We start from the raw sequence: 72089 nt of genomic DNA on the forward strand, positions 1-72089 counted from the left end.
CCAACCCAAACCTCTGCGTTCGAGGCAGGTTCGGCTGTCTGCCTGTCAGTGCTTGGATTGGTGTCTGCTTTGTGCGTTTATTAAAACATCTGTTCCTCTCCACAGCAGCAGTCTGGACTGCATAAGTCCACAGTTGTTTTGGCAGATTACTTTCAGTCAACATGCACCGTGCCATATCAAGAAGTGTGCGCCAATTGCGCTCAGCAGTGCCATTCTGGTGAGGAGAGTAAGGTGCTGATGTCTCATGTCTAATCCCATGTTTAAGGAGTAGAGCCTGGTAACCTTTTCCTGTGTATTCAGAACCATTGTCAGATCTGAAACACTTGATCTTGCCGTATGGGGCTGTGTCAGCTAGAAACTTCTCTGTAGCTTTTTAAGAAATACACAAACACTGTACTGGAAAAGTCATCAGTGAATGAAAGTGCATATCTGTGACCATCTCTGGACTCTGGGTGGATCGGTCCTGCCAAATCTGTGCGTGCTAGCTCTGGAGGTGTTTTAGCTCTCGTATCAGGGTCTCTGTTTCTGGTTGCACACTTCACAATGTGAAGGTTTGTTTGTTGGACCTTTAAATTTAATGCCATCAACAACACTTTGTAACCTCTGAATGTCATCATAGTTGCAGTGCCCCAGAATCTCATGCCATGTCTGCATATCAAAACATCCCCTGCATTGGTCATCACATTCATCATCATCATTATTTACTGTGTGAAAATAAGATGATCTGTCATGTGTCTTGTACCGTCTCTGTGGTTCAGAACATCCTTCCCTTTCTTGAAGATCACGGTGGCTCCGCTGGCAGTGGCTGCTTTCACCGAGAAAATGTCTTGTGGATAGGATGGGATGTACAGGGCTGCCTCAGCGTGGTGTTCAGATGTCTGCCTCTGCTGTCAATCAGATAGACCTCTGCATCGCCGCAGCACTCTGTCACCCCCTTGCACCTCTTGCCGTCAGCCAGCTCCACGCAGTGTGTATCGGCCTGTAACACCTCATCAAACCTGTTGAATTTGGTGAGATCTGTGATCATATGCGATGTTGCCCCGCAGTCGACCATCAGACCCCTCATGTTGACACCTGCTGCCCCCTCGCTCACTCGGAAGGTGTACTCTTTGTCCTGGTCTTCTGTCTCCCCGGAGACATTGCGTGTGTCATCTTGGTCTCTGCGCTGTTTCCTTCTGCAGGTGGTGTCCCGGTGTGCGGTGCTCCTGCAGTGACTGCACTACAACTTGTGCTGGCAGGCTCTGGCCAGGTGTCCCTTCGGACCGCATTTGAAGCACGCCAGGTCCGCTGCTGCCCTCTCTGCTCCTTGGTCACCTGCGCTGCCGGGTCTCCTTCTCTGCTGCTGCATGTGCGCCTTCATCACGTTGTCATCTGTTGGTGCAGCCTGCATCTTCTGTGTCCTCGTAGCTGCGTAGCTTTGTTTTAAACTCGGCAAAAGATACGTTCTCAGCACGCTGTGTAATATGAACCGCAAATGGTTTGAAGGACTCAGGCAGCTCCTTCAGAACCATAACGTAACTTAATGTTTCTTCAACATTTCTCAAAGCTGTGATTGTGGTTTCATCGCGGATCACATATTCAGTCACACTTTCACTGTCTGACTTTTGAAGTGATGTCGGTTCTGTATAAAGGTTGATTATGCGTGGCTTTCCTTTACCTTGGTAATAGTCCCTTTAAATCTTCAGGGTTAGGGTTAGGGTTAGCATTGTCAACCCAAAAGCCTTTTTCCTCTCCAAAATCCTTAAAGGCCAAGCCCTTCCAATTCTGCTCAGCGACTGAGCGGATGAGGAGATTGTTGTCCTCAAATTGTTGTTGAGGCCCTTCACAACGTCAGCGACGGTGGGTCTGTTTGATGTCCACACTGTCTCCTTGTCCAGTGTCTTCTGTATTCAGGCTGCATGAGGGGTACAAAAAGGTGAGTAGCATATATGCTGTGATCGCAGGGCTACATACACAGACACACAGACAGACAACTCACACACTCACACTCACACCTACGGACAATTTAGAGACCAATTAACCTAATGAGCATGTTTTTGGTCTGTGGGAGGAAGCCGGAGTGCCCGGAGAGAACCCACGCATGCACGGGAAGAACATGCAAACTTCACACAGAAAGGCCCTGCCCGACCCCGCCACATATATATATGTATGTATGTATGTATGTATATATATATATATATATAGGGTATATATATATACTGTGTGTGTGTGTGTGTGTGTGTGTGTATATATATACACACACACACACACACACACAGAGTATATATACTATATATGTATAGTATGTATATATATATAGTATGTATTGACTCCACTGCCTAAGTTGGAGATCCCTCCACTTGTGGTAGTAAGGCCGGTAGTGTAGAAAACCAGCCTTTGTACATTGGTCTTTTAAAGGGGGGTCACCAGTCAGTGTTACAGGGAAGGCCCTGCAATAAGCATCCCAGTCCTGCAGGGATGCGGGTGTGTGTAGACCAATTCAACAGCGGTTCAACACAACGAATGAAACAAAAACATCTGCAATGTGTCCTTGTATGTTTAATTGCTATGAGTCAAATCAAAGCCTTGAAAGATTCATAGAGCATGCTTTTGATGTAGTAATACTGATTACTCACTTTGACTTCAGCCGTTGTCAATCTGATGCAGGGTTGGACAATGGGACCCCACCTTCTCCAAGGAAGAACTTGCCCTGGTCCGTCTTGTCTCCATCTTGCTGTTTAAGGGAAAACGGCCTGATGTTGTTGAAGTAGCATTCCAAAAACTCCAGAGAAACAAAGAAAAATGATGAACTTCTTTCCCTGTCAGTTGGAGCTCCAACAGCAGGATAACCTCACAGTAGTGTCTGAAAGATGTGACTGCAGTGTTGGGGATGTAATCGTCACTGATTAGTTTTTGGTGGATATAATCAACATCCCTCTGTGCAGCAGTAAGGACATCTTTCTTTTGAGACCTGTTGCAAAAGTCACTGAGGTAACACAGAGTAGAAAAGCTGTATTAGTCACTACATCAGTGCAAGTCACAGTGCAGTGGTAATAAGATCAGCATACCTCTCAGTTGGCTGAACTGTCGGGCACATTTGAGGAGTGTTGGTGACGATGAATCCTCGACTCTGAAGGCGAAGGCATCGGCTGACACAAGAAGCTGGATCTTTGCAATACTCCTCGAGCTCTGAGAAGTCCCAAACTCTGCCCTCTCTGGCAAATAAGTTCTGGGAGGCAATTGCTCTGGATGCTTCTTGCTCCCTTTCCTCTTGTGTGTTGGTTTTCATACACACCCTCTTCAGATGCGTTGGGCGGTGGCCTATGATGTTTTGTAACCCTAAATGTCCGACCAACACATCACTAATTCCTCTGCCTGTTCCACTGTTAGAATAAATAGCAGCGCAACTTGGTGGCCGTTATCCTGCTAATTTCTGTGTGGTGTGTGAGCGTGTCAACAGGTTGAAATGCCTGAAATGTCTTATGTCACATAAAAATGCATTAAGACACACAGAATATGCTTAAAATGTCGACTTTTTGAAGAGCTGACGGGGCCGCATCTTACCTTTCCATCTTCCAACTCCTTCTGGAAAGTTTTAGCCCACCCTACACAGCATCACTTGTTGATCACGCACCCTCTTAGCCAACATGGGACATGGGACCAAGACTGGCGTGTTCAGTGCCTCCGAATTAGGGGGCGCACATTTATGCCATTGATGTGTTGTTGTTGTGTGTTTTTGTTTGTGTAGTTGTGAGTGCAGCTGCTTATGCACACTGGAGCAGGTCCCTGCTCACACAGGGACGACAAAGGATCCAAGGTCGGTGAAACAGTAGGTAAAAATAAATTGTTTATTGATGAATGCATGTTTTTATTGTTGTTGTTTGTGAATAAACTAAACTGCTAGACAGCATAGTTGTGTTAGACATGGCGTTTTATTATTATTATTATTATTATTATTATTATTATTATTATTAGGAGATCAATGTAATTAAAAAATAAATATTAATAAAGAAATAACAATGACAGTCAAGGTTCAAAATCGAAGCACACACCAAGCAATGAAATAACATTGGAACTCAAAACAACAGAGAATAAAAAGATTTGACAGGTGAGGAAATCAAACAAAGCTGAAAAAGGGTGGGTCTCTTTGTCTGTCATGGCACATACAGCTGGTTAATCTAGTGTGTTTTCCTGATTTCTATCATTCAGAAATCTCTTAGGAGCTGGCTCCAGAGGACTCGCCGAGTCTGTCCCAGCTGCCAAGGCTTATCATTTGTCTCCATCTACTGGTCAACAGTCCAAACTACAGCCTCAGTCTTTTGGCCGATCCTGCTTTTGCGACTGAGCGTCTCTCTGTCATTCTCTCTCTCTCTCTGTCTGTATCTCCCTCTTTCTCCCTCCCTCTCTGTATGTGTAATTGAACAATAATGAGTGATAACTGTATGAATCGTATTTATTCAAAGTCACAATGTTTTTCATGAAAGTTAAATGAACTGTCAAGATGATATTGTGATTTCAAAGTAATAAAATCTAGATGAAATACCACTTCAGGCTTGGGTACAAAACACACAAAGACACACACAAGTCAACAGCAAACTGTGACAAATCTCAACTTAACAACTTTCTAAATTGATTAAGAACATACACTAATCACTGCAAAAGAACACGTCAACAACAACAACATGTTTTTTCTAAGAGTGTTATGAACAGAACTGTAATTATGAACAACAGTTTGATGAACAATTTCCAATGAACAGTGAACATAAGCTATAAATCTAGATGCAATACCACTTCAGGCTTGCTGGGTCTAAGGACAGAGGATGTCACACTTTGTACAGACTGTAAAGGGTGTAAAGGGTTAGACCTTAAATGTATATAGACTATACAAAGATCAGAAATCTACACAGGTTGGTTTGTCAGTTCCGTCTCAGGGAATCATCTTCTTTTCTCGTTCCTCTCGCTCCAGCTGAACTCTCAGGCGTTGCGCATTTTCACAGCCAAATCCTGAGTGTGGTCTGAGCAGGTCCCCTCAGGGGCTACCAGAGGGGACGACAACAGGCAGGCAGACACAGACAGAGAGGTTAGGATGAGGCAACATGAGGGGAGGTGGCGAATCAGAGGCAGGTTAAGGTCAAAGGTCAAATGGGAATAAGACTACCTTTAGGTTCGGTTCCAGGTCCAGATCCAGCTGCAGGGTCAGACAGGAGGCTGGGGAGACGAGGGAGGGTGGGTGGACAAGACAGCCGAGGACAGAGGACATCCGGAGCAGCCAGGAGTTTGTCTGCAAGACAATGACAAAAGAGTAGCATGCAGCATCATCCCATCAACATTTTATATCTTGTATACAAATTTTCCGAATATATTTGTAACCCAATAAGGTCTTGGCTAAACTTGAGTTCAACTGAGTTAACAACCCGACAACGCCACCCTGGGAATACATCATGTTATTAATTATTACTTTGACCACACAGGTAAGATTCACAAAGAATTATCAAAGACGTGGTTTTGAGTTTATGAAAAGAGTTTTCTTTTGTTTTTAATTTCCTTCAGTGATGAAAAACATCACAAACAATATATGACATAAAAGAACATAAAACTGAAGGAAGATTGTTCAGTGTCTCGGCTTCAGTGATTTTTAAATAATTAAAAACATACTAAGAAGAACCTAGAAAAAAAATAGGAAGGTGGAGGGCTTGGCATAAAAGAGGAAACATACAAAGGTGTCACACTTTTAGGTTGGCATGAAAATAAAACACTGCAAACAAAGCACACTAAAATATAAAAGAACACACAAGGGAATAAATAAGTCAAATCACACAGCCACCTTTTACACGGTAAAGCACAAGGCCACCTCTGTATGAATCAGCCAGTTTTAAAATGTAGTTACACAAAAACAAGCCTCGCAACCCTAAAACAAGCTACAATCTTTGGTAAAATGTAAAACGAATTAAGAATATACAAAAAATATATAAATAATAAAAGATATATGTATAAATACACTAAAATCACTGAATAAAATCTCGCACTTAAACCCAATAAAAGAAATTAAAAACTCAAGTGAGTTTCAACAAGCACAAAGCAGCAGTGGCAGTCACTGCTGCAAAGACACAAACACAGGTTAGACAATCTTGCTGCTGCGTTGCTCACTGAAACACTACAACAATAGTAAAATTACCTTGGCTGTACAACACCCGATCAACGCTCAAGTTGACCGGCCGTGGACACAAACACGGACAGCGTCATCGTTGTCTTTTTCGAAGCGTAACAGCACCACACAGAAGCAGCAGCAGGAGAGAGAGAGAGAGAGAGAGACAGACAGACAGACAGACAGACAGACAGGGACAAAGGTCAAAGCTCTAGGTGTTAAAGGAGTATCTCATTGTTCTTTAGCAGTGGGTCCTAGACTTCAACACAGATAAACTGTTGTGTCCGTAGTCACTTTTCTCCATCTAGTGGACAAAACCAGCCATTGCACCCACCTTAGGAAGTAACAACAACCATTAGTCCTACACTTACAAACCATTAAAAAGCAGTGATTTTGACCTCAAATCAAATGGAAATGCAATCAATGGAACCCAACGACTATTGTTAGCAGAAGTAAAGTTTTTTTTTTATTTTTTTTGTTCTATTCCACAAAGGGCCGAGTGGCCGAAGGTTTTCGTTCGACAACAACAGACTTGACAATCAGATCAGATCAACTAGACATTCCCAGGCTCGCCGCAGTCAGATAAGTATCATGTGAGTATTTCACAGCGATTACAATGTCTGTATCTGCATATGTGACACACATGACGAGAAAATACCCAATATGAGAGGGACAGAAGTTCTCCATCATCTCTACTCCTTTCCCTCTCTCCCACTCTCTCCTCCTGTAGCTCAGTCCCTGTTCCAGCGCATGTAAAGTAAAATTACGTCATCATTTTTGTTGTCGATAATTATCAAACGCAAACTCCATGTAAACAGATGGAGCCGCAGCACGTCATTTTATTCATATTTTACACCTAACTACATCACTAAAGTCAGTTTTATAAAGTTTTTACCAACCATGGGTCAACATATATAAGCCCACACATATCACACGTTAAAAAATATCGTAGGGAAGGGCCCGGTGCCCCCTGCTTGGAACAGAGGGCTCTCTTTTCCGCCCCGCCCCTGGCCCCCCCTGGGCCCCGGGCCGAGGGCATGTCGCCCTCGCAGCCCCCCTGGAAGCTCCGCCCCTGGTCAGTACTGAAACACCAACTCTAACCCTGCATGTGAATCAGGAGTTTGTGTCTCGTCGGTGTACTTTGCGCTCAGTTTTGTTGCGTGTACACTGTGGAGTTTTGTTGCGCTCATCGATTAGCGAATGGCTCCTTCCACCTTTTGCTTTTTGTGACGTGCTACAAGTTTCCCAGCAGAGCGACGTTCTCATTGAAATCCACTGAAAACTGATCGGTTCACATGTAAAAAAGGATTCAGTTTCACAGTTCTTTAAATCCATTTTGTCTCTGATTGTAAGGGAACATTTGTGCCCCATAAAGGCACAACATGGCGTGTGGCTCCAGCTGTAGCTCATTGGCTAACAGTTCAGCACCTTTGCAGCAGATACATTGCTGTGCCTGGATATAAAGGTGCTTTTTATCACTCGGGATGCAGAAAAGTTCTTTCAGAGGAAGAGAAAGAGCAAAGATGTCTCATCATCCTGAGTCATTAACACAGAAATGAATTCCAGTGGAAGACACGATGGCGCTAACATGCTTCCTTCCTGACAACACTGGACAAAAGTCCAATCTGACGGCCACAAGTGTGTTTGATGAGACCCCAAATCTCACAAACCTGTAAACTTCAATCACTTGTAGAGTCACAGTAAAGCAGCATTTTAGCCAAGTCTCCTAAGAGGAGAGGGTCTTTTCCAGCTGTTCATTGCTTTGTTTATCTTTGGTTCATATCCTGAAGTCCATTGACTCCATCTGACGTCTGCAGCTCCTTTCCTTTTGCTGCTAAACAGCTAAAAATAACCCACTGACCGACTCTGTCATGTCGTCTGATTGCGATCATCATCAGAAGCAGCCGGACCAGCTGTCTTTGTAGCTGAAGTGTCCCAAACCAACTAAGCAGCTTCAAACAGATCTGCAAGGTTGGGCTGGTTGCCCAGTTTGATCACTTTTGTTGGTGTAAACTGGTTTCTCCAGTTGGATGACTGTTTAAAGTTTACTTTCATTTTCTGCCTTCGGTGTGTCGCAGTTTGTTTTCTCCTCTGAAGCTCCAGCTGAAGGTAAAGTAACACGTTTCAGGTGTTTTTTACTCAAGCTGTCGTTAGTTTAGCTTCAGCACAAACGGCATCGATCTGCAGCTCCATCCATCGTTTCTCCAAACTCTGAGTTTAACTGTGAACTCTGGACGAAGGAGCTGAAAGCAGCTCCGTTAAAAACATCGGCCATGTTGTGTGGATGTTTGTGAGTGTAAACGCTGGAATAAGAGCAGAAGCAGAGCGAGTTCATCCTCAATAGTTGATGTGGAGACAGCAGGAAGGAGCATTCAGAGGGCTGTGAGGAGCTGAAACCTTTTATTTCTCAATTCAATCTGTAACTGTGTCACTAAATGAGCTGTCAGAGCTCTGAACTCTCCTCCAACAGCAACGAGTGTCGCTTCATTTTCTCACTTTGTGCTTCAATGTGATCAAGAATCAAATCAAAGATTCCTGTTTTAATATGACCTGAGAGGGCTTGATTGAGACAGGCTTTTACTTTGAAAGGATCTCTCAGTGGTGGAAAGAAACTAATTTACTCAAGTACTGCAGTTAAGTACAGTCTAGAAGGACTTGTATTTTGTTTGATTATTTCTACTCCATAAATATTTGACTTTTACTTTACTTTACTTTTACTAATTGACTTTTGACTTTTACTTCATTTTGTGACTTTTCAAATTAAGACTTTAAATCAAATCAAATGATCAGTCCGTTAAACTTCCTAAAAGTCGATAAAACAGATAAAAGTTGCTCCACGTCGACCAACTCCAACATTAAAGTTCTCGTTACTCATCAGTGATACAATAATCCAGTAATCTAACTGTTCAAGGAGCCGTTCTGATGGACTTTGTTCTCACAGGTGAAATCTAATTTTTGTTGCTGTCACATTAGTGTGTGTGAAGTGAAGCTTCATCTTTAATCTCAGTTTAATCATCACGCTGCCTCTGTGGACTTTGGCTCCTTATCAAGGTTCAGCGTTCAGCTTTATTATCTTTATAACAGGACTGACCAATGAAATGCAGTTACAGCTCCTCCAAGATTTGACATGAGAATAAAACACTGAAACAAAGTTTAGAACAATATTACAAAAGAAATAAAAAGGAAAACTACATTAGATTTACAGGAAGATACAGTACATATATATACATACACATATACACAGATAATCACGTACTGTGTGCAGTATGAGTGTAATATACAAGTTATACTGCAAAACCTGAGACAGTGGGAATGAGGGCAGTGCAAAGGTGATGGTGGTTTTGTGCAAAAGAAGAACAACAGAGCAGAAAAATTCAATGTAAAATCCACGAATGCAGTAAAATGTAAAGAACAATTCTCAATGTGAAACCTGTCGAACGTGTCGAGCTGAGGTCCATCACAATCATCTGGAGACGCTTTGTTACAGTCGGTCCACTTTTACGTCACGACCACTTTGTTAATATCGAGGATCGTTCAGGCGAAAAGAAACTTTCAGTCATGTTGAATTTACTGAATATTCCACAAACTGAAGCTTCCTGTCAGATTCAGTCAGTGTGTGTCAGTGGATGTCAACGGTCGTCCAGGCATCAAGTGTGTGTTCACTTCACTGCAGCTTCATGGCGCCATCTAGTGGACTGATAGAAGTACAGCAGCTCAGCCTCACACTGCTGTCTGACTGCATTCAGTTGACACTGATATGAAAGACGAGATAACAGCCAATCAGAGGAGGAGCAGCTGATATTTGGACAGGAGAGACCATGAAAGGATGAATTCAGCTGATGTGCACATGAATGATTTGTGTTTCCTCTCCAGATCAAAGTGTGTGTGAGCTGACGTGAGTTCAGCAGCATGAATCGGTGTGAGGACAGAGAGGAGGGAGTCCGTCCCTCTAAAACCAGTCTGTGTGGGGACGATGACGGCCAGACCGAAGCTCAGAGGTGAGACCAGGATCTCTGACTGTCCAGGACTCGTCTCCATGTCAGAGCACTCGAATCTCTCCACCATCATTATTCACACTCAAAGCTCTGTGTGTGTTGTGTTGAAGGCCAGAGCAGCAGGACCCACCAGACTCTGCTGGACCCGGACTCAAACCTGGACCTGGACCCAGCTGTGTGTCCTTCAGGAGTGACAAGTCAATGGATTTCCCCATGTCTTTTAAACAGCAACATGTCTCTGACAGACAGTAAGTTGTTCTCAGTATTAAACTCGTGTTGGACAATTTGACCTGAAATGTCCACATGTCCTCCTCATGTTGTCCACTGCTGATGTTTGTGCTCATTAAATCCAGTCTGACCAGTTGTCCTTCTAATGTTCATGTTGTCCTAGAATGATGATGAAGGTTGGAGCTAGATGAGTGTTAAAGGACATTTGTCCAGGCTGTCCCTAAACAGCACTGACATGTCCACATGTGGACACTGAAAGCTGAGGATAATATGAGGCTTCAGCACAAATCCAGTGGGGACCTTCCAAAGTAGTTTCTCCAGCAGCTTCTGAGTCTGTCAATTTCCATCCCTGGTGATCTTCCTCTGTGTCTGACAGGATCTATGGGAGACCAGCCTCTGCTGGACCTGGACCTGAACCTGGACCTGGACCCAGCTGTGTGTCCTTGGAGAGTGAACGGTCGATGGGTTGCCTCATTGATTTTAAAGTAGATCGACCGTCTGCTGCAAAGAGGTAAACTGTTAATAACAATAAAATATCACAGATTCTTGTTTGAACTGTTATTTATCAGAGAAGTTTTTTAAACCTGTTTGTTCATTTTCAGCATCGTTCTTCTTCTCATTCGTTTGTATCCTCACATATGGAAGCTGCCCAGTATAACCAGTCTTCAACTCTTGACTCCAGTTGAACATTTCCTCCACACACACCTTCTGACTGATGACTGCATGAGTATAAAACAGTGACTTGATTGAGGCTAACAGATGCTAACGAAGGCTAACCCTGATTCCACTGAGTTCCTCCATCAAATCAACATGTTGTGGTTTTCAGTCATGTGACAACACAAACACAAACATGTCAGTGATAACAGCTGGACTGAGATCAGCTGCTGTGAAACACAGAATGAAGCAACACAGAGAGTCTGAGGAAACACACAGTCTGTTTGTGATTGATGCTGCTGATGGATTCACAAAGTCAAGAACGACACTGACGGCGGCATCATGGCGCCTCACATCAGGCTGGAGTTGTGCCTCTGTGAAGACGTCTGATGCAGAGAAGGGTGTTATGGGTAACTAAAGGCTGCAGGAGCTCAGAGAGGAGACAAAGCTCAAAAATGTGTTGTGGTTCCAACAAGTGGACAAGAACAAATACATGTTGTCCAAGAATAAAAGAAAGAGCCAGAACAACTTCTATGAGCAACAGCTGCACCTGTTTCCTTCATGTACTCCAGAGAAGAACGTTCCAGCTTTCATTTGAAACACAGCTGGATGTGAAATCACCCTCAGCTTTGCTTTGATCCAGTATTCTCTGCTTCTCTCTTTGCTTTTCTCATGTTTCACTCACTTTATTGTGACTCACTGCCAATTTGTGCCAGACAAGCTGGTGAACCAACACAGTAAAGTGAAAGCTGCACAGAAATGCAGACTGGACTGTTGATTCACGGTGGGATCAGCAGTACGAGCAACACTTTAATGTCAGTGGAAACCATCTGATTCAATGTTGGAAACAACACTTCAGCTCAAAGAATCTTCAGCTGGTGTTTGTCTCTGTGTGGACGGACATGATGTGAGCTAATTCTTCATGATCCCTCCACAGAGTCCACCCGGAGAGCTCAGAATTTCCCAGTGGTCAGTCTGCCCAGCAGCATCAAACTCACCTGGACTCCATATTTATGGTCTGTACATGTACAACAGCTGCTTTCACATCTGTTCTGTTCACAATAATCTCCACGCTGCACTTTTTAGACCAGTGGACCGTCAGTCTGTCCAACATGGATCTGATGTTTGCTTCCATGATTTCAGTTTGTGTCATTCATATAATCTTCTGTTCCAGCTGCTGGAGGAGAACATTGTCTCTTTTGTGAGGAACGAGCTGAAGAAGATCAAGACGGTTCTGAATTCAGATGACCCAGAATGCTCAGAGAGTCAGGGGGAGGATGAGGATGATGATGCAGAGCAGAGGAGGAGCAGCAGAGAGGCATTTCTGAAGATCACACAGCACTTCCTGAGGAGAATGAAGGAGGAGGAGCTGGCTGAGCGTCTGCAGAGCAGTAAGAGGATTTCTCTAAAGGTTTAACTGCTGGATCAGTGGAACATTCACTGAGGTCTCAACAGATGAACCAAAATATGTTCAGACAAGGACATTAAATTCTCATCTGAACTTTATCAATCACTTATTGACTTATTTGTTGTGTCTTCATTCAGAACTTTTTGCTCCAGATTGTCCGCATCAACTTAAATCTAACCTGAAGGAGAAGTTCCAGTGTGTGTTTGAGGGGATCGCTAAAGCAGGACACCGGACCCTCCTGAATCAGATCTACACAGAGCTCTTCATCACAGAGGGAGGGACTGGACAGGTCAATGATGAACATGAGGTCAGACAGATTGAAACAGCATCCAGGAAACCACATGGACCAGAAACCACAATCAGACAAGAAGACATCTTTAAACCACCTGGACGAGATGAACCAATCAGAACAGTGATGACAAAGGGAGTGGCTGGCATTGGGAAGACGGTCTTAACACAGAAGTTCACTCTGGACTGGGCTGAAGACAAAGCCCACCAGGACATACAGTTCATGTTTCCATTCACTTTCAGAGAGCTGAATGTGCTGAGAGAGAAAAAGTTCAGCTTGGTGGAACTTGTTCATCACTTCTTTCCTGAAACCAAAGAAGCAGGAATCTGCAGGTTTGAAGAGTTCAGGGTTTTGTTCATCCTTGACGGTCTGGATGAGTGTCGACTTCCTCTGGACTTCCACAACAATGAGATCCTGACTGATGTTACAAAGTCCACCTCAGTGGATGTGCTGCTGACAAACCTCATCAGGAGGAAACTGCTTCCCTCTGCTCGCCTCTGGATAACCACACGACCTGCAGCAGCCAATCAGATCCCTCCTGAGTGTGTTGACATGGTGACAGAGGTCAGAGGGTTCACTGATGAACAGAAGGAGGAGTACTTCATGAAGAGGTTCAGAGACAAGGAGCAGGCCAGCAGAATCATCTCCCACATCAAGACATCACGAAGCCTCCACATCATGTGCCACATCCCGGTCTTCTGCTGGATCACTGCTACAGTTCTGGAGGATGTGATGAAGACCAGAGAGGAAGGACAGTTGCCCAAGACCCTGACTCAGATGTACATCCACTTCCTGGTGGTTCAGTCCAAAGTGAAGAACATGAAGTATGATGGAGGAGCTGAGTCAGATCCTCAGTGGACTCCAGAGAGCAGGAAGATGATTGAGTCTCTGGGAAAACTGGCTTTTGAGCAGCTGCAGAAAGGAAACCTGATCTTCTATGAATCAGACCTGACAGAGTGTGGCATCGATATCAGAGCAGCCTCAGTGTACTCAGGAGTGTTCACACAAATCTTCAAAGAGGAGAGAGGACTGTACCAGGACAAGGTGTTCTGCTTCATCCATCTGAGTGTTCAGGAGTTTCTGGCTGCTCTGCGTGTCCAACTGACATTCAGCAGCTCTGGAATCAATCTGATGTCAGAAGAACAAAAAACCTCCCGTGAACGTGCAGGGTCTAAACTTGTTGTCCAGTTGTCAAAAGTCTTCAAAGACAGAGATCCTCATCTTTCACATCTCCACCAGAGTGCAGTGGACAAGGCCTTACAGAGTCCAAATGGACACCTGGACTTGTTCCTCCGATTCCTCCTGGGTCTGTCACTGCAGACCAATCAGACTCTCCTACGAGGCCTGCTGACACAGACAGGAAGCGGCTCAAAAACCAATCAGGGAACAGTCAAGTACATCAAGAAGAAGATTAAAGAGACACCTTCTGCAGAGCGAAGCATCAATCTGTTCCACTGTCTGAATGAACTGAATGATCGTTCTCTGGTGGATCACATCCAACAGTCCTTGAGTTCAGGAAGTCTCTCCACAGATAAACTGTCTCCTGCTCAGTGGTCAGCTCTGGTCTTCATATTACTGTCATCAGAAAAAGATCTGGATACGTTTGACCTGAAGAAATTCGCTGCTTCAGAGGAGGCTCTTCTGAGGCTGCTGCCAGTGGTCAAAGCCTCCAACAAAGCTCTGTAAGTACAGAGATAGTGAAGATTCTTCATCAATAAATACTCTGATATCTAACTTAATTAGCTTCCTTAATGTGTCTCTTCAGACTGAGAGGCTGTAACCTCTCAGAGAGAAGCTGTGAAGTTCTGTCCTCAGTCCTCAGATCTCAGTCCTCCAGTCTGAGAGAGATGGACCTGAGTAACAACAACCTGCAGGATTCAGGAGTGAAGCTGCTGTCTGCTGGACTGGAGAGTCCACACTGTGCACTGGAAACTCTCAGGTCAGATCAAGTTACTGTTTGTGTTGACAGATTTAAGTTAGTTCTGTACATTCAGAGATTCATTTATTTTAAACAGTCTCTCTCATGTCAGGATTTGAAAAAAAAGAAACTTCTCAAATTCAAGTTTGCGGATATGTCATAAAGTTGTGTAGCTGTAGAAATATTTTGCGTATCTGTCATTAAAATCTGTGCAGGAATATTTCCGACAGTGAGGTTTCACAAAGTGCAGCATGGGTCATTAAACCTGATGAATTTACTATTGATCGAGTGCTGAGTCATGGGAAACATTAATTCTGAAGGACTATGAGTCAGCAGTTTGAGTCCAGCACAGAGGCTGTCTCATGTGAAGCTCAGTGGGATGAAGGACAAAACAAATTGGACCAAGCCAGGCTTCCTCTGTGTGAGCTGCCTCAACTAAACATGAACTCCAGGCAGAGATAACGGCATCACAACGGTGGTTATCAGCTTCCTTTGTTAACTCAGGTTTCCTTCATCAGGCTCTGTGCACGTTCCCATAAAAAGAGATGTTTGCTCCATCATTTGACTCTTTGTCACCACAAAAAGGACCAATCATGTCCCCCCTCCTTCAGTCCAGAGGAACAGGTTGTTATAATGGAGAGCTTTGGAGAATGTAAAAAATAAAAGAGGAAAATCAAGACTGTTGCTGCACATAAGACGAGAGAGGAATGCTGGCAGAAAACTGCTGATCCTTTAAATCATTCACTTCATGTATTTGTTTCAGCACTCAGTCACTCTCAGAGCCTCCTGTTTATTTCTACCTGCACATTTGAGAGTCTGAAACTTTAAACTTCATCCAGCAGGTTTAAACATGAAACTCAAGAACTGGATTCAGGTCTGACACTGTCCCCTCATGAAGGACACATGACTGTGCTCTTACAGACGTGAAGACAATGAATGAACATCTACAACATGTTTATGATGGAACAGCAAAGATTTGAACACACGCTGAGAAGAGACTCAACATTTTAAAATAAATGTTCTTTTTCTTCTTCTTCTTCTTCTTCAGACTGAGTGGCTGTAACCTCTCAGAGAGAAGCTGTCAAGTTCTGTCCTCAGTCCTAAGATCCCAGTCCTCCAGTCTCAGGGAGCTGGACATCAGTAACAACTACCTGCAGGATTCGGGAGTGAAGCTGATGTCTGCTGGACTGGAGAGTCGACACTGTGCACTGGAAACTCTCAGGTCAGATCAAGTTACTGTTTGTATTGACAAGCATAGAGGCTGTATCACGTGTAGCTCTGGAGGATGAACTATGATGTAAGTTTGACAAAACAGCTTTCTTTGTTCACTGAGGTTTCCTTCATCAGCCTCTGTGCAGATTCCAAAAGAAGAGATGTTTTGTTCATCAAAACTGTTCCTGCAAATAAGACAAGAGAGACATGCTGACAGAAAGCTACAAGCCGATGATAAATACCAATAAACTCATTAGTTGTTCTATTAGCTGCAGTACCAGCACTGTCAAATGAAACTGACAGTAAATCAGGACCAAACATAAAACCAGAATCCAAAGTGGTCTCTAGATTCTGTACCTTCATCATTCTTTTAGTGTGTTGAAGATCTGCTGTGTCAGATTTAAAGTGTTTATGTGACCTGAAGCAAACAGAGACAAAATGATTGATTACCAGCTAAATGCAAGAAGGTTCCTGTGGCTGAAAACAACATGAAGCATCAGGTTTGTTCTGCTGTGGTCACACGGCTTTGAACGTTTGGCTCAGCAGGTCTGCAGACAGAACGTATTCCCTCAGCTGAGAGTCTGGATCCTCATAGAGAAAACCATCAGGAGAAGAATTAAAGTTCAGTCTGAAACTGTGAACAGAACCTCGTCTGGAGCAGGTCAGGTGTGGGCAGGGTTTGTTTTGACCAGAGAGAGAGGACTCATCAGGGAAGATGGCGACTGCAGGGTCCATCCAATGGCTGGACAGACTGCTGTTGGCAGGTGCTGGTCCAGTCTCAGAGCTGGGTCTGGGTCCAGCTCACCAGAGAATGAAGCAAAGTGATGCTTGATGTGTGTGGCCATCAGGAGGGATTGTGACAGCCTCAACCACAGACACAACCAGAGCTCCACAGAACACAGCCTCTATGGCTGACTCAAACTGTTCCTCTGAATATATCACACAACTCTGAGCTTTCAGTCAGTGGAACAGCAGCACAGCTGTGTTCTTACAGACATGAGGACAATGAATGGACGCCTGCGTGGACTGAGAGACACTCAGTGAATTATTTCCTACCAGCTCAGTGAATTTGTAGCTGAAACTTCAGTGTCACTCACAAAGATAGGAAATTTGTGTTTCAGTCTCTCAGACTCTGAAACTTCACTGCTGAAAATATCTGAAGTATATTCAGATTATCTGTTTGCACAAAACCTTTTCAAACATGGAAAATATTTCTACAGCTAAACTTTCATTTGTGAGATTTTTTAAATCAAACTCACACATTCAGATTCGTGCATACTATTTTTTCACATTCACACAAAAGATGATGTTTGACTGAAGGCTGTTAAATTATTACTGAACATCATTTCACAAAAACTCAAAATATCAATGAGCCTCATTTTCTCCCAGATTCATTTTTTATATCATGTGACGTTGGTTTCTGGATGTCTGTTTATTTGTGATTCACTGATGATTTATTGTCACATCTACAACATGTTTATGATTGAACAGCAAGGATTTGCACACATGCTGAGACGAGACTCAACATATTAAAATAAATGTTCTTTTTCTTCTTCTTCTTCAGACTGAGTGGCTGTAACCTCTCAGAGAGAAGCTGTGAAGTTCTGTCCTCAGTCCTCAGATCTCAGTCCTCCAGTCTGAGAGAGCTGAACCTGAGTCACAACAACCTGCAGGATTCAGGAGTGAAGCTGCTGTCTGCTGGACTGGAGAGTCCACACTGTGCACTGGAAACTCTCAGGTCAGATCAAGTTACTGGTTGTGTTGACAGATTTAAGTTAGATCTGTACATTTAGAGATTCATTTAATTTAAAGTCTCTCTCATGTCTGGATTTGAATCTTTTTGTCTATTTTGTTTATTTTCAGATCTCTGACTGAGATTGATGATTTTGAGTTTGTGAAATGATGATCAGAAATAATTTCCCAGCCTGCAGTTGTGGATCATCTTTTCTGTGCATGTCAGAAAAATATGTGCATGTGTCTTAATGTGTGAATTAAAAACAAAAATCCCTCAAATTCAAGTTTGCAGATGTGTCATAAAGTTTTGTTGCTGTAGAAATATTTTGCGTATCTGAAATTAAAATCTGTGCAGGAATATTTTCTACAGTGAGGTTTCACAAAGTGCAGCGTGGGTCATTAAATCCGATGAATTGACTATTGATCAGAGTGCTGAGTCATGGGAAACATGAATTCTGAAGGACTGTGAGTCAGCAGTTTGAGTCCAGCACAGAGACTGTCTCATGTGAAGCTCAGTGGGATGAAGGACAAAACAAATTGGACCAAGCCAGGCTTCCTTTGTGTGAGCTGCCTCAACTAAACATGAACTCCAGGCAGAGATAACGCCATCACGACGGTGGTTATCAGCTTCCTTTGTTCACTCAGGTTTCCTTCATCAGGCTCTGTGCATGATCCCATAAAAAGAGACGTTTGCTCCATCATTTGACTCTTTGTCACCACAAAAAGTACCAATCATGTCCCCCCTCCTTCAGTCCAGAGGAACAGGTTGTTATAATAGAGAGCTTTCGAGAATGTGAAAAAATAAAAGAGGAACATCAAGACTGTTGCTGCACATAAGACGAGAGAGGAATGCTGGCAGAAAACTGCCGATCCTTTAAATCATTCACTTCATATATTTGTTTCAGCACTCAGTCACTCTCAGAGCCTCCAGTTTATTTCTAACTGCACATTCGAGAGTCTGAAAATTTAAACTTCATCCAGCAGGTTTAAACATGACACTCAGGAACTGGATTCAGGTCTGACACTGTCCCCTCATGAAGGACACATGACTGTGCTCTTACAGACGTGAAGACAATGAATGAACATCTACAACATGTTTATGATGGAACAGCAAAGATTTGAACACACGCTGAGAAGAGACTCAACATTTTAAAATAAATGTTCTTTTTCTTCTTCTTCTTCTTCAGACTGAGTGGCTGTAACCTCTCAGAGAGAAGCTGTCAAGTTCTGTCCTCAGTCCTCAGATCCCAGTCCTCCAGTCTCAGGGAGCTGGACATCAGTAACAACTACCTGCAGGATTCGGGAGTGAAGCTGATGTCTGCTGGACTGGAGAGTCGACACTGTGCACTGGAAACTCTCAGGTCAGATCAAGTTACTGTTTGTATTGACAAGCATAGAGGCTGTATCACGTGTAGCTCTGGAGGATGAACTATGATGTAAGTTTGACAAAACAGCTTTCTTTGTTCACTGAGGTTTCCTTCATCAGCCTCTGTGCAGATTCCAAAAGAAGAGATGTTTTGTTCATCAAAACTGTTCCTGCAAATAAGACAAGAGAGACATGCTGACAGAAAGCTACAAGCCGATGATAAATACCAATAAACTCATTAGTTGTTCTATTAGCTGCAGTACCAGCACTGTCAAATGAAACTGACAGTAAATCAGGACCAAACATAAAACCAGAATCCAAAGTGGTCTCTAGATTCTGTACCTTCATCATTCTTTTAGTGTGTTGAAGATCTGCTGTGTCAGATTTAAAGTGTTTATGTGACCTGAAGCAAACAGAGACAAAATGATTGATTACCAGCTAAATGCAAGAAGGTTCCTGTGGCTGAAAACAACATGAAGCATCAGGTTTGTTCTGCTGTGGTCACACGGCTTTGAACGTTTGGCTCAGCAGGTCTGCAGACAGAACGTATTCCCTCAGCTGAGAGTCTGGATCCTCATAGAGAAAACCATCAGGAGAAGAATTAAAGTTCAGTCTGAAACTGTGAACAGAACCTCGTCTGGAGCAGGTCAGGTGTGGGCAGGGTTTGTTTTGACCAGAGAGAGAGGACTCATCAGGGAAGATGGCGACTGCAGGGTCCATCCAATGGCTGGACAGACTGCTGTTGGCAGGTGCTGGTCCAGTCTCAGAGCTGGGTCTGGGTCCAGCTCACCAGAGAATGAAGCAAAGTGATGCTTGATGTGTGTGGCCATCAGGAGGGATTGTGACAGCCTCAACCACAGACACAACCAGAGCTCCACAGAACACAGCCTCTATGGCTGACTCAAACTGTTCCTCTGAATATATCACACAACTCTGAGCTTTCAGTCAGTGGAACAGCAGCACAGCTGTGTTCTTACAGACATGAGGACAATGAATGGACGCCTGCGTGGACTGAGAGACACTCAGTGAATTATTTCCTACCAGCTCAGTGAATTTGTAGCTGAAACTTCAGTGTCACTCACAAAGATAGGAAATTTGTGTTTCAGTCTCTCAGACTCTGAAACTTCACTGCTGAAAATATCTGAAGTATATTCAGATTATCTGTTTGCACAAAACCTTTTCAAACATGGAAAATATTTCTACAGCTAAACTTTCATTTGTGAGATTTTTTAAATCAAACTCACACATTCAGATTCGTGCATACTATTTTTTCACATTCACACAAAAGATGATGTTTGACTGAAGGCTGTTAAATTATTACTGAACATCATTTCACAAAAACTCAAAATATCAATGAGCCTCATTTTCTCCCAGATTCATTTTTTATATCATGTGACGTTGGTTTCTGGATGTCTGTTTATTTGTGATTCACTGATGATTTATTGTCACATCTACAACATGTTTATGATTGAACAGCAAGGATTTGCACACATGCTGAGACGAGACTCAACATATTAAAATAAATGTTCTTTTTCTTCTTCTTCTTCAGACTGAGTGGCTGTAACCTCTCAGAGAGAAGCTGTGAAGTTCTGTCCTCAGTCCTCAGATCTCAGTCCTCCAGTCTGAGAGAGCTGAACCTGAGTCACAACAACCTGCAGGATTCAGGAGTGAAGCTGCTGTCTGCTGGACTGGAGAGTCCACACTGTGCACTGGAAACTCTCAGGTCAGATCAAGTTACTGGTTGTGTTGACAGATTTAAGTTAGATCTGTACATTTAGAGATTCATTTAATTTAAAGTCTCTCTCATGTCTGGATTTGAATCTTTTTGTCTATTTTGTTTATTTTCAGATCTCTGACTGAGATTGATGATTTTGAGTTTGTGAAATGATGATCAGAAATAATTTCCCAGCCTGCAGTTGTGGATCATCTTTTCTGTGCATGTCAGAAAAATATGTGCATGTGTCTTAATGTGTGAATTAAAAACAAAAATCCCTCAAATTCAAGTTTGCAGATGTGTCATAAAGTTTTGTTGCTGTAGAAATATTTTGCGTATCTGAAATTAAAATCTGTGCAGGAATATTTTCTACAGTGAGGTTTCACAAAGTGCAGCGTGGGTCATTAAATCCGATGAATTGACTATTGATCAGAGTGCTGAGTCATGGGAAACATGAATTCTGAAGGACTGTGAGTCAGCAGTTTGAGTCCAGCACAGAGACTGTCTCATGTGAAGCTCAGTGGGATGAAGGACAAAACAAATTGGACCAAGCCAGGCTTCCTTTGTGTGAGCTGCCTCAACTAAACATGAACTCCAGGCAGAGATAACGCCATCACGACGGTGGTTATCAGCTTCCTTTGTTCACTCAGGTTTCCTTCATCAGGCTCTGTGCATGATCCCATAAAAAGAGACGTTTGCTCCATCATTTGACTCTTTGTCACCACAAAAAGTACCAATCATGTCCCCCCTCCTTCAGTCCAGAGGAACAGGTTGTTATAATAGAGAGCTTTCGAGAATGTGAAAAAATAAAAGAGGAACATCAAGACTGTTGCTGCACATAAGACGAGAGAGGAATGCTGGCAGAAAACTGCCGATCCTTTAAATCATTCACTTCATATATTTGTTTCAGCACTCAGTCACTCTCAGAGCCTCCAGTTTATTTCTAACTGCACATTCGAGAGTCTGAAAATTTAAACTTCATCCAGCAGGTTTAAACATGACACTCAGGAACTGGATTCAGGTCTGACACTGTCCCCTCATGAAGGACACATGACTGTGCTCTTACAGACGTGAAGACAATGAATGAACATCTACAACATGTTTATGATGGAACAGCAAAGATTTGAACACACGCTGAGAAGAGACTCAACATTTTAAAATAAATGTTCTTTTTCTTCTTCTTCTTCTTCAGACTGAGTGGCTGTAACCTCTCAGAGAGAAGCTGTCAAGTTCTGTCCTCAGTCCTCAGATCCCAGTCCTCCAGTCTCAGGGAGCTGGACATCAGTAACAACTACCTGCAGGATTCGGGAGTGAAGCTGATGTCTGCTGGACTGGAGAGTCGACACTGTGCACTGGAAACTCTCAGGTCAGATCAAGTTACTGTTTGTATTGACAAGCATAGAGGCTGTATCACGTGTAGCTCTGGAGGATGAACTATGATGTAAGTTTGACAAAACAGCTTTCTTTGTTCACTGAGGTTTCCTTCATCAGCCTCTGTGCAGATTCCAAAAGAAGAGATGTTTTGTTCATCAAAACTGTTCCTGCAAATAAGACAAGAGAGACATGCTGACAGAAAGCTACAAGCCGATGATAAATACCAATAAACTCATTAGTTGTTCTATTAGCTGCAGTACCAGCACTGTCAAATGAAACTGACAGTAAATCAGGACCAAACATAAAACCAGAATCCAAAGTGGTCTCTAGATTCTGTACCTTCATCATTCTTTTAGTGTGTTGAAGATCTGCTGTGTCAGATTTAAAGTGTTTATGTGACCTGAAGCAAACAGAGACAAAATGATTGATTACCAGCTAAATGCAAGAAGGTTCCTGTGGCTGAAAACAACATGAAGCATCAGGTTTGTTCTGCTGTGGTCACACGGCTTTGAACGTTTGGCTCAGCAGGTCTGCAGACAGAACGTATTCCCTCAGCTGAGAGTCTGGATCCTCATAGAGAAAACCATCAGGAGAAGAATTAAAGTTCAGTCTGAAACTGTGAACAGAACCTCGTCTGGAGCAGGTCAGGTGTGGGCAGGGTTTGTTTTGACCAGAGAGAGAGGACTCATCAGGGAAGATGGCGACTGCAGGGTCCATCCAATGGCTGGACAGACTGCTGTTGGCAGGTGCTGGTCCAGTCTCAGAGCTGGGTCTGGGTCCAGCTCACCAGAGAATGAAGCAAAGTGATGCTTGATGTGTGTGGCCATCAGGAGGGATTGTGACAGCCTCAACCACAGACACAACCAGAGCTCCACAGAACACAGCCTCTATGGCTGACTCAAACTGTTCCTCTGAATATATCACACAACTCTGAGCTTTCAGTCAGTGGAACAGCAGCACAGCTGTGTTCTTACAGACATGAGGACAATGAATGGACGCCTGCGTGGACTGAGAGACACTCAGTGAATTATTTCCTACCAGCTCAGTGAATTTGTAGCTGAAACTTCAGTGTCACTCACAAAGATAGGAAATTTGTGTTTCAGTCTCTCAGACTCTGAAACTTCACTGCTGAAAATATCTGAAGTATATTCAGATTATCTGTTTGCACAAAACCTTTTCAAACATGGAAAATATTTCTACAGCTAAACTTTCATTTGTGAGATTTTTTAAATCAAACTCACACATTCAGATTCGTGCATACTATTTTTTCACATTCACACAAAAGATGATGTTTGACTGAAGGCTGTTAAATTATTACTGAACATCATTTCACAAAAACTCAAAATATCAATGAGCCTCATTTTCTCCCAGATTCATTTTTTATATCATGTGACGTTGGTTTCTGGATGTCTGTTTATTTGTGATTCACTGATGATTTATTGTCACATCTACAACATGTTTATGATTGAACAGCAAGGATTTGCACACATGCTGAGACGAGACTCAACATATTAAAATAAATGTTCTTTTTCTTCTTCTTCTTCAGACTGAGTGGCTGTAACCTCTCAGAGAGAAGCTGTGAAGTTCTGTCCTCAGTCCTCAGATCTCAGTCCTCCAGTCTGAGAGAGCTGAACCTGAGTCACAACAACCTGCAGGATTCAGGAGTGAAGCTGCTGTCTGCTGGACTGGAGAGTCCACACTGTGCACTGGAAACTCTCAGGTCAGATCAAGTTACTGGTTGTGTTGACAGATTTAAGTTAGATCTGTACATTTAGAGATTCATTTAATTTAAAGTCTCTCTCATGTCTGGATTTGAATCTTTTTGTCTATTTTGTTTATTTTCAGATCTCTGACTGAGATTGATGATTTTGAGTTTGTGAAATGATGATCAGAAATAATTTCCCAGCCTGCAGTTGTGGATCATCTTTTCTGTGCATGTCAGAAAAATATGTGCATGTGTCTTAATGTGTGAATTAAAAACAAAAATCCCTCAAATTCAAGTTTGCAGATGTGTCATAAAGTTTTGTTGCTGTAGAAATATTTTGCGTATCTGAAATTAAAATCTGTGCAGGAATATTTTCTACAGTGAGGTTTCACAAAGTGCAGCGTGGGTCATTAAATCCGATGAATTGACTATTGATCAGAGTGCTGAGTCATGGGAAACATGAATTCTGAAGGACTGTGAGTCAGCAGTTTGAGTCCAGCACAGAGACTGTCTCATGTGAAGCTCAGTGGGATGAAGGACAAAACAAATTGGACCAAGCCAGGCTTCCTTTGTGTGAGCTGCCTCAACTAAACATGAACTCCAGGCAGAGATAACGCCATCACGACGGTGGTTATCAGCTTCCTTTGTTCACTCAGGTTTCCTTCATCAGGCTCTGTGCATGATCCCATAAAAAGAGACGTTTGCTCCATCATTTGACTCTTTGTCACCACAAAAAGTACCAATCATGTCCCCCCTCCTTCAGTCCAGAGGAACAGGTTGTTATAATAGAGAGCTTTCGAGAATGTGAAAAAATAAAAGAGGAACATCAAGACTGTTGCTGCACATAAGACGAGAGAGGAATGCTGGCAGAAAACTGCCGATCCTTTAAATCATTCACTTCATATATTTGTTTCAGCACTCAGTCACTCTCAGAGCCTCCAGTTTATTTCTAACTGCACATTCGAGAGTCTGAAAATTTAAACTTCATCCAGCAGGTTTAAACATGACACTCAGGAACTGGATTCAGGTCTGACACTGTCCCCTCATGAAGGACACATGACTGTGCTCTTACAGACGTGAAGACAATGAATGAACATCTACAACATGTTTATGATGGAACAGCAAAGATTTGAACACACGCTGAGAAGAGACTCAACATTTTAAAATAAATGTTCTTTTTCTTCTTCTTCTTCTTCAGACTGAGTGGCTGTAACCTCTCAGAGAGAAGCTGTCAAGTTCTGTCCTCAGTCCTCAGATCCCAGTCCTCCAGTCTCAGGGAGCTGGACATCAGTAACAACTACCTGCAGGATTCGGGAGTGAAGCTGATGTCTGCTGGACTGGAGAGTCGACACTGTGCACTGGAAACTCTCAGGTCAGATCAAGTTACTGTTTGTATTGACAAGCATAGAGGCTGTATCACGTGTAGCTCTGGAGGATGAACTATGATGTAAGTTTGACAAAACAGCTTTCTTTGTTCACTGAGGTTTCCTTCATCAGCCTCTGTGCAGATTCCAAAAGAAGAGATGTTTTGTTCATCAAAACTGTTCCTGCAAATAAGACAAGAGAGACATGCTGACAGAAAGCTACAAGCCGATGATAAATACCAATAAACTCATTAGTTGTTCTATTAGCTGCAGTACCAGCACTGTCAAATGAAACTGACAGTAAATCAGGACCAAACATAAAACCAGAATCCAAAGTGGTCTCTAGATTCTGTACCTTCATCATTCTTTTAGTGTGTTGAAGATCTGCTGTGTCAGATTTAAAGTGTTTATGTGACCTGAAGCAAACAGAGACAAAATGATTGATTACCAGCTAAATGCAAGAAGGTTCCTGTGGCTGAAAACAACATGAAGCATCAGGTTTGTTCTGCTGTGGTCACACGGCTTTGAACGTTTGGCTCAGCAGGTCTGCAGACAGAACGTATTCCCTCAGCTGAGAGTCTGGATCCTCATAGAGAAAACCATCAGGAGAAGAATTAAAGTTCAGTCTGAAACTGTGAACAGAACCTCGTCTGGAGCAGGTCAGGTGTGGGCAGGGTTTGTTTTGACCAGAGAGAGAGGACTCATCAGGGAAGATGGCGACTGCAGGGTCCATCCAATGGCTGGACAGACTGCTGTTGGCAGGTGCTGGTCCAGTCTCAGAGCTGGGTCTGGGTCCAGCTCACCAGAGAATGAAGCAAAGTGATGCTTGATGTGTGTGGCCATCAGGAGGGATTGTGACAGCCTCAACCACAGACACAACCAGAGCTCCACAGAACACAGCCTCTATGGCTGACTCAAACTGTTCCTCTGAATATATCACACAACTCTGAGCTTTCAGTCAGTGGAACAGCAGCACAGCTGTGTTCTTACAGACATGAGGACAATGAATGGACGCCTGCGTGGACTGAGAGACACTCAGTGAATTATTTCCTACCAGCTCAGTGAATTTGTAGCTGAAACTTCAGTGTCACTCACAAAGATAGGAAATTTGTGTTTCAGTCTCTCAGACTCTGAAACTTCACTGCTGAAAATATCTGAAGTATATTCAGATTATCTGTTTGCACAAAACCTTTTCAAACATGGAAAATATTTCTACAGCTAAACTTTCATTTGTGAGATTTTTTAAATCAAACTCACACATTCAGATTCGTGCATACTATTTTTTCACATTCACACAAAAGATGATGTTTGACTGAAGGCTGTTAAATTATTACTGAACATCATTTCACAAAAACTCAAAATATCAATGAGCCTCATTTTCTCCCAGATTCATTTTTTATATCATGTGACGTTGGTTTCTGGATGTCTGTTTATTTGTGATTCACTGATGATTTATTGTCACATCTACAACATGTTTATGATTGAACAGCAAGGATTTGCACACATGCTGAGACGAGACTCAACATATTAAAATAAATGTTCTTTTTCTTCTTCTTCTTCAGACTGAGTGGCTGTAACCTCTCAGAGAGAAGCTGTGAAGTTCTGTCCTCAGTCCTCAGATCTCAGTCCTCCAGTCTGAGAGAGCTGAACCTGAGTCACAACAACCTGCAGGATTCAGGAGTGAAGCTGCTGTCTGCTGGACTGGAGAGTCCACACTGTGCACTGGAAACTCTCAGGTCAGATCAAGTTACTGGTTGTGTTGACAGATTTAAGTTAGATCTGTACATTTAGAGATTCATTTAATTTAAAGTCTCTCTCATGTCTGGATTTGAATCTTTTTGTCTATTTTGTTTATTTTCAGATCTCTGACTGAGATTGATGATTTTGAGTTTGTGAAATGATGATCAGAAATAATTTCCCAGCCTGCAGTTGTGGATCATCTTTTCTGTGCATGTCAGAAAAATATGTGCATGTGTCTTAATGTGTGAATTAAAAACAAAAATCCCTCAAATTCAAGTTTGCAGATGTGTCATAAAGTTTTGTTGCTGTAGAAATATTTTGCGTATCTGAAATTAAAATCTGTGCAGGAATATTTTCTACAGTGAGGTTTCACAAAGTGCAGCGTGGGTCATTAAATCCGATGAATTGACTATTGATCAGAGTGCTGAGTCATGGGAAACATGAATTCTGAAGGACTGTGAGTCAGCAGTTTGAGTCCAGCACAGAGACTGTCTCATGTGAAGCTCAGTGGGATGAAGGACAAAACAAATTGGACCAAGCCAGGCTTCCTTTGTGTGAGCTGCCTCAACTAAACATGAACTCCAGGCAGAGATAACGCCATCACGACGGTGGTTATCAGCTTCCTTTGTTCACTCAGGTTTCCTTCATCAGGCTCTGTGCATGATCCCATAAAAAGAGACGTTTGCTCCATCATTTGACTCTTTGTCACCACAAAAAGTACCAATCATGTCCCCCCTCCTTCAGTCCAGAGGAACAGGTTGTTATAATAGAGAGCTTTCGAGAATGTGAAAAAATAAAAGAGGAACATCAAGACTGTTGCTGCACATAAGACGAGAGAGGAATGCTGGCAGAAAACTGCCGATCCTTTAAATCATTCACTTCATATATTTGTTTCAGCACTCAGTCACTCTCAGAGCCTCCAGTTTATTTCTAACTGCACATTCGAGAGTCTGAAAATTTAAACTTCATCCAGCAGGTTTAAACATGACACTCAGGAACTGGATTCAGGTCTGACACTGTCCCCTCATGAAGGACACATGACTGTGCTCTTACAGACGTGAAGACAATGAATGAACATCTACAACATGTTTATGATGGAACAGCAAAGATTTGAACACACGCTGAGAAGAGACTCAACATTTTAAAATAAATGTTCTTTTTCTTCTTCTTCTTCTTCAGACTGAGTGGCTGTAACCTCTCAGAGAGAAGCTGTCAAGTTCTGTCCTCAGTCCTCAGATCCCAGTCCTCCAGTCTCAGGGAGCTGGACATCAGTAACAACTACCTGCAGGATTCGGGAGTGAAGCTGATGTCTGCTGGACTGGAGAGTCGACACTGTGCACTGGAAACTCTCAGGTCAGATCAAGTTACTGTTTGTATTGACAAGCATAGAGGCTGTATCGCTCTGGAGGATGAACTATGATGTAAGTTTGACAAAACAGCTTTCTTTGTTCACTGAGGTTTCCTTCATCAGCCTCTGTGCAGATTCCAAAAAAAGAGATGTTTCGTTCATCAAAACTGTTCCTGCAAATAAGACAAGAGAGACATGCTGACAGAAAGCTACAAGCCGATGATAAATACCAATAAACTCATCAGTTGTTCTATTAGCTGCAGTACCAGCACTGTCAAATGAAACTGACAGTAAATCAGGACCAAACATAAAACCAGAATCCAAAGTGGTCTCTAGATTCTGTACCTTCATCATTCTTTTAGTGTGTTGAAGATCTGCTGTGTCAGATTTAAAGTGTGAATGTGAGCTGAAGCAAACAGGGACAAAATGATTGATTACCAGCTAAATGCAAGAAGGTTCCTGTGGCTGAAAACAACATGAAGCATCAGGTTTGTTCTGCTGTGGTCACACGGCTTTGAACGTTTGGCTCAGCAGGTCTGCAGACAGAACGTATTCCCTCAGCTGAGAGTCTGGATCCTCATAGAGAAAACCATCAGGAGAAGAATTAAAGTTCAGTCTGAAACTGTGAACAGAACCTCGTCTGGAGCAGGTCAGGTGTGGGCAGGGTTTGTTTTGACCAGAGAGAGAGGACTCATCAGGGAAGATGGCGACTGCAGGGTCCATCCAATGGCTGGACAGACTGCTGTTGGCAGGTGCTGGTCCAGTCTCAGAGCTGGGTCTGGGTCCAGCTCACCAGAGAATGAAGCAAAGTGGTGCTTGATGTGTGTGGCCATCAGGAGGGATTGTGACAGCCTCAACCACAGACATAACCAGAGCTCCACAGAACACAGCCTCTATGGCTGACTCAAACTGTTCCTCTGAATATATCACACAACTCTGAGCTTTCAGTCAGTGGAACAGCAGCACAGCTGTGTTCTTACAGACATGAGGACAATGAATGGACGCCTGCGTGGACTGAGAGACACTCAGTGAATTATTTCCTACCAGCTCAGTGAATTTGTAGCTGAAACTTCAGTGTCACTCACAAAGATAGGAAATTTGTGTTTCAGTCTCTCAGACTCTGAAACTTCACTGCTGAAAATATCTGAAGTATATTCAGATTATCTGTTTGCACAAAACCTTTTCAAACATGGAAAATATTTCTACAGCTAAACTTTCATTTGTGAGATTTTTTAAATCAAACTCACACATTCAGATTCGTGCATACTATTTTTTCACATTCACACAAAAGATGATGTTTGACTGAAGGCTGTTAAATTATTACTGAACATCATTTCACAAAAACTCAAAATATCAATGAGCCTCATTTTCTCCCAGATTCATTTTTTATATCATGTGACGTTGGTTTCTGGATGTCTGTTTATTTGTGATTCACTGATGATTTATTGTCACATCTACAACATGTTTATGATTGAACAGCAAGGATTTGCACACATGCTGAGACGAGACTCAACATATTAAAATAAATGTTCTTTTTCTTCTTCTTCTTCAGACTGAGTGGCTGTAACCTCTCAGAGAGAAGCTGTGAAGTTCTGTCCTCAGTCCTCAGATCTCAGTCCTCCAGTCTGAGAGAGCTGAACCTGAGTCACAACAACCTGCAGGATTCAGGAGTGAAGCTGCTGTCTGCTGGACTGGAGAGTCCACACTGTGCACTGGAAACTCTCAGGTCAGATCAAGTTACTGGTTGTGTTGACAGATTTAAGTTAGATCTGTACATTTAGAGATTCATTTAATTTAAAGTCTCTCTCATGTCTGGATTTGAATCTTTTTGTCTATTTTGTTTATTTTCAGATCTCTGACTGAGATTGATGATTTTGAGTTTGTGAAATGATGATCAGAAATAATTTCCCAGCCTGCAGTTGTGGATCATCTTTTCTGTGCATGTCAGAAAAATATGTGCATGTGTCTTAATGTGTGAATTAAAAACAAAAATCCCTCAAATTCAAGTTTGCAGATGTGTCATAAAGTTTTGTTGCTGTAGAAATATTTTGCGTATCTGAAATTAAAATCTGTGCAGGAATATTTTCTACAGTGAGGTTTCACAAAGTGCAGCGTGGGTCATTAAATCCGATGAATTGACTATTGATCAGAGTGCTGAGTCATGGGAAACATGAATTCTGAAGGACTGTGAGTCAGCAGTTTGAGTCCAGCACAGAGACTGTCTCATGTGAAGCTCAGTGGGATGAAGGACAAAACAAATTGGACCAAGCCAGGCTTCCTTTGTGTGAGCTGCCTCAACTAAACATGAACTCCAGGCAGAGATAACGCCATCACGACGGTGGTTATCAGCTTCCTTTGTTCACTCAGGTTTCCTTCATCAGGCTCTGTGCATGATCCCATAAAAAGAGACGTTTGCTCCATCATTTGACTCTTTGTCACCACAAAAAGTACCAATCATGTCCCCCCTCCTTCAGTCCAGAGGAACAGGTTGTTATAATAGAGAGCTTTCGAGAATGTGAAAAAATAAAAGAGGAACATCAAGACTGTTGCTGCACATAAGACGAGAGAGGAATGCTGGCAGAAAACTGCCGATCCTTTAAATCATTCACTTCATATATTTGTTTCAGCACTCAGTCACTCTCAGAGCCTCCAGTTTATTTCTAACTGCACATTCGAGAGTCTGAAAATTTAAACTTCATCCAGCAGGTTTAAACATGACACTCAGGAACTGGATTCAGGTCTGACACTGTCCCCTCATGAAGGACACATGACTGTGCTCTTACAGACGTGAAGACAATGAATGAACATCTACAACATGTTTATGATGGAACAGCAAAGATTTGAACACACGCTGAGAAGAGACTCAACATTTTAAAATAAATGTTCTTTTTCTTCTTCTTCTTCTTCAGACTGAGTGGCTGTAACCTCTCAGAGAGAAGCTGTCAAGTTCTGTCCTCAGTCCTCAGATCCCAGTCCTCCAGTCTCAGGGAGCTGGACATCAGTAACAACTACCTGCAGGATTCGGGAGTGAAGCTGATGTCTGCTGGACTGGAGAGTCGACACTGTGCACTGGAAACTCTCAGGTCAGATCAAGTTACTGTTTGTATTGACAAGCATAGAGGCTGTATCGCTCTGGAGGATGAACTATGATGTAAGTTTGACAAAACAGCTTTCTTTGTTCACTGAGGTTTCCTTCATCAGCCTCTGTGCAGATTCCAAAAAAAGAGATGTTTCGTTCATCAAAACTGTTCCTGCAAATAAGACAAGAGAGACATGCTGACAGAAAGCTACAAGCCGATGATAAATACCAATAAACTCATCAGTTGTTCTATTAGCTGCAGTACCAGCACTGTCAAATGAAACTGACAGTAAATCAGGACCAAACATAAAACCAGAATCCAAAGTGGTCTCTAGATTCTGTACCTTCATCATTCTTTTAGTGTGTTGAAGATCTGCTGTGTCAGATTTAAAGTGTGAATGTGAGCTGAAGCAAACAGGGACAAAATGATTGATTACCAGCTAAATGCAAGAAGGTTCCTGTGGCTGAAAACAACATGAAGCATCAGGTTTGTTCTGCTGTGGTCACACGGCTTTGAACGTTTGGCTCAGCAGGTCTGCAGACAGAACGTATTCCCTCAGCTGAGAGTCTGGATCCTCATAGAGAAAACCATCAGGAGAAGAATTAAAGTTCAGTCTGAAACTGTGAACAGAACCTCGTCTGGAGCAGGTCAGGTGTGGGCAGGGTTTGTTTTGACCAGAGAGAGAGGACTCATCAGGGAAGATGGCGACTGCAGGGTCCATCCAATGGCTGGACAGACTGCTGTTGGCAGGTGCTGGTCCAGTCTCAGAGCTGGGTCTGGGTCCAGCTCACCAGAGAATGAAGCAAAGTGGTGCTTGATGTGTGTGGCCATCAGGAGGGATTGTGACAGCCTCAACCACAGACATAACCAGAGCTCCACAGAACACAGCCTCTATGGCTGACTCAAACTGTTCCTCTGAATATATCACACAACTCTGAGCTTTCAGTCAGTGGAACAGCAGCACAGCTGTGTTCTTACAGACATGAGGACAATGAACGGACGCCTGCGTGGACTGAGAGACGCTCAGTGAATTATTTCCTACCAGCTCAGTGAACTTGTAGCTGAAACTTCAGTGTCACTCACAAAGATAGGAAATTTGTGTTTCAGTCTCTCAGACTCTGAAACTTCACTGCTGAAAATATCTGAAGTATATTCAGATTATCTGTTTGCACAAAACCTTTTCAAACATGGAAAATATTTCTACAGCGAAACTTTCATTTGTGAGATTTCTTAAATCAAACTCACACATTCAGATTCGTGCAAACTATTTTTTCACATTCACACAAAAGATGATGTTCGACTGAAGGCTGTGAAATTATTTCTGAACATCATTTCACAAAAACTCAAAATATCAATGAGCCTCATTTTCTCCCAGATTCATTTTTTTATATATCATGTGATGTTGGTTTCTGGATGTCTGTTTGTTCCTGATTCAGTGATGATTTATTGTCACATCTACAACATGTTTATGATGGAACAGCAAAGATTTGAACACACGCTGAGAAGAGACTCAACATTTTAAAATAAATGTTCTTTTTCTTCTTGTTCTTCTTCAGACTGAGTGGCTGTAACCTCTCAGAGAGAAGCTGTGAAGTTCTGTCCTCAGTCCTCAGATCTCAGTCCTCCAGTCTGAGAGAGCTGGACCTGAGTCACAACAACCTGCAGGATTCAGGAGTGAAGCTGCTGTCTGCTGGACTGGAGAGTCCACACTGTGCACTGGAAACTCTCAGGTCAGATCAAGTTACTGTTTGTGTTGACAGATTTAAGTTAGTTCTGTACATTTAGAGATTCATTTAGTTTAAACAGTCTCTGTCATGTCTTGATTTGAATCTTTTAGTCTATTTTTTTAATTTTCAGATCTCTGACAGTTTGATGATTTTGAGTTTGTGTCATGATGATCAGAAATAATTTTCCAGCCTGCAGTTGTAGATCATCTTTTCTGTGCATGTCAGAAAAATGTGTACACGTGTCTGAATGTGTGAATTCAGAAAAAAAATCCCTCAAATTCAAGTCTGCAGATGTGTCATGAAGCCTCGTAGCTGTAGAAATATTTTGCGTATCTGTAATTGAAATCTGTGCAGGAATATCTTCCACAGTGAGGTTTCACAAAGTGCAGCATGGGTCATTAAATCTGATGAATTTACTATTGATCAGAGTGCTGAGTCATGGGAGACAAGAATTCTGAAGGACTATGAGTCAGCAGTTTATGTCCAGCACAGAGGCTGTCTCATGTGAAGCTCAGTGGGATGAAGGACAAAACAAATTGGACCAAGCCAGGCTTCCTCTGTGTGAGCTGCCTCAACTAAACATGAACTCCAGGCAGAGATAACGGCATCACGACGGTGGTTATCAGCTTCCTTTGTTAACTCAGGTTTCCTTCATCAGGCTCTGTGCACGTTCCCATAAAAAGAGATGTTTGCTTCATCATTTGACTCTTTGTCACCACAAAAAGGACCAATGATGTCCCCTCTCCTTCAGTCCAGAGGAACAGGTTGTTATAATGGAGAGCTTTGGAGAATGTAAAAAATAAAAGAGGAAAATCAAGACTGTTGCTGCACATAAGACGAGAGAGGAATGCTGGCAGAAAACTGCTGATCCTTTAAATCATTCACTTCATATATTTGTTTCAGCACTCAGTCACTCTCAGAGCCTCCTGTTTCTTTCTACCTGCACATTTGAGAGTCTGAAACTTTAAACTTCATCCAGCAGGTTTAAACATGAGACTCAAGAACTGGATTCAGGTCTGACACTGTCCCCTCATGAAGGACACATGACTGTGCTCTTACAGACGTGAAGACAATGAATGAACATCTACAACATGTTTATGATGGAACAGCAAAGATTTGAACACACGCTGAGAAGAGACTCAACATTTTAAAATAAATGTTCTTTTTCTTCTTCTTCTTCTTCTTCTTCAGACTGAGTGGCTGTAACCTCTCAGAGAGAAGCTGTGAAGTTCTGTCCTCAGTCCTCAGATCCCAGTCCTCCAGTCTGAGAGAGCTGGACCTGAGTAACAACAACCTGCAGGATTCAGGAGTGAAGCTGCTGTCTGCCGGACTGGAGAGTCCACACTGTGCACTGGAAACTCTCAGGTCAGATCAAGTTACTGTTTGTATTGACAAGCATAGAGGCTGTATCACGTGTCGCTCTGGAGGATGAACTACGATGTAAGTTAAACAAAACAGCTTTCTTTGTTCACTGAGGTTTCCTTCATCAGCCTCTGTGCACGTTCCCATAAAAAGAGATGTTTTCTCCATCATTTGACTCTTTGTCACCACATAAAGGACCAATCATGTCCCCCCTCCTTCAGTCCAGAGGAACAGGTTGATATAATGGAGAGCTTTGGAGAATGTAAAAAATAAAAGAGGAAAATCAAGACTGTTGCTGCACATAAGACGAGAGAGGAATGCTGGCAGAAAACTGCTGATCCTTTAAATCATTCACTTCATATATTAGTTTCAGCACTCAGTCAATCTCGGAGTCTCCTGTTTATTTTTAACTGCACATTCGAGACTTTGAAACTTTAAACTTCATCCAGCAGGTTTAAGCATGACACTCAGGAACTGGATTCAGGTCTGACACTGTCCCCTCATGAAGGACACATGACTGTGTTTTTACAGACGAGAATGAATCAACATTTACAGCATGTTTATGATGGAACAGCAAAGATATGAACACATGCTGAGAAGAGACTCAACATTTTAAAATACATGTTCTTTTTCTTCTTGTTCTTCAGACTGAGTGGCTGTAACCTCTCAGAGAGAAGCTGTGAAGTTCTGTCCTCAGTCCTCAGATCCCAGTCCTCCAGTCTGAGAGAGCTGGACCTGAGTAACAACAACCTGCAGGATTCAGGAGTGAAGCTGCTGTCTGCTGGACTGGAGAGTCGACACTGTGCACTGGAAACTCTCAGGTCAGATCAAGTTACTGTTTGTTGTAAAAGCGACTTCTTTTTTTAACCTCAGAAGTCCACACGTTTGACACATTCATACATTGATTGGCAGACGTTTTCTCTCAATGTTCCTTTCATTAATGAAGTTTGGCTGAGATGGAAATCCTCATTTATGTTTTGTTGTCATGTGACTTTGATTAGTGGATGTCAATTTATTCCTGATTCAGTCATGATTAATTACCACAAAGGTGTCGCTGAGGACCTCAGGAAGTGAAGTGTCGAGTGTGAAGTCGTTGACCTCAAACACAGAAACAGTTGAGAATTATTATGTGTTGTAAATCCTCCCAAGTGATGCTGCTCAGCCTATCAGATCTCTGCATTTTGAGAACAATGATTTGACGGACACAGCAGGACCCTCAGATGATCTTCCATGTGTGTTGTTCTGTGTGTTTGCAGGCTGTCAGGCTGTCTGATCACAGAGGAAGGCTGTGCTTCTCTGGCCTCAGCTCTGAGATCCAACCCCTCCCATCTGAGAGAGCTGGACCTGAGCTACAATCATCCAGGAGACTCAGGAGTGAAGCTGCTGTCTGCTGGACCGGAGGATCCTCACTGCAGACTGGACACTCTCAGGTATGAAGAGGCTGCTGCAGCCACAGTCAGTCAGTATGAAAGAGGAGGACGAGCTGGAAACATGTTGTCTGTCTTTTTGGTTGATGGTGGATGTGAGTGAGACATGAACAATCACACATGTAGGAAACCTTTGTCCTTTGATCACAACATAAACACTGGTTGAACATGAAAAGGACATATTTGTGTTGGAGGTCTCAAGGAGAACATCTCCAGGAACAAACATGATAATGACCTGTTGGTCACAATTGATGCAGTTTGGACAGATCTCTGCATGGAAAAAGAACTGTCTGTCAGTTTGACAAATGTCCTGTTTGTCCTCAAAAGACATAAAAACAAGCTTCCAATAAGTCCAAAGCAGTTCTATTTAGTTCAATCTGCTGGAACCTGACAACCACAGGACAGAGCAGGACTTTTGAGATGCTTCATTCAAGTGTTTTCCTCAAAATGTTGGACTGTTCCTTCATCAGTGGAGAACAATTGGACTGAACATGGTCTTCACAGCAAACATGGCTTGTAAATATTTCCATGTGCAGACATCAAGTGGCTTCTTGTTCTGATGAACTTCAGGAAGTTTGACATCAAAAGTTTTCCACACAACAGAGTCATGATGACTTGTCTCAGATATTGAATTTATTGACAGTATTCACACTTCTAATGAACACATGAAGCATGGTCACATATGGGACATGACGAGGAGAACCGTGTCCAATAATCAATGATTAAAGCTCTGTTGGTTTGTTCAGTGAAGACAAAGTCAGACTGATTATTGATCATCACAGGTGGGAGAGCAAGAGAGCGATCAATGAGTGAAGCAGCTTAGAATAGAAGTCAGCAACAGATTGAAATGAGGAAATGAGCTGATGAAGGCAGATTTAATGATGAGAGAGAATCAGTGTCGCTGTCAGTGTCTGAGCAGAGCTGAAGAGGTTTAGGGGCAGCAGGGAGAAGCAGGCCGGATCAACATGTTGTGTTTGTGTGTGTGAGAGTGATGTAACGTCCATGTTTGCATGCTGAAAGAGGAGGTGCTGCTCTGACCCCCCTCCTCCTTTCAGGGTGGAGCCTGCTGGAGTCCGATGGTTGAGACCAGGTCTGAGGAAGTGTAAGTGTGTCTTTAATTTGACTGATGAAAACAAAGCAGAGCACATTCAGCCATCTTCAAACTGTGACATCACTCATTCACATCTCTGATGTCATTATCAAACTGTCCATCAATCAACAGATGATGGATCAATAACTGCAGCTGTTTTCTTCTTCTTCTCTCCATCAGATTCCTGTGAACTCAAACTGGACACAAACACAGTGAACAGAGAGATCAAACTGTCTGACAACAACAGGACGATGACACGTGTGGAGGAGGATCAGTCATATCCTGATCATCCAGACAGGTTTGACTACTGGCCTCAGCTGCTGTGTGGAACTGGTCTGACTGGTCGCTGTTACTGGGAGGTCGAGTGTAGACGAAGAGTTTCTGTGTCAGTGAGTTACAGAAGAATCAGAAGGAAAGGAGACAGGAGAGAGTGTTTGTTTGGATGGAATGATCAGTCCTGGAATCTGTTCTGCTCTGATGATCGTTACTCTGTCTGTCACAATAACAGAATAACACCCATCTCCATCTCCTCCTCTTCCTCCTCCTCCTCTTCTGTCTCTAACAGAGTAGGAGTGTATGTGGACTGTCCTGCTGGCACTCTGTCCTTCTACAGTGTCTCCTCTGACTCACTGATCCACCTCCACACCTTCAACACCACATTCACTGAACCTCTTTATCCTGGTTTTGGTATCAGTTCTCGTTCCTCAGTGTCTCTGTGTCCTCTGTAGGAGGAAGAGTCTCCTCCTGTTAGAGAAACACTGCTGAACAGATCAGTTGAGTCTGTGCAGGATCTCAGTCACATCAGTCTTTCAGGTTATTGGAAGAAAATTGATCAATGAACTTTGCTGAAAATGATCGAAAAGATTCCTAATTTACTTTGTGAACTTCTTCCACTTCCAGTCCTTTAAAGATGGAAGCTGTGATCATTAAACTGTCGAAACACTGTGGACTTGAACCTTCAGCTGTGTGTTGATTTCAATTCTGGATCCTGTTCCAATCAAAGCTGAATGTTACTGTGAGTGTTTGTTGTGTCTCTCAGATCAGGACTAGAGGTCCACCAATACGTTTTTTTAGAAATCAAGGAGACCGATAACCGTTAAAATATCAGATATCATCTTGATTGTTTCACTTCATGTTGTGTTTTCATGGTTCCTTTTACTCAACAACATCAAGCTGAACCAAGAATCAAGTGAGCACAAACTAATTCCTGATGGCTGATAACACTTGAACTGTTTGTTGACGTATTAAGACATGAGGAAGGAGACAGCAACCTTCAAAATCCAAGACAAGTGACCACAGCGAGAGCAGCACAGGTTTCCCTCAACACCAGAGACAACCTGAGGGACGTGGACCTCGTTAGCAGACGTCCACTTCATTCAAACAACTTTATTACCACCAACAAGTCTTCAGTTTGACCAGCAGAGGTTTTGGTGTCTGATAACATGTCGTGATACTGTTTGTGACTCAAACCTTGATTTGGGGTCAAGTTTCATCTTCCAAAGCAGAAAAACAAGTTTGGAAATCATTGTTAAACAAATCTGTCAAAGACTTTTAGAAAAGTCTTCAAACTTCAACGGTACATGAGAAACAACTGAAAAAAAGGAAACTTTTTTTTTTATACTTTATTGTGTCAGTACAGTATACGACATTCCTACAATACACATCCTGTTATTTAAATAACTTGACACAATATTTAGTTTTTTGTTATCTTTCACCCGTGTGGCACAGTCAAACATAACCTTTCATAACTTAAAACACATATACACAAATACCCCAAAAGTAAGCAAATAAATAAATAAATAAATAAAAAATAACATTAGCCAGCAAAAAATACGCACGCAATTACAACAAATACAACAGAAATATAAATGCGCACATAAACAGTAAGTAGTTTTTTCCTTTTTTTTTTTTTTTAAGGCTTCATCTCTACTGTATGCAGAGGATATATCTAGTTACATCTTTTTTCCAACAACTTTTCTTTCGTATTAATTCTATAAGTTACCCTCTCCATCCTATAAATATTCTCTACAGTCTCTAGCCATTTATTTACTTTGGGGGCTTCCAACTTTTTCCAGATTCTTGTTATTTGTTTGAGTGCTGTAATTCTCAGAATCAAGTGTGTTTATATTATATTTTTATTATGTGTATGACTTCTGACCAATACATTTCTATTTTTTTACATGTAAAGAATATGTGAGTGTGGTCCGCTTTGTCTTCCCCGCATTCCCTCCAGCAGCTAGAATTATTCTGTGTATATTTGCTTAACATCACTGCTGTTCTAAAATATTTGATTCATTTGTCCAGTTACATTTTTCAAATTATGCTTTTGATTGGCCTTTATCATATGTCTCAGAATGGGATGGAGATCTCCAAGAGATGTAATTTGGACTTTTTCCTTCAAATAGTTTCTCACTTGCAAATATCTGTAAAAGTGATTCTTGTTTAAACCATATCTATTTACTGTATTTTCAAAAGAATCCATTGCTTCTTCCTTGTACATTTGACAGAATCTTGTGAGGCCCTTACTCTCCCATTTTTTAAAAACATCCTCAATACTATTTGGAATAAAATCTGGATCCCAGGCTATCTCTCTTAAACAAGTGATTTCCTGTTCCTTAACTCTGGTTATTTTACATATTCTTCTCCAGATTTTAAATGTGTTATGTACAGAATAACTTTGTGTTTTAATCTGTGCTTTTTTCCAAACTGAGAAAATCAAAGTACTGAGTGATTCAGCCAAATTAAACTCAATGAGTTTCCATTTGGGTCTCATCTCATTATTCATCCATATTAAAGTTGGTTTCACCTGTGCTGAGTAATAGTAGTGTAATGGGAATTCTTATTATTCATCTTCTCTGTACTTAATCGTAAGTATTCACTGTCTTAAAGACAAATGAACAACCATATCATATGATTAGGTGCGTCCGTGTGTCATAATCTGCTGACCATGTTATTATGCACTGATTAAGTGAACCTTGTGTCCTGATTGTACAGCACATTATGACGTGTAGTCATCCTGTCTACAAAGATAATAAATTGTATATAATCTATCAACTTCTTCTGCTCCGGGCTCTTTCTTGTCATCTCACACTCGAGACAACAAGAAGGGAGTCCGTCTGCAGGCGTCAGAATAAACTCACAGAAAGACAACGAAAATTGGCAGAACAGGAGTTTTCGCTCCGTGGCTTTCGGTAGGGCGTCCTTAGCCTGTTTGTGGATTTCAAAAAGCACAGAGGACAGGTTTGCACAATAACGTAACATTTCATCTTCGCACTGGCTGGTATGAGGGAGTTGCCTCTTAACCGGTCCAATCCCTGTATTCATTGGCCGTGCAAAGAGGATTTCAAATGGGCTGAGGCCGTTTCTGCTTCGGACCCTAGCTCTCATGTGCATCAAAACAATCGGTAGTGCTTTTGTCCAAGTTAAACCAGTTTCATCACAGCATTTAGCCAACTTGGCTTTCAATGTACCATTCTCTCTTTCAACAGCCCCCCCGCTTGCTGGGTGATAGGCACAATGTTGCCTCATGTCAATACCAAAATACTCACCCACGCTCTTCAGGGCTGTGCTCACGAAAGGTGTACCATTGTCAGATGAGATCTTACCTGGAATTCCCCATCTGGGAATTATTTCTCTGATTAAAGCTTTTGCTACTGCTGCTGAATCCTGTTTAGAAGTGGGAAAAGCCTCCACCCACTTGGAAAACATGTCAACAAAAACCAAACAGTGTTTCTTTCCCTCACTAGGTGTTAGCTCAATGAAGCCCATTTGTAAGTGATCAAAAGGTTTTTGTGGTGGTGGATGAGCACTCTGTTGTATCTGGATGCCTCTGCCTGCATTGTTAGTAGCACAGATCACACAACTTTGACAAAATTTTTGGGAGAAGTTAGAGAAACCCTTTGTGAACCAATATCTCTGTATTTCACTCATCATACCCCCTTTTGACACATGATCTCTTCTATGTGTCAACTTAGCATAATGAGGAAACAAATATTTAGGCAAACATGGTTTATCATTTGGTCCGTACCACACTTTGTTACAAAAAGAGTAGCCTGCTTTTTTCCAAGCCAGCCTCTCTTCATGGCCGGCTCTTGCCTGCAGGTCCTGCAAATCAGCTGTGGGTGTCAATGGTGAGTCAACAATGGCAAGACATTGCATGTTGTTTTTAGTGTTATCTAGCTGTGCTGCTGCCTTAGCTGCAGCATCCGCTCTGGCGTTCCCCTGTGAAACAAAATCATCATTGTTTGTGTGCGCTTGGCATTTGCAGATAGCGACCTGTTTTGGAAGGAGGACAGCATCGGGAAGTGCAGCAACCATGGTGTGATAGGCAATAAGGTTTGCCCGTGGAAGTTAAAAAATCCCTGTTGGCCCAAAGATGGCCAAAATCATGTACCACTCCCCATGCATATCTGCTGTCAGTATATATGTTAACTGTTTTATCAGAAGCAAGTTTGCATGCTTCTGTCAGTGCAACCCTGCTGCACTGGCTTCTCGTCAGACTGTTCACTGGTTTTAAAAACTGTTCTGGTCCTCTACTCGACCCTGTTGACCCTGCAGGTGTTGCTCTGGAGGACGCCTCGGGGCAGTCACTATACAAACTGCCGGTAAAGTCCTTGAACCAGAGCAGACGGGCGTAGTGACGCCCCGTGGAGGACGTGCTGCAGTTTAAACCCTGACTTTAAACCTGCATAAAGGTCTTTATACAAACCTCCTTTAACAAGGAAACAGGCAGACTTGCAGTGGAGGATCCTTCATGGCGTCGTGGCAGTGAACTCCTTCATCTCTGTGGTCAACGCTGCTGTAGAGGACACATGTCCCCTCTGCAGCCACAGAGAGATGGTGTTTCACTGCTTCTCAGAGTGCACTCGTCTCAGGGCTCTGTTTGTGCTGCTGGGGGCCTTTTTTAGCAGATGTGGAGAAGTTTTTACGCAGCAGGCTTTTATCTTTGGTTTTAAGTACACTCGCCAACAAAAGAACAAATGTCAGTTACTGAACTTTGTCTGAGGACAGGCTAAGATGGCGGTGTGTGTGAGCTGGAGGAGGAAGGTGGAGGAAGCCTTGAATGTAGATGTGGTTCCTGTGTTTGTGAGAATGGTGAAGTCCAGACTGCTGAGTTCAGCTTTTACAGAGCTGCTCAGGACCCGGACAGTGTCCAGGCAGTGTGGGGTTATGGGGGGACAGAGGGACAAATCATCTTTGATCATGTGACTGTAACACCTCTGGGAAGAAGCATGATGGTGTGAATGTCATGAATAAAGACTTTATGCAGAGAACAAAAAGATCTCTCTCTCTCTGAGTGTGTGCTGGGAGTGACAGGGTGAGTGTGTCAGAGAGCGTTTGTTGAACGTGTAAGTGTTTCAAACCTTTTTTTTTGCTCTTTTTCTTGCACTGGGTGTTGGTAAATGTGTTTTTGAACAGTTTCTCTGTGATCAAACTTTGTTTCATCGCTGGTTTTAGTGTATTTTCGTGCTTTGTGTGGCGGCGGCCATTCATTCATGGCTGCCGCGCGTGGTGTCTCCGGTTTGGAGAAACTCACCCGCAGACATGCCATCAAACTCTCTCCACCTTTTGGTGTGTCGGTGGAGGACTGCGGCCTGGCTGTGGGTGAAGTTGTGGTTTGTGGAAGCGTTAAATCAGCTTCCAGGATGAACAGCGCTGTGGTGATTTTCCTGGACAGCACTGAAAAAGCCAGTCAGCTGGTAGAGAGCGGGGTGGTGATTCAGGGGACGTTAACGCCGGTCTTTTCCCTTGTTAGTCCGGTAAAGAAGGTGATTGTGTCTAACGTGCCCCCTTTTCTAAAAAACGAGCTGTTAGAAAACGAGCTAGCTCGACACGGTCAGATCGTGTCCCCCATGAAGCTGATTCCTCTCGGCTGTAAGTCTCCGCTGCTCAAACACGTCGTGTCGTTCAGGAGACAGGTATCCATGGTCCTAAATGGAAACAAGGATGAGCTAAATATAGCTCTCCGTTTCCGTATCGATAACTTCGACTACACTGTTCACGTTACCACTGACACGGTCAAATGTTTTGGATGCGGAGCAGAGGGTCACCTGATCCGTTCATGCCCCGACAGAGCGGGAGAAAAGCAGCCAGCAGAGCCGCCTGTCAGAGCTGACAGCCGGCCTGCGGCTCAGGGCGAAGCGCGGAGCGAAGCACCGAGCGAAGCGCAGCGCGAAACACAGCGCGAGGCGCAAAGCGAAGTGCAACGCAAAGCGCGGAGCGACGAGAAGGGCGCACAGAGCAGCACAGACTACACACCCACACACACACACACACAACTGCAGACAGTGAGGAGCAGGTGAACGGTCAGACAGAGGAAGAGGTCACCTCTCAGACTGAACAGGCAGAGCCCAGAGTTCAGACTCTGGTGAAGGAGCTGGCTGGACAGACTGCAGGGTGGCTGAGTCAGTGTTGGATGAGGTAGAGGACGGTGTGATGGAGGAGGACAGGGTGATGGAGGAGGATTTTTTAAAAGTAGCAACAAAAAGGAAAACTCCAGAAACCAAAGCCACCAATGAAAAGGTACCAAAAGTGTCAAAGAAAGACCCACAGTGCTCCTCCTGTCAGTCAGAGGCTTTTCTGAGGAACACGAAGGGGCTGAGAGCTGTGATGGTGGAGGAACACTTTCCAGACCTTCAGTTATTCCATGAATCCATCAGGTTCTTCTTGAGGAAGTCAGGAGGGCTCGGGCAGCCTTCCTTCACTGACCCAGAGACTTACCGGCTGAAAAAACTGTTGGTTAAAGTGCGAACACAGATAGAGAAAGATGACTAAGATGAAGATGTTCTCCCTCTTCTTCTATTTGTTGTCCTTTGTCTTGTTGTTGTTCACATGCAGCCTAATCATGTGTGAGATGAAGATTGGCTCTTTAAACATTAACGGTGCGAGAGAAGACACAAAGAGAGCTGCTCTCTTCTCTCTTCTTCAGTCTAAAGGACTAAATGTGGTTCTCCTTCAGGAGACCCACAGCACTCCTGATAAGGAGGCTGACTGGAGGAGGGAGTGGAGGGGGGAGCTCATCCTCAGCCACAAGACTAGTAACAGTGGAGGTGTTGGGATCCTCTTTTCTAGAGACTTTCTACCTGTTTCCTGCTCTGTGGAAGAGATCGTTCCCGGCCGGATGCTAAAAGTCTGTGCTGTCTTCGAGAGTGTGAGGATGGTTTTTATAAACGTCTACGCTCCAACCGTTGGCTTAGACAGACTGGTTTTTTTAGATGTTTTAAAGACTGTTCTTACCAACTGCAGCAGTGAGGAGTACCTGTTCCTGGGAGGTGATTTTAACTGCACAGAGAACCCTCAGCTAGACAGGAACCATCCAGAACCTCACGCTGCTTCCAGACGGGCTAAAACATGCAGGGCAGGGGTCCCAGAGGACTTAAGAAACACTGCTCATGCACCTTCCTATCAAAAGTTATTCACAAATAAAATCTTGATCCAGGGGGTCATTGGTGTGCAAAGTGCTATCACTGTGATACATGGGCTGGCCCGTGCCTGCCCTCCTGTGGCCGCTGAGGGGATCTGTTGCTTCGTACTGCAGCATATGTGATGAGATGGCGACGTGATGCACCGAAGGCCCACCGAAGATCTCAAAACGTGTGAGTCAGTGTTTGTCCAATTAAGAAGAGAGATTAAATCTGCAGACCCAATTACTGTATATAAAGAGAAATTCAACCTCACTTGTGTTGCATTGCAACCTGAACCCTGTCTCCTGTGAAATAGAACAACATCTTCAACAGATATTGAGGTGGCACTACAAGTACTGGATGCGGTGGTGTGTTCCAACTGCCTGCCCTCAGACTCTCTCACTGTCTTCATCATCACACTCTGTCGAACCGTCAACGTCATGGAGTTTTGTGAATCCTGCTGGAAGTTGATGAGGAAGGTGTTGGGGACTCACCTCGGCCACAGTGCCGTTTACACTATGTGCCGCATAATGGAAGAGAGGGTGTACATGGAGGATGCACCATTGCTGAGAGGAGCTGTGTTCTTCGTTGGAATGGCACTATAGAGCGCCTGCTGCAGCCGATCCAGACAATAGGCGGTGCGGCCTAGACAGGAGACGTGTGGAAATCGGGGAGAGCGTGCGTTGGCCTGATGGTTTTTGGCCAAGGTCACGCCCACACATCGTCTTTGACCTTTTCACCCAGGTGACAGAGCAAAGTGTCCCCTCCATCTCTGAAGACCAAGTTTGTATTTATGAGAATTTCTCTTGTTCTGTTCACTCTTTTCTCTCGTTTCCCACTTGCCGACCTCGAGCAGCCGAGGCCCGTCCTTCACTTTAACCAAAGAGTCCATTCTGTAACATTCTGTATTATTTGTACCACATATTGATCTCACTTTAAATGAGGCATTCCACTGTGTCATTTCATGTTGCCTCATCCTAACCGCTCTGTCTGTGTCTGCCTGCCTGTCTGTCTGTCGTCGCCCCCTCCGGTAGCCGCTGAGGGGACCTGCACAGACCACACTCAGGATTTGGCTGTGAAAATGTGCTACGCCTGAGAGTTCAGCTGGAGCGAGAGGAACGAGAAAAGAAGATGATTCCCCAAGACGGAACTGACAAACCAATCTGTGTAGATTTCTGATCTTTGTATAGTCTATATAGATTTAAGCCCCCGCCCAACAAAAGAAAAAACAAAAACAAACAAAGTTAAAAAATAGAAGAAAAAAAAAAACCCTCCACATGGACTCTGCCTTGACGTGGCGTGGAGGCTTGTATGTCTCAGTGATCATAGGCACTCTCCAGATTGGCTCTGCCCAGCAGAGTTTACTCTTGATTGGTCAGGCAGGAGGAAGCTGTGCAGGATAGAGCCGATCTGGAGAGTCCCTATGATCACTGAGACCAGACTAAAGAGTCCACAACTTACACGATGTTGAAGACATAAAAGAAGGAGGAGAAGAAAAAGAAGTCAGGTTTATTTGTATAGCCCAAAATCACAATTGACATCACCCCAATGGGCTTTACAGTCTGTACAAAGTGTGACATCCTCTGTCCTTCGACCCAGCAAGCCTGAAGTGGTATTTCATCTAGATTTATAGCTTATGTTCACTGTTCATTGGAAATTGTTCATCAAACTATTGTTGACAGAGAGACGCTCAGTCGCAAAAGAAGGATCGGCCAAAAGACTGAGGCTGTAGTTTGGACTGTTGACCAGTAGATGGAGACAAATGATAAGGCTTGGCAGCTGGGACAGACTCAGCGAGTCCTCTGGAGCCAGCTCCTAAGAGATTTCTGAATGATAGAAATCAGGAAAACACACTAGATTAACCAGCTGTTTGTGCCGTGACAGACAAAGAGACCCACCCTTTTTCAGGTTTGTTTGATTTCCTCACCTGTCAAATCTTTTTATTCTCTGTTGTTTTGATTTCCAATGTTATTTCATTACTTGGTGTGCGCTTCGTTTTGGAACCTTTACCGTTATTGTTATTACTTTATTAATATTTACTTTTTAATTACATTGATCTCCTAATAATAATGATAATCATCACAATGACAATAATACACCATGTCTAACACAACTATGCTGTATATATATATATATATGTATATATATACATGTATATACATGTGTATATACACACACACACACACACACACACACATGTATATACAGTGTAAGGTTGTGTTTTACTAGGTGGTGTAATGAAGACTTACCTCTCTACTATCAAACCTACCTGTACCCGCTATGGAAGAGCAATATTCATGCTTGACTGGTGTCAGAAATGGAGCTGCAGGGACAATGAACCCAGGGATGACAGAAAAAAAGGCGCAGATAGTTAATACATATGAGTTTGCATAGTGGTGCACAAAATATGATATACAATTTATTCAGACTAAAAAGGGTTGTAGTCATTCAATAATTATACACATGTGCAACATTTCCTATTAAAGAGAAACTGATTAACATAAGCTGACTAAATCATAATCATAATGAAAACAATCACAGTTGTAACATTTGTAAGCTGGTAGGTACACTAATTTCACATTTTTTTTAAAACGCACAAAGGAAAACACTTACTGGCTTCTAATAATTACTTATCTTTCTAACCATGTTATTGGAGTATTATAAGATTATTATAGTTAATGAAAACGAAATAATAGGATATTGAAATATTGAAAATGTAAAAAATAATTTCAGTTAACTGAAATGAAAATAAAACCGAGGCTTTACAAAACTCAGTAACTAACTGAAAATGTTTTGTACGTTTACAAAGCTAACTAAAATAAACTCATCTTATAAAGAAAATGATTAAGTAAATTTATTTTCTCACTAAAAATGTAGCTGTATCCACTCACCGCTTATCGATGCTGCATCTTTGTTTTCTGTACATCAACGAGCTGCATTTGGCGCCAAAACGCTGTGAACTTTGAACCCTGCAGATGATGCAGCCCTAACGTCAACATTTCACTAGAAGAGAGCGCCATCAGTCACAAATGCTGCATCGTCATTGGTTAATTCACAACGAGGGGGCTGACTTAATGATGTTAAGTCGTACGTGAAGTTAACGTATGGAGTTGCGGGCAGGAGGAATGGAGGAAGAAGTCGTTGCAGGATGAAAAAGAAGGTAAGCAACATCTTTGTCAAACGCAATTTTTTTTTATTATTTCTACAAACAGTGGGCCCTAGACAGCTTAGGAGTTACATGAATTGTGTATGACTGGAAAACTTTGTGGTCTCAACATTAGCATGACCAAACGTACTCTTTTGCCCGAACATGTCCACTTCTCATACGGTACTTTGTTGCGTGCGACGTCTCGAGAGGCTGCTTTGTAGGTGGCTCTGCTGCTCTGCTACTGTTAAAAAAAAATTACCAATTTACCGTCCCAGTCGGGACAAATGGGAGCCGATGTGCACTATCTGCAAAGCTGGTGCGTATGTTTCCGTGTCAAACACAGGTGCCGAAAGTTCACATGAACACAGAAAAAAAAACCCTAAAGATTGAAGTAATATTTTCAGTTTGTTAAAGTAATATCTCTGTGGGGCTACTGTTTACTATTTATATTATTACATTGAAAAGATAGTGAGAGATATTTTGTTAAAAATGATTTTCTAATACAGAGGAGGCATTATTTCCATCATTATTTAATTCCAGAGATTGCAATTTTTTACTTGTTAAAGGGAGATTATTTTTGGCATAATAGAGCATGTTGAATAACCTCTGAGAAGCCTATCTTAATTTGTAACTTTGGTTATAGAGATTATTTTGTAGTATATGTTACACTTGTTCAATGATGACAACTTTCATCCAGGTGCCAGGGATTTTAATGTCCAGCAAACACTGTAAAATGTAACATGACAACAGTCTTCTATGAGTATCGGCTCTCTGTGCGAGTCATGAGTAGCTGGAGGCCAAGATGGCGCCGGAGGGGAAGATAATCTGCCGCAGATCTGCCAGGGGAAGATCTTGGGGAAGTGACGTCACAAATGGGCGCGCCTATACTTGCTATACTCATTCTCGCTATACTTGCCTCCAGTTACCAAGTATAGAGCAGTGTATCTCTGCCCAGACTCGCCATCTTGGCATCCTGTTACCTATACTTGATTTTGATTTTGACTTTGATCCAGAATGACGGTTAGTAGCCCCTGATTTGATTTATGGTGGTGTGTTTTCCTATGTCATTGAAGCTCCGTTGAATTGCTTGTATTTTCGGCAGCGTAGAACTGGTCTGATGTTACCGACCGTTTTGTCTTATAAGTTTACATGTGTGTAATTGATCCGATATTACGGACGGAGACTTCTCTGCAGTAATATAGTTTATATTTAGCAATAAATATCAGTCTCACTGTCCATACGTCCTTACGCTGGCAACTGTGTGGACAGCAAAGTAAGAATTTCATTGTACAGGGAAACGTGTTTCTTTACTGTGCACATGACAATAAACACTTTGAATTCTTTCTCTGTCTTTAGCTGCACGCATAAACGATGTGAAGTCTATGTATCTCTCAGTCTATTTTATCATAACTCCTCCACTATGTATGAATTTACACGTTACATTATGTTCTTCTCTCCAAGAATCACCACACAATGTATATCTTTTGTCAAACTTTTTTATTTGTATGTCATTCAGTGTTGTATGAGTTAAAAAAGGACCCCATTGAAAAAAGCCTAAACGCTTTCTTGTGGCATCCTTTTAGTTGACCTTATACCAGTGAATTATACTGTCATGAAACGGTACTTTTTCTTATGCAAACGGCTAATAAAAATATCAATCAATCAATCAAACTGGACAATAGTTTTAGAGTTTTCGCTCCAACATAGTATGTAAACATCAGCTCACATGGCTGTAGGTGCAACAAATTATATTGTTATAGATTTGAGACAAGCTGGGGTGAACATGTGGCACAGAAGCTGCTGGGGCTCCTGTGGTGTTAACACTGCTAAGTGTGACTTTGTATGTAAGTTTATTGCTTAATTTGTGTAAGTATAGTGTTGTTGTTTTTCTTACAATGCAATATCTGTTTTAATCAATATTAAATATTTTGCTTCACAGCATGTCTCAGTGCAGAACCTTTCAAAAGGTCCTGTAACTTTGTCCCTGTGCCAGACATGTTGCCACAAGTACCATTGGCCTTTCTGCCATCCATCAGTTTTTCAGCCCTGTGAGAGCTATAACCGTGTTTGGGATCACATAGAGTCACATAGAGTAAGCAGTCCGGCATAAAGGTGAGCAATTTCTTGGTTTAGTCTTTATTTGCAGTTGCATAATAGTAATAGGTTATTTCCTAATGTGTTACAGTTAGAAAACTCACTTCACAAATCAAAATGCTCTCATGCCTCCAAAACACGCGCAATTTAACTTAATTATTGTCGAATATGATTGTTATTCATTGACCTTTTCAGAATAACTTATTGTTCCTGCTTGGAATGTGAGACACATTGTCTAATATATTTGTGGAGTGTTCAAACATTCTTTCAGGAACACTAATGTTATTTTCTTCTTTGTTTCAGAATTCACAATATTCATTTGTCATTTAGAGTGCCGCAAACAAAGACATTTCCACTGCCCGTACTGCCCCAAGACGTTGCTCAACAGAAAAGAGTTTTTGCAACACATAATAAAATGTGAGGAATCTGTGACCACGACACCAGTGACTCCAGGCACACCAGCAGTGACCCCAGACACACCAGCAGTGACTCCAGACACACCAGCAGTGACCCCAGACACACCAGCAGTGACCCCAGACACACCAGCAGCGACTCCAGACACACCAGCAGTGACTCCAGACACACCAGCAGTGACCCCAGACACACCACCAGCAGTGACCCCAGACACACCAGCAGCGACTCCAGACACACCAGCAGCAGTGACCCCAGACACTGCAGCAGCAGACACCCCTGGCCAACCATCTGCGACCCTATTCACCAGCACCACAATGTCTCCAGGCACAACAGCAGCAACACCAGGCACTCATGTGTTTCTAGCTAAAGTACCCCAGCCACCATTGAGCCAGTCTATTTATAAGGAGCATATCAAATGTCCCAACTGTGGTTTGTGGCTTTACAAAAAAAATCTGAGAAGGCACATCTTAAAGAAGCACACCTCAACTATCAATGACATCACAGCTGCTGGCCATCTACGTAGTCAGTGCATTGACAAAGAGAATGGGGTGTTTGCAGTGGCAAAGTCTTTCCGGGGAACTTGTTTTCCCATCCATGCCATCAAGAAAACATGGGGTAATACACACAGAACACACGGAACATTCTCCACCATTATAATACATCTGTCAACAAAAGATTTGAGAAGATGTACAGGACTCTCACTATGGACATCACACTTAATATGAATGGACAGGCTGTAATGGGTAACATTGTCATGTTTCTAAAATTTCAATATTCCTGTCTGGGTCTGTAATGCACAACATTTCACCGTATGTTTGACCCTTTTGTATTTGTGTGTGCACTAGGATCACCTGAAAACCTGTGTGGGGAGCACTGTGAGAGGAGGACAAAGGCATCACTTCTGAGGCCCTGCAGAGAAACATGGACCCTCCCAGGACATCCACTACAGGAGGAACTGGTAACTATGGTTGTAAACTATCATGAGTGTCATCCATTCCCTTGTTCAAAGGTGACGGTAGCACATATCCAGTAGATCGCTGGTGCTGGACATATCGAAAAACTGTTTGAAATAATTCCATTTGGCACAACATGTTTGAAATAATTCTATTTGGCACGGCAGTTTATGTCTGACATGGTTTACTTAGTGTAAATACATGGTTTAGCCGGAAGCTTTTCCTTCATCAGGCTATTATGTTTGGCTGAAAACGTTATACCATGTATTAACACTATCTTGGAGATAAGCTGTTATACATTTACATTTATTAAACACTAGCAGTACAGCATATACACAAGTAATGTTCAAATGATAGCACAAAAAGCCAGGGACTTACAGTGTGGTCCTGTGTATTCAATTCATAGACGATACTAATCATAATCACAGTGTGAACAAAGTCATGAGCAAAAGTATATGTACAGCAGTGTGCAGGGCTATTTGTCTAGGTCCTGTTAAATTTTAATCGTGTGCACTTTCATTGAGGTTTTGAATGACTATTGCCACACTTTGATACGTTGCGGTAGGGCGTTACAAATTTTGGTATCAGAGTTGAATATATTATGTGCCATGTTTATGTTGAATTTGGGGTGCATGAGATCAGTGGAGGTGCCTCTGGTGTTTCTCAATTCAGTGAAGTAGTTGGGTACAGGGGCACTGATTCTGAGTATCTTGAAGACCAGGCAGTACTGACCTCTACCGTGAGCCATCTCACTCTACCAAAGTGAGCAGGGGCTATTAGGCTAATCTGTATCTTCTTGAGAGGTCTGTAGTTGTGGTTTTAGTGTTAACCCTGCTATCAGGATTTGTTAACTACATTATAATCTATAACACTTGCTTGCTGCAACATTCTAGATTGACTACATTTTGGATGACAGTAAGCCGGTAGAAGAGCTGATCATCAAAGACGGCCACACATGCCTCACGCGGGACAACATGCAAACCCTGGGCCAACAGAGGGAAATGGACTCGATGGTAGGAGTGGCTCGTGAGCGAGTGCGTCAAGTAAAAAACACATCAAAAGCACCGGCCAGGTTTCCGGTGAGCTTCAAAGTAAAGTAAGGGTTTGGTTTCCGGCTTTTATCAGATCCCTTCAAAATAAAATAAAATAAACGAATAAATAAAAAAAAAAAAAAAGAAAAAAAAAAAAGAAAAATCTGTTGCGCATTGTGTGTTTTTTTATGTCTGCGGGGCTGCAGCTGGGTGCCTCTCGTCTTGGGTTGAGAAAATGGCAATTACTGATTGATTGATTTGAAAATATTTTATAGAACTGTGTTTGTGTGTGTGGTTTTTACAGGTGGGAAATGCGTGTCTCCGAATTCTCAAGAAAGCCATAGAGCAGCAGGTACTGTACAGTAAGTCTTTAAAGTAACATATGTTGATAGGCTGCAGTACTCATCTGAAATCTTTATTCTACAGGGGAAAACTATTAAAGTGGTGGATCTGCATGTCCCACCTACTTGGCTCCCACCTACCAACTGTGACCCACTCTTAACCTTCTCAGTAAGTTTTAATTGCTGTTGGAACATGCAACATTTATTGAGTTACAGTCAATTTAATCAATACATGCCTTTATTAGGTGAAATGAAAACACTTGTTCTTTTTTCTGTTGACTCATATGGCCCTCCTAATACGTGAGCAGGCCATGTTTTTTTGATAACTTTTTTAAATTTATTTTTAATAATTCTTTGGGAAAATGAAAAATATAAAATACAATAAAAAAAGATTGAAAATAAATGGAAAAATTTATCCAAAAAACATGGCCTGCTCATGTATTAGGAGGGCCATATGAGTCAACAGAAAAAAATTATGGGAATTTTCACTGAATCTATCATGGTTAAAATGGAGTTTGAAGCCACAATGGGTTTGTATAAGAAGGGGGCGTGTCTGATCAAATGAATATAAAATATCTAAACTGAATCAAACAACTCAAAAACTTTCCTGGGTTTTCCCAAAAGCCTGAGTAGATGATAAAATGACCAAAGGTTTTTTTGAAAGTGAAATATCCCGTTAAGTGAAAAATAAAAAGGTTTGCGTATAATGTGTGTTATAACATGATTTCTTTATTATGCATTTACTTCAGCATGACATGGTTGGAATAAGGAGGTGGTGGTGTGCAACCTTGGTGGAGAACTTCCAGCTTGAGGGGTACCAACATAATTTATAGTAAATCACAAAGTATCGCAAAGGAATGTGGTATGTTGCCTCTTGATTATATTGTGTTATCTGAAATTGTAGTTATGGAAGAAGGTTTGCACACTTCACTCCAGAAGGGCAAGCAACTCTGTCTCTCAGTGTCCCACCTGTCTTCAGAGTCAGCAGGAAGAGGAGGCATCAGAGCATCACCATGGTGAATTGTCATCACACAAGACACCGACCCGCTCACATTGACTACTTTCCGCCCATCTTCAAGATTAAACTATGTCATTACTATACTTTCAAGCTATTCTGATGACCTCTTGAAAAAGTTTAATTCTGTTGCCTAAAACGTTGGGATCGAAAATTCAAACACATTCGTGTCACAGGTCCTATGGCATGGTAGGCTATTTCACCTGAATGAACTCAAATGGTTTGACTGAGCTATTCTATATTTGATGTTTTCAATATTTTATATACTACTTTATATATTATATAATACTTTATCAAGTTCAAATAGCCTATGAACACTTACTCCGGTCATATGACCAGTGATATATGGTGGATGTATTTTTATGTTTGCAACATTCTAGGCTACGAAGAATGGAACTTTTTACAATAGATCTAAAGTATAATGACATAGTTTGATGTTGGAAATGCATAGATTTCCCCTTTCGTAAGCAGTCTTAATTGGTCGTGCTTATATTGAGTTACCTTAAACCTCATCAAGTGTGGCATTAGTCTTAAATTATATCTGCATTAATAATTATAGTACGTTCTATATTGCATTGTAAAATTTAAAACAAATCCTCTGCATTGCTAACTCCTACCACATAGTTATAACAGCTGTATTGTTTTAATGTCAGACACCAGGAGATGTCTGTGACGAGCACAGCTATGCAAAGAAGGGGAGACAGGCTGACGCTGTACTGTGGGTTAGTGCTTAAGATCAATTACACTTTCACATACTCCAAGTTGTACACACATCAATCATTTAGTCAGCCATAGTTTGGCTGTGATATTGTGTAATTACTTTTTTATGTTCCCCAAAAGGCACCTGGCACACCGATTTTTAAGGTAAAGTGTAAGAATTGAAAGAATCAATGTTTATTTGCAATCAATGTTTATCCAACTGGTAGTTTTATTTTTGGTTTGCCCTTTAGCTTCCACCTAAGATCCTGGAGGAGGTGCTGCTTGAAGTAGTGCTCCAGGAAGGAGACATGGCCTATTTACGTCTCACACTCACCTGCAGGGCCTTTCGAGACATCACTGGAAATCCTTCCTTTAGGAAGAGGGCTCATTTTGCCTGGCTTGATGGTAATTGCTATTATGTGACTAAATAACCTTTATTACAAAGTGTATTTGCTTTCATACACCATAATAGTTTTTCTTTTGTTTTTGGAACAGGTGAGGTGAACTGGAAGAACTATCCAGCTGTATGCAAGGAGGAGTCCAGGGTGCCCTTTGCCATATTGAATTGCCAAGAGTGTGGCATACAATTTAAAGACTGTGTTGGCTTCACTGGGAATGGGAAGCGTGGGGAGTACCCAAGATATTATTCAGACGGCATCCCTGGTGTGTGTGCTTTCTGCCAATATTAAAAGTTGAAAGAAACATGGCCTCTATTTCAGTGTGAATTTGTTATTGATCAGTCATTTGCTGATGCAACTTTATCATGTCAAAGAAACTGCATACAAGATTTCTGTTCAAATGCTTGACAGATATTACACACTTTGACTTTTTTTCATTTTTGGTGAATGGTTGCATTGTGAGCTGGTAGATTGAAATAGCCATAGAACATAGAATAGAATACTCCTTTATTGTCATTGTAACCAGTACAACGAAATTAAAAAGTGCAGAACAGTCAGTGCAAAATAAATAATAAAAATAATAAACAATAACAATATATAACAATAACAATAAGTAAATACTCAGTCAAACATATCTTTCCTTGAAGCATTTAGGATGGTTATTGCTGTCGGATAAAAACTGTTTTTGAGTCTGTTCTTGATTTGATTGTCCTGTAACGTCTGCCTGACGGCAAAAGATCAAACAAGCATAGCAAGCATAACATAACAAGCGTAGATAATCTAAGTGGTTAAACTTAGTGAAGTTGTGTTGGGGAATTCAAAATATTAGCAAATGACTCTGAGGCACCCCTGGACTGGCATCAAGGCACCCACCATGGGAAACCCTGCTCTAAAGTAGGCAAACATCCAATGCAATGCTTTGTTCAAGAGTCAGTACAAAGAACTTGGAACAGTTTTAACTTTCATACAGAATGGTAATTTCCCCCGAGTATTTCCCATTTATTTCCCCCTTACTACAGTAAGTGTGTTTGTCTAATATGTAGCACCGGTGCCGCTATTCCAAAGCCCGCCCTGCCTCATGCCCTCAGGTAAAACATTTGTGATGGGTAGATCATGTTGAGATAGTCATTTTAAAAGTAGATCTCACATCACAAAAGTGTGGGCACCCCTGTCTTAGGGTCTCCCATTAATGAAATGGATTGTTGTGAAACTTCATTATTATTATTATTATTATTATTATTGTTATTATTATTATTATTATTATTATTATTATTATTATTATTATTATTATTATTATTATTACTTTCAGATTATTTTCTTATTAATGATTAATACTTTATTTACATTGGATGAATGTCTGCTGTGCGTGACCCATTAAACAAGACAAATACATTTATTTTATTTCTATTATTATTATTTTTAATTCAATTACAAAGATGTATTTGTGTGCAAAATCGTATGAATTACAGCATTCACACATTGTAAGCCACAAATTGTAAGCTAAATATACAGAAATAAGGATAATAAATTGTGGAACTGATAGTATTATCAGCTGTAAAGGATATAAATCCACAATTGAAAATGATAATAATCATAATAAATGATGTCAACATATTATAACGTAGAATTAATTGTTTGACAGATAAAACATGAATAAAATTGTCTTTACAGCTTGTGCACAAGTCAAAGAATACCATCACAGCTTTCTTGTTAAACTGATAAAAATATGTATTAAGTATAATTAATTGTTTAAACTACATTTGAAAGATAAAACAAGGCAAAAAATACCATCACATTTGCACAAATAATACTATCGCAGCTCGGTTTCATCCGCATACGCCTACTTGTGACATCACTTCCCCAAGATTTTCCCCTGGCAGATCTGCGGCAGATTATCTTCCCCTCCGACGCCATCTTGGCCTCCAGCTACCTATACTTGGAGCTTCCTATGGTGCCAGAAAGGCGCTATGCATCATGGGTAGAGTTATCAAATAATGTGCATCATGCACACAGTCTTTTTGACAGCCAAGAAGATGCAATGCATCATGCATCTGTCAAATACGCTGTGCATCATATGCCCAGTGCACCAGATAGATGCAATGCATCATGAGGTGGGTAGTTCACAGCCACTGCAGTGACTGAACTCAGCCCATTCACACTCAAGCCCATGCACATTCCACATTCCACCTGTAGTGCTATGCAGAAAGGTGAAATGCATCAAATGTGGAACTTGGTTGTGCTGTGTATCAAATGTGCAGCCAAGCACAATCTAATGCTCCTGCACATTCCATCTTTGTTATGGTGCCAGAAAGGTGTAATGCATCATGGGAGGAGACTGGGCTAGGTTGTGCATCATATGCACAGTTAAATGTCTTCATGTGTTGCAGCTCTCATCATAGGAAAGAGGAGCCTCTTGGGGATATGCAGAGGTGCCAGACTCTGGAGGCAGGATGACTAGTGATTGAGATAGCATGTTCATGGGGGTAAGGTGCTGTAGCTCCTGTAAACCCGCTGCCCATGGGCTGAGTATGTAGCATTAGCACATTCACCCTTTCTTAAGGTGCCAGAAAGGTGCAATGCGGTCTCGGCCTTTAACATTTTCCACTGCTTCCCGAGCCACTTGGAGATCTCCGCGTTGGGCATGACTGCTCCATGATTTTCCTCCACCTTTCTTATGGTGCTGGAAAGGAGCAATGCATCATGGGAGTAGACTGGGCTAGGGCTGGGCTAGAGGTCTAGAGAGTCAAACACACTGTGCATCATAAGCTAACAGACAGTTTTGTCACATAACTCCAATATCCCCCCTGTCCCACACAGAGAGTGTCTCAGAATTACACTGCACAAGCCAGATTGTAATCAGACCAGATGTAATCTCAACACAGAGGCAGAAGATGCAGCATTAGCACATTCCGCCTTTTTTATGGTACCAGAAAGGTGCAATGCATCATGTGAGTAGACTGGGCTAGAGCTCTAGAGTAGTGTTGTCTCGTTCGCGAACGATTGTTCAAAAGAACGAATTTTTTAAGTGAACGTACTGAACTGAATCACTTGTCACTGTCAGGACAGTTCAGCTGAACTGAGAAACGAACGAATCACTAGAGGGAGGGACCGCGCGCGCCGACTGCGCCGCGTCACTGAAGCATGAATCTATGGCAAGCCGTTCCTGCCAGAAATACGCCACATTCAGTCGCGTTTCAACTTCATTACGGCGTAAATAACGCCGTTTTTTCAGATTTTACGCCGTTTTTTACGCCGTAATGCGCAAAAACAACGCCGTTTTTTACGCCGTAATGAAGTTGAAACGCGACTGAATGTGGCGTATTTCTGGCAGGAACGGCTTGCAATATAAATCACTCAGTGAACTACACTCTCCTTAATCATTTTCCTCTGAGGGATACACTTTCATGGCGACCGTTGTTCCCCTTGTTTTAACAGATTTAGTTTCCAGATAAACAAACTTAAAACGTTATGCTGGCAGTAATGAGGAGCGACGGAGGTAGTAGTGATGTGTCGTTCGCGAATGTAACGGCTCTTAGAGCCGGCTCTTTGAAGTGAACGACGGGGGCCGGCTCCTGATTGGTGGGGAGCCGGCTCCGAGACGCTTTTTTTTCTCTTGCTTTTTTTCTCTTGAAGCCGCACGTGATTGGTCAATATGCGTGGCGCCGTCTCTGTGTTTGCGCCACTTAGTGCGCTGAGCAGAGGGGGGAGGGGCGGCAGTTACACACACACATACACACACACACAGCAGCAGCACAAGAACGGGTCAAGAGAGGAGAGAGAGTGCAAAACGGAGGACATTTACCATCAAAAAGTAAGTCCAGAAATGAGTGAAAGCAGGAAAAGGACCCAAATCTGGACTCACTTTAATTTTATTGATGGCTCCAAAGCAGAGTGCATTGTCTGCAAGACAAAAATTGCATATCGAGCCGGCTCAACCAACAACCTCCACAGGCACCTAAGAACTGTCCATCCAACAGTTCCACTGGAGAAGCAACCAGTTGAACCTGCAACTGTTGCTGCTGCTCCTGCTGCTGCTGCAGTGTCAACAGCATCATTCAGCAGACTGTGCATTGTTGCAACTTGCTCTTCTCTTGTGTGTTTTTCAGGGATCCTGTGTTTGACTTTTAATTTAAGTATAAAAAAGCTAAAAGTTTGTTCTTGTATTTCATAGTTTATTTATTGTTGCACTGAGAAGTAAATATTTTAATTTACATTTTGTTGTGTCGTGTGTTTTTCAGGGATTCTGTGTTGCTTGACTTTAAAGTTGCTTAGTATAAAAAAGTTAAAAGTTTAAATTAGTTAAAAGTTCACTGTAGAGTGAAAAAATAAAGGCATATTTATAATATAGTAGTATAATATATATATTTTTTTACATTATTCATTCATTTTGTGCATAATGTTACATTATTATTGGTAATATATCGATTAAAGCAACAAAAAAATCTGAAGAGCCGTTTGGGAGCCGAAAGAACCGGCTCTTTTTAGTGAGCCGAGCCGAAAGAGCCGGTTCTCTAAAAAGAGCCGGAATTCCCATCACTAGTGAGCTTGGTCTGATTTCTCTGGACCAAGAAAAGGCTTTTGACCGGGTTGAACACCAGTACTTGTGGCGGACGCTACAAGCTTTTGGGTTGAGCTCTGGTCTTATAGCCAATATCAGGGTCCTGTACTGTGACATTGAGAGTGTACTGAAAGTTAATGGTGCTTTAAGTGCTCCTTTTAAAGTCCTGAGGGGCGTCAGACAGGGGTGCGCTCTCTCAGGCATGTTGTACTCTCTGGCCATCGAGCCCCTTTTACACCGACTGAGATCAAAGCTGTCTGGTTTTTCTTTTCCCAGGTCTTAAAAAACCATGTGTGTTGTCTGCATATGCTGATGATGTCATCATTTTTGTCAAAAAACAGGAAGACATTAGTAGGTTGCATCAAACCGTCATGGACTTTGGTAAAATCTCCTCAGCTAAAGTCAACTGGCTGAAGAGCGAGGCTTTAGCTGTGGGTGGCGGGCTGAGCAGGAAGCTGGTGTTACCAGGAGGCCTGGTTTGGAAGAGAGGAGGACTGAAGTATCTGGGAGTTCATCTCGGAGATGAATCCTCTCTTTCCAAAAACTGGGAGAATGTACTGGAAAAGGTCCAGGCCAAGCTGGACAAATAGAAATGGATTCTGCCAAAAATGTCTTTTAAAGGTCGTGTGCTTGTGATTAATAACCTTGTGTCTTCCATGTTGTGGCATCGTCTGGCGTGTGTGGACCTTCCCCTGAACTTGCTGTCCAAGGTGCAGGCAGTCATGGTGGACTTTTTCTGGGACCGTCTGCACTGGATCCCGCAGAGCGTCCTCTTCCTGCCTAAGGACGAGGGAGGGCACGGGCTGGTGCACCTGGCGAGCAGAGGAGCGGCCTTCAGGCTCCAGTTCATCCAGAGACTGCTGTCCGGACCGGCAGACCTGGTCTGGAGACCTGTGTCTCGAGCCCTTCTAGAGCGCCGTGGTGGACTGGGACTAGCAGAGTCGCTTTTCTTAATGGATACGAGTGGAGTTAGGCTGGACAATCTGCCGCCTTTCTACCGTGGACTTTTTAAAGTGTGGAGTCTGTTTAAAAAAGAGAGACAGACTCACGGTGACTCTCTCTTTTGGCTTCTGAAGGAGCCGGTGGTCTATGGGACTCGGCTCAGGTGTGCAGCAGGACCGTCCCTGCTTCGGAGACTGTGTGAGGCCAAGATTGTCACACTGGGCCGGGTGATGGACTTGTGCACCTTCCTATCAAAAGTTATTCACAAATTAAATCTTGATCCAGGGGGTCATTGGTGTGCAAAGTGCTATCACTGTGATACATGGGCTGGCCCGTGTCTGCCCTCCTGTGGCCACTGAGGGGATCTGTCGCTTTGTGCTGCAGCATATGTGATGAGATGGCTCGTGATGCACCGAAGGCCCACGAAGATCTCAAAACGTGTGAGTCAGTGTTTGTCCAATTAAGAAGAGAGATTAAATCTGCAGACCCAATTTACTGTATATAAAGAGAAATTCAACCTCACTTGCGTTGCATTGCAACCTGAACCCTGTCTCCTGTGAAATAGAACAACATCTTCAACAGATATTGATGTGGCACTACAAGTACTGGATGCGGTGGTGTTACAAGGAAGGTGTTGGGGACTCACCTCGGCCACAGTGCCGTTTACACTATGTGCCGCATAATGGAAGAGAGGGTGTACATGGAGGATGCACCATTGCTGAGAGGAGCTGTGTTCTTCGTTGGAATGGCACTATAGAGCGCCTGCTGCAGCCGATCCAGACAACAGGCAGTGCGGCCTAGACAGGAGACATGTGGAAATCGGGGAGAGCGTGCATTGGCCTGATGGTTTTTGGCCAAGGTCACGCCCACACATCGTCTTTGACCTCACTCAGGATTTGGCTGTGAAAATGCGCTACGCCTGAGAGTTCAGCTGGAGCGAGAGGAACGAGAAAAGAAGATGTTTCTCCGAGACGGAACTGACAAACCAATCTGTGTAGATTTCTGATCGTTGTATCGTCTATAGACATTTAAGCCCTCTGGACTCTGCCTTGCCTTGCAGAGTTTACTCTTGTTTGGTCAGGCAGGAGTGTAGCACCCAATAATGTAATAATTTACTGAAAATGTAATAAAACCCAATAATGTAATAACTTGACCAATAATGTAATAAAATATTCTGACTGATATTGTAATCACATTTTTCCCGATAATGTAATACCTTATTACATTATTGGAGATTTATTACATTTTCAGGTGGGTCTTTTTTTAAAAAAAAAAAAAAAAAAGATAATGTAAAACTTGACAGATAATGTAATATAGAGGTCTATATTTTGCGTTTTGAGAATCCAAGACTGTTATGTAGCCTACGCTGGATGTGAATCAACAGAATGACTGAATTGCAGACCTATACCATACAGCTATATGCACATGCAGATACTCAGGGACATCCTGGTCCTGCTGAGTGTGAGATGGATTTACCTCCTTTGGTGACCAGAATTTCTGCTCAGATATATCTGAGCTGGAATTCTGGTATAGTTTTTGAGCAGCACTGGAGACCCCAGGTAACTCTTCCCGAAACGTACCTCTTCACTTCACAGTTTTCCAACATATCATTACCTCATGAAAACAAGTCAGTGACACTTCATTTGTAAAGATATAACTGAAGCATTCATAACACCCACATACACCTCCTTGTCATCTATGACAGCTGTTCAAAAAAAAAAAAAGCTGACCCACTGATCACTAATAGGCCTATATGTTTGATGTAGGAAGATGGACTTAAAAATCAATATCTGAGTTTCGGAGCAGCAGTGTGTCGGAATGGGGGGGGGGGGGGTGTCGGAATAGACGGGCGCCCCCGTGGCGGTTCAACTTAAGCACTGGAGCTCAGTGGAAAAGGGGCGCTTGCTTGAAATGTTTGTGTTGCCCGGCAGCCTCGTCTCCCTATTTGTCTCAGCGAAGCCAAATTAATGATTAAATAAACAAAGAAATCATTTTGTTCTTTCTTTTCCCAACTTAAAAATGCCAAAAAAAAAAAACCTGTGGGAAACAATAGGCTAACTAACCTAAACCATTAGGCCTATAAAGTTCGAAAATTAATAATGATTGAAAAAATAAATGAATTAATAAAACTTGTGGTCCGTGCACCTGTGAAGCACCTGTGAACAGACCACAGTGACAAAAAGGTTGGGAACCCCTGTCTTAAGCTATTTATAGAAGTAGCCAAGCCTTGGCGAAAGTATCAAGAAGTTAGCATCAAGAACTAGGCTAATATGCAGTCACATGGTCAATAAAATTGATCATTTTTCAATTTCATTTCAATTGAAAATTGAAAAAATGTCTAAAGCCTACCATTAACCAACTATTATCAAACGTTATCACAGAAATCTGAAGGAATTGATGCTGAGACATTGCATACTCACTTACCAAGTGGTCACATAAAGGGAGAAATGTCTCTCTTGGCTAGCCACCACCTGAAAGAGACCCTGATCGTGTTCTCCTTGCAGGCCCTCTAGTGGTCAGGATGAATTAATACATCAAAAGCATCATTTATACAATACAGTGACTGTATAATGGAAAATCGTATATATATAAACCCCAAAAGTTAAAAAATAACCAAGTCAGTTGTCATTATGTTTTGTCATTTTTATGCTGACATTTTTATTAAACCTGTACTTATAGAGGTAAATCTCACGGTATGTCAGCTGACCACTATCACTTGACATAGGCTAGAGGAAGATGGTCAATGGTCCGTATTTATATAAAGCTTTACTATACCTGAAACGATACCCAAAGCGCTTTACATTATACATCACATTCACCCAGTCACACACTGATGGCGGAAGAGCTGCCATGCAAGACGCTAACCACGACCCATCAGGAGCGGTTAGGGGTTCGATGTCTTGCTCAGGGACACCTCAACGTGAGCTCCGCAGGCCGGGATCTAACCAGCAACCCTCCGGTTACAAGACGGCCACTCTACCCACTGAGCCATGCCCCGACATTCAGAGTGATATAATAACCATTTATGAGTGGATGTATTTATGTCAAATGTTAAATAATGTGTTGGTTTTATGAATACTTATACATACCCTCGTCAAATGAAGTCTTACTTAAATTTGTTTTGTTGGTTTGTGGTTGTTTACACAAGGTAGTGATTGGTTGGAAAACTGTGGAGAGCGAAGTATGTTTAGGGAAGCAATAGTTATTCTCTTGTTTCAAAGTCAGTGTATTTAACAGTCTTAGATTCTCAAAACACAAAATATAGACCTCTATATTACATTATCTGTCAAGCTTTACATTATCATCTTTTTTTTAAAAAAAAGACCCACCTGAAAATGTAATAAATCTCCAATAATGTAATAAGGTATTACGTTATCGGTAAAAATGTTATTACAATATCAGTCAGAATATTTTATTACATTATTGGTCAAGTTATTACATTATTGGGTTTTATTACATTTTTGATCAAGTGCAAATTTTATTAAATTTTCAGTAAATTATTACATTGTTGGGTGCTACAAGGAGATATACTGGCTCTTTTTCACGGAGCTGGTATGAGAAGACGTCTTGGCTAACTGGATGCAGTGAGGCAGCTGCTTTATTTTGCTTCCCTTGCCTGCTTTTCCAAACCAAGGGAACTGATCAAGCCTGATCAAGCACTTTTGGCTTAAAGCCAAATGGTTTCACTTATTTTCTTTTTACAAAGTGACAACTTTTTGTTGCTTTGATAGTCTTAAATATGAGGATTTGCTCTGTTTTTATTGTCATTTAAGGTTGTTAATATAAATGTTTGCTAACAGAAGCACTTTGGGCTTTAAGCCTGATGGTTTGATTGTTTTTTTAAACAAAACGTTCAGTGTTTGATGGTTTCATGTGTATATTTGCTGTTTTCTTTTTCTTTTTTGTATTTGAGTATGTAAATATAAATATGTTGTTCCAAACAATTAGCTGGACAGAAGAAGCACTTGGTACTCTTAGAAGCTGTGAAAATCAATTGTTTCTCTTTTTACTTTTGAAGTAAAAAATATATTTATACATTCTTGGTTTGTTTAATGATGGAAAAGGAGATTTTAAGGGTTTGTGTGGACCAATTATATCTTATCTGGAGCAAAACATATCAAACACTGGGGAGATAAATTCAAATTCACTAACTGGTAACATTCACCTGCATTTAACTGTCTATTTGTAGACATAATATACTTTAATTCTTGTGGTCCGGCGTTGCCAACTAAATTAAGCGCGCCCCCCCAAGACAAAAATTCACCAGCCGCCACTGGTTGTAGCCCACCTTTTTTGTTTGTTTTCTGCTAAAGCTCACTTTTAGCGCAAAGTTTTCGCTCAATTTTTTTTTTTTTTTTTTTTGCTAGTGTTATTTTGTGTGAAATTTGTGCGCTAAAGTCCTCTTTCAGTGCAGGGTTGTAGCCCTCTTTTTTGTTTCTCTTTTGCTAAAATCTTATTAGTGATTTTCGAATACTTTATTTAAAACAGAGTTCAACATTACACGTCCTACTGCACAGCGCATCACTCCTTAAATTAAAGATGGTATATGCAGTTTTCAGTCAGCATATGTGAATTGTGTTTTTAACCTCTTCAACAATGGCAGTATCTTATACAATGAACAAAAAACAACAAACTATGAATTCTGTGTTCATTTTAAAGGGAGTTTAACTTATATTTTACCGCTGTGGTTCTTACAACATTGGCATAATGGTGCTGAGTGAACCATGTACGCAGCTTACTGTATAGCGGTCTCTTTACATTGAACAAGTAAAAATACAATAGTCGTAATTGTAGCTCATGATTAAACAAATTTTTAGTGTTAGGAGTTTGTATACAGATGTTGGGTCTTTTGCCAGACTTATACTGAGATACTGAACTGGCAGACCAACATTGTCTTTGCAAGTTATCTCATTGCACTTCACATTAAAGAAGTTCCAATGATCTAATCATTTTATGTATTTTTGCAAAAGACAGATCGGTAACACTTTCTATGAAGCCTACATCTATAGTGCATTATGAGCGCATTCACAGTGAATTATAATGCTCATCATAATAAATCATAATGCGTTATGACTACACTCATAATGCTTTATGCTGCACTATATCAACAGTCATGAATAACTATAAATCTAGCTTATAATGACTTATAAATCCAAGGGTCTTATGAGTGACAGGTTATAATCTACACCATAGGTTCTACAACAGGATGAAATCAATCAATAGAAAGCTGGGGAGACTAGAAGTGAAAAAAAAGTGTCAAGAAATGAAGAGTTAACAAAGACCCAACCAGAACCACTGCTCATCTGAACACTAAAATGTGCAGTACAGTCATTGGAAAACTGCAAATGTATTGTACAAACTTGGATTATAACAATTAAATTCAGTGAAGTTTGAGTCAGTTGGGGTCACTCTGTTGTCAGCTCAGTGTGATTCACAGGACGTTATTTCCTTGTTAAAAGAGTATTAAAAGACCAGGAAAGTCACAGAAACAAGCCTTATGTGATACCTCAGCTATCAATATCAGACTGATGATGTGAAGTGTTTGTCGGCTTGTGGCCCCCACCACCCCGGGACTCCCCCCGCGGCTCCCAGAACCTGCTGGTTGCCTTTAGTGTGTGCAGGTGAGCACATGCCACGTTGGGAGAAGAGCAAAGTCTGAACTCAAGTGCTCCGGAAACACAGGCTTGCTTGGACTATTTCCATTTCATCCACCTCAAAAAAGAGAAAAGAAAAAGTTGAAAGAAAAAATGTTGTTGTTTACTGTCATGTTTATGTTGTCTTTATGTTGTAAGGTGGAGTTTTTTTTTTGGTTGTTGGTCTGTTTGTGAGCACTTGACCGGTGACCAAATAAAAGTGGTTTGAAAAATCAAAAATCTCTCTCTCTGTCTCTCGGTCTCTTTCTCTCTCTCTGTCAGTCTATCTGTCTCTCTCTTTCTGTCTGTATCTGTGTCTGTTTGTCTGTCTCTTTCTGTCTGTCTCTCTTTATTTTTTGGTTGTTGGTCTGTTTGTGAGCACTTGACTGTTGATACTACTGTTGTTTTTTTGGACCGGTGACCAAATAAAAGTGGTTTGAAAAATCAAAAAGAGAGAGATTAAATCTGCAGACCCAATTTACTGCACATAAAGACAAATTCAACCTCACTTGCGTTGCATTGCAACCTGAACCCTGTCTCCTGTGAAATAGAACAACATCTTCAACAGATATTGAGGTGGCACTACAAGTACTGGATGCGGTGGTGTGTTACAACTGCCTGCCCTCAGACTCTCTCACTGTCTTCATCATCACACTCTGTCGAACCGTCAACGTCATGGAGTTTTGTGAATCCTGCTGGAAGTTGATGAGGAAGGTGTTGGGGACTCACCTCGGCCACAGTGCCGTTTACACTATGTGCCGCATAATGGAAGAGAGGGTGTACATGGAGGATGCACCATTGCTGAGAGGAGCTGTGTTCTTTGTTGGAATGGCACTATAGAGCGCCTGCTGCAGCCGATCCAGACAACAGGCAGTGCGGCCTAGACAGGAGACGTGTGGAAATCGGGGAGAGCGTGCGTTGGCCTGATGGTTTTTGGCCAAGGTCACGCCCACACATCGTCTTTGACCTTTTCACCCAGGTGACAGAGCAAAGTGTCCCCTCCATCTCTGAAGACCAAGTTTGTATTTATGAGAATTTCTCTTGTTCTGTTTACTCTTTTCTCTCGTTTCCCACTTGCCGACCTCGAGCAGCCGAGGCCCGGCCTTCACTTTAACCAAAGAGTCCATTCTGTAACATTCTGTATTATTTGTGCCACATACTGATCTCACTTTAAATGAGGCATCCCACTGTGTCACCCCCCCCCCCCCCCCCCCCCCAAAAGAAAAAACAAAAACAAACAAAAGTAAAAAATAGAAAAAAAAAACAAAAAAAAAACCTCCACATGGACTCTGCCTTGACGTGGCGTGGAGGCTTGTATGTCTCAGTGATCATAGGCACTCTCCAGATTGGCTCTGCCCAGCAGAGTTTACTCTTGTTTGGTCAGGCAGGAGGAAGCTGTGCAGGATAGAGCCGATCTGGAGAGTCTCTATGATCACTGAGAACAGACTAAAGAGTCCACAACTTACACGATGTTGAAGACATAAAAGAAGGAGGAGAAGAAAAAGAAAAACAAGTCAAGTTTGTTTGTATAGCCCAAAATCACAATTGACATCACCCCAATGGGCTTTACAGTCTGTACAAAGTGTGACATCCTCTGTCCTTAGACCCAGCAAGCCTGAAGTGGTATTGCATCTAGATTTATAGCTTATGTTCACTGTTCATTGGAAACTGTTCATCAAACAATCGTTGACAGAGAGACGCTCAGTCGCAAAAGCAGAATCGGCCAAAAGACTGAGGCTGTAGTTTGGACTGTTGACCAGTAGATGGAGACAAATGATAAGGCTTGGCAGCTGGGACAGACTCAGCGAGTCCTCTGGAGCCAGCTCCTAAGAGATTTCTGAATGATAGAAATCAGGAAAACACACTAGATCAACCAGCTGTATGTGCCGTGACAGACAAAGAGACCCACCCTTTTTCAGGTTTGTTTGATTTCCTCACCTGTCAAATCTTTTTATTCTCTGTTGTTTTGATTTCCAATGTTATTTCATTACTTGGTGTTCGCACACAAGTGTCACAGGGGACATTTTGGGTTACAAAACAGCACAGGGTGCCATTTCCGTTATCAGCATTGGGAAAATGGAGCCAATCCGATGTACAGAACGGAGGCTACATGCTTGGCCACTCTGATTGGCTAAGAGGGTGCGTGATCAACAGGTGATGCTGTGTAGGGTGGGCTAAAAGTTTCCAGAAGGAGTTGGAAGATGGAAAGGTAAGATGCGGCCCGTCAGCTCTTCAAAAAGTCGACATTTTTAGCATATTCTGTGTGTCTGAATGCATTTTTATGAGAAATTAGACATTTCAGGCATTTCAACCTGTTGACACGCTCACACAAAATTAGCAGGATAACGGCCACCAAGTTGCGCCGCTATTTATTATAACAGTGGAACAGGCAGAGGAATTAGTGACGTGTCGGTCGGACATTTAGGGTTACAAAACATCATAGGCCACCGCCCAACGCATCTGAAGAGGGTGTGTATGAAAACCAACACACAAGAGGAAAGGGAGCAAGAAGCATCCAGAGCAATTGCCTCCCAGAACTGATTTGCCAGAGAGGGCAGAGTTTGGGACTTCTCAGAGCTCGAGGAGTATTGCAAAGATCCAGCTTCTTGTGTCAGCCTATGCCTTCGCCTTCAGAGTCGAGGATTCATAGTCGCCAACACTCCTCAAATGTGCCCGACAGTTCAGCCAACTGAGAGGTATGCTGATCTGATTACCACTGCACTGTGACTTGCACTGATGTAGTGACTAATACAGCTTTTCTACACTGTGTTACCTCAGTGACTTTTGCAACACGTCTCAAAAGAAGGATGTCCTTACTGCTGCACAGAGGGATGTTGATTATATCCACCAAAAACTAATCAGCGGCGATTACATCCCCAACACTGCAGTCACATCTTTCAGACACTGCTGTGAGGTTATCCTGCTGTTGGAGCACCAACTGACAGGGAAAGAAGTTCATTATTTTTTCTTTGTTTCTCTGGAGTTTTAGGAATGCTACTTCAACAACATCAGGCCGGTTTCCCTTAAACAGCAAGATGGAGACAAGACGGACCAGGGCAAGTTCTTCCTTGGAGAAGGTGGGGTCCCATTGTCCAACCCTGCATCAGATTTACAACGGCAGAAGTCAAAGTGAGTAATCAGTATTACTACATCAAAAGCATGCCCTATGAATCTTTCAAGGCTTTGATTTGACTCATAGCAATTAAACACACGAGGACACATTGCAGCTGTTTTTGTTTCATTCATTGTGTTGAACTGCTGTCGAATTGGTCTACACACACCCGCATCCCTGCAGGACTGGGATGTTTATTGCAGGGCCTTCTCTGTAACACTGACTGCATATACTGTATATGCTACTCACCTTTTTGTACTCCATCATACAGCTCATTCCATTGACAGGAAGGTCCACCCCCCTCATGCAGCCCGAATACAGAAGACACTGGACAAGGAGACAGCGTGGACATCAAACAGACCCACTGTCGATGACCTTGTGAAGGCCGGGGTTCCCCCTCAACAACAAATTGAGGATAACAATCTCCTCATCCGCTCAGTCGCTGAGCAGAATTGGAAGGGCTTGGCCTTTAAGGATTTTGGAGAGGAAAAAGGCAAAGGTACATGCACACATGACTTGCAATCCAATCCCCAATTTTAAGTGAGTGATTACTTCTATGTGCATATGTTGAGTCGGTGCTCTCAATTATTAAATGTTCATTTATTATTTTGTGTTTATGATGGGCAAACTTAATGTCATGTTATGTTTATTGAGTGTTTGAGTTGATTGAGGACTGATTGATTGCAGCTGTCTGATATCCATCGTGGGCGTGTTTAATAAAAGTCTCGCACGCGCAGCTGAGTTCAGTTGTGTGTAGGTGACCTGGGAAACAGCAGAGCGTCTCCGATTCATTTCTCCTTGTATACGGTGCTTCTTTCTCTAACTTCTGGGTTGACAATGCTGTGCCGCTGTATAGCCCTACTCTGTCAACAGGTTATGGGCCCAGAGTAATCCAGAGAAAGTTTAGCGTGTTTTCACCGTGTGTGATGATTAGATGCTGTTAGCACCATGAGCAGAAGAATCGCAGACACAAGCCGCTGGTCTCGGCTCCTATTTGACGGAGATGAAAAGAATTACGAACTATGGGAGAAGAAGTTTTTGGGCCGCCATCGTCTGCAGGGCCTGAAAAACATTGTTTTAAATGACACCGACACGGAAGACGCAGAGGAGCTGCTAGTGGATGCAGCCAAGAATGCCGAGGCTTTGATGACAAAAGTAGCAGATGACAGCCGAGAAGCGGACTGCTGGTAGCTATGGTTCTGAAGGGGCTGCCTGAGTCCTTCAAACCATTTGTGGTTCATATTGCACAGCGTACTGAGAACGTATCTTTTGCCAAGTTTAAAACAAAGCTACACAGTTACAAGGACACAGAGAAGATGCAGGCTGCAGCAACAGATGACAACATGATGAAGGCGTGCATGCATCATCAGAGGGGGAGACCTGCCAGCGCAGGTGACCGGGGAGCAGAGAGGGCAGCAGCGGACCTGGCGTGCTTCAAATGCGGCCTGAAGGGACACCTGGCCAGAGCCTGCCAGCGCAAGTTGTGGTGCAGTCACTGCAGGAGCACCACACACCGGGACACCACCTGCAGAAGGAAACAGCGCAGAGACCAAGACGACGCATGCAATGTCTCCGGGGGGGTCGACTGCGGGGCAGCATATCATCACAGATCTCACCAAGTTCAGGTTTGATGGTTGAGGTTTGATGAGGAGTTCCAGGCTGAGACACACTGCGTGGAGCTGGCTGATGGCACTGCAACTATGATGACATTCAGAGGTTACAAAGTACACAGCCCCATACGGCAAGATCAAGTGTTTCAGATCTGACAATGGTTCTGAATACACAGGAAAAGGTTACCAGGCTCTACTCATTAAACATGGGATCAGACATGAGACATCAGCACCTTACTCTCCTCACCAGAATGGCACTGCTGAGCGCAATTGGCGCACACTTCTTGATATGGCACGGTGCTTGTTGATTGAAAGTAATCTGCCAAAACAACTGTGGACTTATGCAGTCCAGACTGCTGCTGTGGAGAGGAACAGATGTTTTAATAAACGCACAAAGCAGACACCAATCCAAGCACTGACAGGCAGACGGCCGAACCTGCCTAGAACGCAGAGGTTTGGGTTGGAGTGTTTTGCTTAAAAACAAGACAAAAGAAAATTAGATGGTGTGAAAAGGGTGTTTTCATCGGGTATGACAAAAACAGTCCAGCATACATTGTCTACTTTCCTGACATGAAGAAAGTGCAGAAGTGCAGGGTGGTGAAATTTGTGGCTAAAACAGGTGGAGGGCAGCAGACACAGACTAACTTCACACCTGTAGATGACTTTGTTCAGTACAAGTCCAAAAGTCCAGATCACCGTGTCTCACTAGAACATAGTCCTGAAGTGAGCCACCAGCCTGGAGTGAGCCGCCACCAACCACAGCCAGTAGAGGTCAAGTGTGAGCCTGAGCCCAGGTGTTACCCTTCGAGAGAGAGAAGGATGCCAGACAGATACACAGATTGTAGAATGTCTAAATATGTGTCTGATGACGAGACTGATCAAGTCCAGAAAGAAAGCAGTGGGGGGTAGATGGGTGTATGCTATTAAAAACAATCTTGATGGATCTGAGAAATACAAGGCCTGATATGTTGCTAAGGGATACAGTCAAAAGATGGGTGTAGATGATAAGGAGACATTTTCTCCTACAGCTAACTTGACTAGTATCAGAGTGCTGATGCAGAAAACAGCAAGAAAATTTGATTTTGCAGCAAATGGATGTAAAAACAGCCCACTTAAATACACCAATAGACTGTGAGATTTACATGGAACAGCCAGAGGGGTACGAGGTGAAATCTCACACATGAAAAGTTGGTGTGTAAGCTCGAGAGGTCACTGTATGGGCTAAAACAATCAGGCAGGAATTGGAACAAGGTTTTGCATGACTATCTAACCCAAAACAAGTTTGTACAGAACCAGGCTGACCACTGTGTTTACGCAAGGGAAACAGAACATGATAAGGTGATCATGGTTATTTGGATTGATGACCTCATTATTGCAGCAAGTGATGAAAATGCATTGCAGCTTGTGAAAGACATGCTTACAGCAAGGTTCAAAATGAAGGGTTTGGGCAAACTCAGATATTTTCTTGGCACTGATTTTAACCAGAGTGACAACTGTGTGACAATGTCACAGACAAAGTATGTTGAAAAACTCCTGGAGAGGTTCAACATGCAGGATTGTAAACCTAGATCCACACCGTGTGAACAAAAACTGAACTACACGGATGATGCAGCACTGATGAATAATGACACAAGATACAGAGAGGCAGTAGGAAGCCTCATCTGTTTGATTGTGTGTACCAGACCTGATTTGAGCTGCAGTGTAAGCAAACTGTCACAGTATGTTACTGAACCTACTGCACAGCAATGGAGTACAGTTAAGCATATACTGAGGTATCTCAAAGGCACAACTAACAAAGAGTTGTGCTACAGGAAAAGTGATGAGAACCTGGATAAACAAGCACACAGTGACACGAATTGGGCTGCTGATGTCAATGATA

The 72089-nt window shown here is 42.4% G+C and overlaps 2 protein-coding genes across 2 annotated transcripts; both read left to right on the forward strand.

The window, feature by feature from the left end:
• The first annotated feature begins 14449 nt into the window (after positions 1–14449).
• On the forward strand, positions 14450–41528 carry LOC143316318 (uncharacterized). The gene is made up of 8 exons (XM_076724205.1): positions 14450–14637; positions 17393–17566; positions 18750–18923; positions 29726–29899; positions 32810–32983; positions 34172–34345; positions 35599–35772; positions 41417–41528. The coding sequence occupies exons 1-8, from the start codon at positions 14450–14452 to the stop codon at positions 41526–41528; spliced, it is 1344 nt and encodes a 447-aa protein (XP_076580320.1).
• A 10793-nt stretch (positions 41529–52321) lies between these two features.
• On the forward strand, positions 52322–59503 carry LOC143316319 (uncharacterized). The gene is made up of 9 exons (XM_076724206.1): positions 52322–52412; positions 52993–53057; positions 53148–53259; positions 53912–53980; positions 54099–54122; positions 54209–54362; positions 54453–54620; positions 56236–56333; positions 59255–59503. Exons 2-9 carry the CDS (start codon positions 52999–53001, stop codon positions 59501–59503), a joined length of 933 nt encoding a protein of 310 aa, XP_076580321.1. The 5' UTR covers positions 52322–52412; positions 52993–52998.
• The last annotated feature ends 12586 nt before the right edge of the window (positions 59504–72089 follow it).

The sequence above is a fragment of the Chaetodon auriga genome, chromosome 23, assembly GCF_051107435.1.
Source record: "Chaetodon auriga isolate fChaAug3 chromosome 23, fChaAug3.hap1, whole genome shotgun sequence".
NCBI classification, from domain to species: domain Eukaryota; kingdom Metazoa; phylum Chordata; class Actinopteri; order Chaetodontiformes; family Chaetodontidae; genus Chaetodon; species Chaetodon auriga.

What these genes read in the sequence shown, in the direction of transcription:
- LOC143316319 (XM_076724206.1), top strand. Translation starts at nt 52,999, where the DNA reads ATGGTTGGAATAAGGAGGTGGTGGTGTGCAACCTTGGTGGAGAACTTC. An exon ending in GGCATCAGAGCATCACCATG is followed by an intron (nt 53,260 to 53,911) that starts GTGAATTGTCAT and finishes TTTTAATGTCAG; the next exon opens with ACACCAGGAGATGTCTGTGA. An exon ending in AAAGGCGCTATGCATCATGG is followed by an intron (nt 56,334 to 59,254) that starts GTAGAGTTATCA and finishes GTCAAAAAACAG; the next exon opens with GAAGACATTAGTAGGTTGCA.
- LOC143316318 (XM_076724205.1), top strand. Translation starts at nt 14,450, where the DNA reads ATGTGTCTCTTCAGACTGAGAGGCTGTAACCTCTCAGAGAGAAGCTGT. An exon ending in TGTGCACTGGAAACTCTCAG is followed by an intron (nt 32,984 to 34,171) that starts GTCAGATCAAGT and finishes CTTCTTCTTCAG; the next exon opens with ACTGAGTGGCTGTAACCTCT. An exon ending in TGCAGACTGGACACTCTCAG is followed by an intron (nt 35,773 to 41,416) that starts GTATGAAGAGGC and finishes TTGACCCTGCAG; the next exon opens with GTGTTGCTCTGGAGGACGCC.